Source organism: Alligator mississippiensis, chromosome 9, assembly GCF_030867095.1.
Source record: "Alligator mississippiensis isolate rAllMis1 chromosome 9, rAllMis1, whole genome shotgun sequence".
NCBI classification, from domain to species: domain Eukaryota; kingdom Metazoa; phylum Chordata; order Crocodylia; family Alligatoridae; genus Alligator; species Alligator mississippiensis.
The window spans coordinates 69,744,814-69,816,902 of NC_081832.1; the positions used below are offsets into that span (position 1 = coordinate 69,744,814).

A 72,089-nucleotide genomic window follows, 5' to 3' on the forward strand; every position below is an offset into this window, starting at 1 on the left:
TCCAAGTCCCCAAGGTCTGAAACAGGCTCCCTCCCAGAGGTGGTGCAAGAACCTACTGTGGGCACTTCCAAGAAACATTTGGACATTTATCTTGCTGGGATCCTTTGATGCTAGCTGACTTCCTGCCCCTTGAGCAGGGGGCTGGACCCAATGATCTTACAAGGTCCCTTCCAGCCCCAATGTCTTTGAAATCTATGAAGTTATTCAAGGCAAATTTTTCAGACTCACATGGGTAGAAATTGATGCCTGAATTCCTGGGTGTTTAGTCCTTCAACACATGTAATAGGAAAAACTGAATATCAGACCCTAGGTGCCTCAGGTTGGACACAATCATAAAAAAAAAAAAATAGGGTTGGAAAGGACCTCAGGAGATCAAGTCCAACCCCCTCCTCAAAGCAGGGCCATCCCCAATTAGATTATTCCAACAAAACTCCAAAGAGGGAGATTCTACCACCTCTCTAGGAAACCTGTTCAAGTGCTTCACCACCCTCCTACTGAGAGAGTTTTTTTCCTAATATCTAACCTAAACTTCCCTTCCTCCAACTTAAGACAATTGCTCCTTGTTCTGTCATCTGCCACCACTGAGAAAGTCTAGCTCCTCTTGGAACCACCATTCAGGTAGTAAAAGACTGCTATCAAATCCCCCCATAGTTTTCTCTTCTGCAGACTAAACAAGACTTACCTTGTTTTGTCTGGCATCACCTACAACTTTCTCCAATTCATGCAGGAAGTCTGCTGCAGGTTTGAAAAATGAATTAACATTTATTGATTCCCAGGGTAGTACTTCAACCAGAAAAACATGCTTCCTCCCCAAAGTCTGTCTCTAATAATTTTAGCACTGCTTTAGTTTATTTAAAGCATTGTTAAATTTTTCATCTCATGCTGCAAATGAATTTCTCCTAACTCAACTCACCCCACTCAGATAAAACCTCCTTTTCACACTGTATACAGCTGAGCAGCAGCCAAGGACAGTTGACTTAGCTGAATAATATGCACCAGTACTAGATGAAAATTAAACTATAAATATTTTAAAATACCTCATTTCCTATATCAGTAAAGTGAAATGTATCATTTGTTTAAACTTTACTATTAATTATTTCTTTCCTCATTTCACAAAATCAAACCACTCATGAGAAGCTACATAAATAGAGCTTCAACTTTCATGTTGAAAAAAAACTCTTCAGGAATATTTTATTCCTTTTATCAGAGCATTGATGAAAGCCATAATTCAATTTAATAGGAGAAAGTTTCTTTTCTTCAGGGGAAGAATTTATCAAGGCATTTCTTGTTGGCAAGACCTGACATAAATTCGCTTTTTTCCTCTCCCTTTTCCTCTCAGTACTTTATGAATTTTTGATTGCCTGTTACTCATTTCTCACTAGCAAATTCAATTAAAGAAAAACAACATTCACTTCTAGTTACTTCATTGACAAATGGATCCTTTTTTACACAACGGATGATTTACATGCTGTATTCTATCGCTAATAAAGGGATGAATTCAATAAAACCTTTTCTTCTTTTATTGGAGCTCTGTTAGGTGACAGACTACCAGGTCCTCAACTTAATGGGAAAACACCATAGGCCTGTTGTTACCAAAAAGAAAGCAACATTCTCAGCAATATCGCAAGTGACACAGCAAATGGCTTAGAAAAAAAAGTCCATTTCAAAATCTTTGTTCTACACACAGGGGGGGGTTGTGTGTGTTTTTTAAAGAATCAAGAGAAGAGAAGCACTGCAACAGGTATTACAGCAGGAAGAGTTACTATGAGGTTATAATAAGCACCACTCAGACAGCTTTTTCTTTTATTCAGTAACATAACAATCAGGTGGAATATTTCTGCTATCCGATTGCACTAGGGACTTTTTGGAAGGGTATGGGAGGACCTTTTCAGCATGAGGCCCATTGCCTCCACGTGCACTGCTTCAGGACACAAATGGACACATTTGCTAGCTTTGATGTTGCAGGGAACTCTGTATTCTGGTGCCAATATTTTTTGCTGACAGCTGAGGAGTGTGCGAGATGGTGGTCTACTAACTGATCGGGGATTTTCATGGCAGCTATACTACATAATTATTATTTGAATTAGTTCCTGTAAACACACCCACAATGTCTGGAAGAGAAAAGCAGGGTAAGCCTCCTGCTATTCTTCAGACATGGCCTGACCTTGCATTTGCAAGTCTCCTTCTTGAGGCAGCACATTACAGCTTTTTTCAAACTAATTTTTCAAACCTCAAGTATGTAAAATACATTAGAATTCTGAAAATGAATCAGTCTCTTTAGAAAACGCCTAAAATGAAACCCAATGGTATATACTGTTTAAAGAACTTCAAGGATTACAAATGCAGGTTAATTTAAGAACATGCAAATAAGAATCCCTTAAGTACCATATGCAAAGAGGCTTATTACATTTTTAAATATTTGCATAAACAGTTAAAACAAGATGAAAATGATATCTAAACCAGAGGATACTTCTCTGCTCTCTATTAGCAAGTCTTAACACATTCCATAAACCACACAGATAACAGGAATAGGTTGCCCACTTCTATTTTGAGCAACAGCCATAAAACCCTGGGAAGAGGACTGAAAGATAACATTCTTGCTGTATCTAATGTACAAAATCTTCTTTAACCTATGGTGGAATGAGGTATTAGGAGAATCTGAGAGGTAGACAGACAAAAATGGAAAACCAGAACTACCTGAGGAAGGATCTTAAAGCAAAGCCCAAGGGTGACCTTCCTATTATGAAAGCTGGGCCTGGATCTCTTCCCATCTCATATCTGGATGCAATTGCCAAAAGAAAGTTGGTTTCCGCAGGCTCTGAGTGGCTAGATTTAAAATGAAGTCGATACTGGGGAGGGACTGCTGCTGACACACCCAGGAAGAAAAATTGCTGTTTTGCAAGTCATTTTAGTAGAGATTTTTTTATTTTTTGGGGGGGGGGGGGGGGTCTAAATTTAAAAAAATACGATCAAAATATGTAGGTTCTGAGCTCTCTCAAAAATGATTTTTTAAATAAAATCAAAAGGACATCTTAAATTAAATTACTTTTACATTTTAAAAATTAATTTAAGCCAAAAACTCTTTAATTAAAAACAAGTCAGAATTTGACATTTAAATTTTGTCTACTTAAAAATCCTACAAATTAATTTATAAACACCTATTCACATAATGTTTCCATGCTTTTTCACAAGAAAAACAAGTCTGAAAAAGATTCCAGCAAGCCTTACATCTTTAATTCAAGGGCAGTGAGGTGAGTGTACATTTGAAACCTCCAATAGAACAAAAACATTTTTATACTCACTTCCCTTACCTTCCCCCCAACCCTCACTGGGTCCCCACCATGTGGTGATTAAAGTAATAGAGTGGGGTCACCTAGGGACAGACATTCAAAAAGCCTGAGCCTGAATTGATTCAATCGTTGCAGGTTAGTCTAACCTGGCTAGGCTAACCCAGTTTGCAACCGTCCAGACATCCCCTCGGGACTGAAAAAATGTAGGCATGTGCCTGCAGTGGTTCAGGCTAGAAGCTGGGGCGAGGTGGGGGGCGGTGCTACAGTAGCCCTCCCTCCCTTCCACAGTGCTGAGCTGAGGGGGGCATGGCCAGGCCTGGGCAGGATGCTGATGCCCCTCCCCCCACCCCAAGCAGCCCAGCAGGGTATTGATAAGACATTGTTTATCACCCCAAACTCACTGTTTATCAGCTCATTAAGAAAACAACAGAGGGACATTACTAGCTACCTGCTGATTCTGCCTTTGTCCCGTCTGCCACAGCACGGACCATAGCCAGCATGTGGTCTGCTAGCTAATGCTGTGTCTGTGTAAGGCAGAAGGGACAGCAGAATCCCTGCTTGGTGCGGAGGGGGAAGGCAGGGAGATGCCTGAAGTCTGTGCTAGAGTCCCAGCCAGGGAGCAGAGGGATGGGGCCAGCCATGCTGTGGAGCAGAGAGCCCTGCCCAGCCCAGAGAGCATCCTGGGATGCTGCAGGAATCTGGTTTATCTTAAACCAGCAAGGGGTCTGGGACAGACATTATATAAAGTGATTTAACCCAAATCAGTTAAGTCTGATACTACATTCAACCAGGTTTATCTCAAACTGGTTTCAGCCATTTTGAAACTGGTTTATGTGCACTAAATGTCTGATCTCTTACAAGTGTAAACCAGTTTCTAATCACTTAAACCAGTTTGTGTGCAATGTCTGTCCCTAGCCCAGAAAGAAGCAACTCTAAAGCTAGAAGGCATAGCCAGCCCGAGTCTGACCTGCTCAGCGATTGCTTAAGGTAGCCAGAAGCATGGATTTTACTAGCAGAAACAATTTGGGTCTTGCCTTCCTGGTTTTCTTTGAGATCAGCAGTGCTCAACATTTTTCTTTTTTAAAAAAGGAAAAAGGAGAAAAAAACCACAAGTGGGCCAAACTTTAAAATCAGAAGCAGGCTGATGTTCAGGAGGCAGGACAGGAGGATGCAGCCACACTGCCTTTGGCTGTGCAGCGCAAGCTCCGCGTCTCCTGCAATTCTGCAGGCACAGTGAGCTCTCTGAGCACCAGCTTACCAGTGTGAGCTCTGACCACACCTACCACTTCCATGCAGCTCTAGAGCCTAGGGAGTGATCATTGCTACCGTTCTCAGTATTTTGCAGCTTTACAATAACCCACCTGACTCAATCTAATTGGTTATTCTTTCTTAAGCATACCCAGAAAAAGTTAGCCTGGTGGTACAGTACAGTTGACATCCATGCTGCACAGGGAACAAATACTGAAAATCTAGAAGGCTTGGGTATCCTTCATAGGACTACTTTGAGAGGAATGGAAATAGGTACTGAAAAGAATGAAGACTTGTTCCATCATACTGTGCCTAGTAAGAAGCAGCTCCTGCAATATTAAATAGTTGTAAGATAATTTTTAAATTGTTATGAGTTAGTTCACTGATTATTAAAACATAGTACAAGCTTTGTAAGGAGAGTTTCCCTCCTAAATCTTATCCATCAGGACATTTTGCCTTGTAAAACCACCCAAGGTGGAAAACTGAACTGCCGAAGTTTACATACAGAAAGCAAGTAAAATTACATCGATATGCATTATTAATTTGTATACAACATATACAAAAACCACACAAAAAGATGGTAAAAAGGCTTTTACTTTTTTGAAGTTTAAATTTTGTTTTCCTACAAAGCCTTACTACCCCACCCTATGTACCGTTTAACAAAGGCTTAAATAGTATATGGGACTTTGTGGAAATCCTCAAGACACAGTGAATTTATCCATAATGATAAGGTTAGCAGGAATGCCAAAAGATGGTTTTCGATGTTTTGTTCATCCCCAAGCAAATTAATTCACCATTACAGTAAAAGAATGTGATTAAACACAAGCATATTTCAAATGATCAAATTATAATAAAACCACAAGCTTCTAGTCTTGTCATTTATTTTAAAAATCTTATTCAAAATATTAAATGATACAAGTCCAAATATGATAAAAATTACTGCAAGAAAACAGTTCGAATACCAGTATTTTTTGTGCTTCACTTTCTTGTGATTAAGAAGAAAGTACTTCACTGTAGGATTTAAAAGTTTAACTGCTTCACTCATTACATAATATCATGCCATCACAATTTTTCTCATGCTAACATCTGTAAAGTTTTGATAATTTTTCAAAACAATACACTAATGCTTGAATACCAAGTCATCAAATATGGTTCTGAGTCGCCATTATTTACACATTTATCAGTTCTAAAAATTAAATCAAAATAATGTACAGATAGCAAAACTATGAAATTGGATACTTTACAACTCATGGAAAAAAACATAAATAGTGAAAGTACAAAAGACGAGGTAAAAAACCTAGCATCCTAATAATTTGCTGTACACTAAATCAAATGTTAATTGAATGTGTAACAATTAAAGCAAGGTGCAGTGCTCTCCATAAGTTATGGCAGCCCCACATGCTTTTATTTTCTAGTCTGCTTTCCAGTTACCTGGGTCAAAATAACACCAAAATAAATTACTCTTACAGTCCCAGGGTCTCATATTTGCAATAAAATTAAGGTTTGTGAAAGAACGTCCTAAGCTGCTTTAAAATGTGAGGGAAAATGTGGACTAACAGTAAACCTATGTGTATTTATTTTATTAAAATTATACTATGAGGCTTATTTTCAGTTTACTAGTTTAAAAATTAAAAATAAAGAATCTATAAATGTAATTAGAGAAAATCTTGGGCAATCAAGAAGCAACACTACCTTCATACAAAATGGAGGTTTCTAAAGAAAATGTAAGCTTTACAACTTCTAAAATTAAAAAAAATATGCTTTATACAGTTACTTTAAAATGCTTTAATGTAAGAAGCACCTGGAGAGGATATGAAGTTTGTCACATGAGCTAGTCTGGCATAGGTAAGAAAAATCTAAGTTAACCAAAAAATATTTAGATAAAAGTTTACAGCACTAAACAATTTATGCATGAAAAAGTGATAATTTTTTAGACGGTGTAATATAATATACAAGGATTTATGAGCCATACAAGTGATTAGCAGAGAGACCATTAATTTGATTCAGCAATGCCAAACTCATTAATTTATTGGACCTAAAAAGTTTTGTACCTTTATTTTTGAATTAGCACTATTAACACTGCTTCAGACAGAAAAGAAGACACACAACATAAAACTGAAAAGCGCACTAGTTATTTAAATCTATTTTCTGTACATTTGATTTGAAACTTGACTTTTGACAAAGAAATAAATCCTTTGTCTTACAGGAGTTTTAAATCTCAAAGCCATCCAGGTAAGAGAGCTGCTTATGGCAAATACCTGCACAATATTACATGAACAGGTAGGCAAAGTCAGCAAACCCAAAATTAATGTTTTTTAAAAAATGTAATCATTGGTAATCTTCAGTGAAGGCATTGCTTCATTAACATTTTGATCTAAGCGATGATATTCTACTGTTCTAGAACAAAGACCATCACGCCATCTTCGACTCTGGACCAATAAAAAGATCTGAAAGAAAATGAAGTTAATTTAGAGAAGAATATAATGAAAACGAAACATTTCTGTCAGCTAACAAACAGCTGCATTTTAACCAGTCACCTGTGGTGCTACCTGCCTTATTTTAGCTAGCACTGTGAATTTTAGCATACTGTACTTTCCATTTGCTATTCCAGGAAACGCAACTACTGACATCCTGGACCTTGTCCACACCAAGACTTTTCAGCACCTCTTACAATCAAAAACAAGCGCAGCTTCATGGGTGGCAGAAACAGCAATGTGTCAGCATTAACATATAGGTATTTACCATTAATGTCTGGGTTAGGTGACACACTGATAAAAATACTTTTGTCCGATTTACACTGGCACTTCACAATTGTAATTCCCACTGGAGCTACTGATTTTAGAAGAAAGGAGAGAGAAGTACTTAGAAATCTGTGTAGACAGATGCAACCCTAGAGATCACCTGTTCCTACTCTCCAGTGATAGAAACAGGCTGTGGTGATAACAGTTTGCAACCCTGACAATTCAAACGCTGGAAGTTTAGTCACAGACCTTGGAAGAAAGAATTACCCAAAAATTTGTAGACGGAAGACAAATAGGGCAAAACATTTAGCAGCATATTTCAAAAGTAATGAAAGCCCTTGGGAAAAAAATGTTTTGTACTTTAGGCTTCTTTGGGATTATAAAGCACTACGGCAGAAATATTAGTTAAAAGTTTGTTTCAGTCCCATCCAAACACAGGGCCAAATCTATTTTCCATTGAGATAAGAAGAGTGGGGAAATGAAACACAATCAAGCTTTTCAGGGCATTAATCAAAACAGTCTACAAATTTTAGTTCCAGCTTCTAGGAGTCCTTTAACATTATCTGCAGATTCTGAAAGAAGACAACACTAATCAAGCAACACCTGAGATCTATTTATCCAGTCTACATTCATTCTCCATTAAAAAAATCACTGACGTGCTTCATCACAGTTGCTAGAATTTCAAAGAATTCAAAGTACTAACTTTAAAAGTTGTGGGAAAGGGTTAAATCCTAGAAATACCCAATTTAAATGGTCTTAAATTTCAAGTATCATCATAATTATCTCAAGAACACTCACTTAATTGAGGACTAAGTTTTCCTTAATGTAATGTTTATAATCCTGGACAGATTCAAATTTAGTACAATCACCTTCATGCAACTTTGCTTTGCTTGATATAATCACGTTCCATCAAGTATACTGCTGAACTGATTCATTACTGGTGTTATCATTTAATTGATTTTCCAACCCAAAATGCCTGTAGTTTCAAATTCACTTTTCTTTATGCATATATAGAAACATATTAAGGATCAGTGTAACATCATTACTAAATACTGCACAAACGTTTTTAGAAAATATTTTTCTTTGCAGAACAAAAATCAGTTTTTTCATAAAGAACTTCAAAATGTTAAAGCAAAAAAATTTTGAAACAACAAGGTATACTCTCTCTTTTACCAACACACCTACCTTTCTCTTATTGTGATACGAGATATAAACAACAGCTACTACGAAGGCAACTATAACTAGGTGGAAAAAGAAATGGCTGTCTTCTTCTTCCAGTCCTGTTACAGAGGAGTCCTTTATCTTGTCTTCAAGGGATTTCACATCCTCATTATAGATGCTAATGGTATCAGAGTCATCATCTTCTGGCAAGTCTAGAAGGTCTGAATTGAATTTGGAATTGGATGTCATCTCATATGCGTTATAGTCTTCACCATCCTCAGGCTCAGTAATTTCTTTTACCAATGGTGGAGAACTATTCAGTGCATCTTTGAAATCTGTTATAAGATCATCTTCATCAATTTTTGTATCTTCAGAAGCATCAACATCCATTTGCAAGATTGGACTCACAGTTGTAGAATGGGCAGTAACAGATGTAGCTAAGTCATCCTTTCCCACAGCTGGTTTAAGTGTGACAGCAGAAAGGTTTCTAGGAGTTTCTGAGGGCAACTCTTTATTTGGTATCGTTGTCAAATTTTGTAGACTGGCTGTTGGCATCAAAGATTTAATAACCATTTCACTGTTGGAAGTAATGTTTTTCTCAGACTGCTCCACATCTTCTGCCGTACCTGGGGAAGGGGAAAGCCATTATATTCAACCTCTATATTTTTCTGTACAACATGTACACACCCACACACAGCCCAGGTAAGACTTCTGATGTATTTTACAACAAAGAAATGCTACTGGGGTAGGCCCATCTGAGCACAAACACATTTTGGAGGGTAATACTACTGTACCTAAATCCACACTGTAGAACTTAAAATGAAGAGGATTCCTGCTCCACTCATGCAAGTGTCAGAACATATACAGCACCACAAGCTACGCAACAAGTATGATAAATTGTTTCAGGTAAGTGATACCTAAATTTTGTTTGCCAAGTTTTTTTACAGTGGTAAAAAAATCTCATTAAAAATAAAAAAATACTGTATTGATTTCAAAATGCCTGGACAGCTAACCATGTTTACTCATGCACTGCATGCCCCTTTCCACAAAAAAGCCCTCCAAAATTAGAGTACATATATTAAGCAAGGAAACTGATTTCCATGATAGACTGGAGGTGTGAGGATGTTAGAATGGGTGCTGGGCCTATGCTGGGCATGCAGGAAGGGTGAAGCCCACTCCCTGGTCACTCAGGCTATCCTTGCTTCTAAAGCTTTAACTCTGTTACAACCCCTGCCAAATTGACAGCAGCTTTTGGTTGAGCAGCCAAAAATAACATGGAAAATTCAAACTGCCTTATCTTGATCAGTATGTATACCTGTTAGCAAAAGGCAATACATGCAAAACCCAGAACCCTGAAAGCCTCACCTGAACATCAAACTGTTCTCTTTCCTTCTGAAATAGCATAAATTAGAACTAGTGCTATCAGGCTCCTATACATGTGCAGGGAGGCTGCTCCCACGTGCTATAATTACAGCGCATTGGAGCAGGCCTGATTAATCGAGTCTGCTGGAGCATGGTAATTACTGCACTCCAGCAGACTCCAGCGTCACGTGTATCAGCATCCCCGCACAGACAAACAGCAGAAGGGCACTTTAAACTAAAGCTCATTCAACAAGATTTAGTTCAAAGCACCCCACTGCCATTTTTCAGTGTGGGCATGCTGATATATGTGACACTTTGGGCACTTTTAATTAAGTGCCCCCTCCTGCCTCCCAGAGCAGGTCTATAAATGTTCATTGTCATTAAACTTTGACTTACCTTGTTCCCAACTGTCACATCATTAAAAGTGAAATGCAAAAAGTGTATTCATATAGGTGTCAGTTATTAACCCACATAAATTAGACGTATTGCCTTGCCAAACTGTCCTGAAAGACACTTAGTCTTTGAAGACCCCAAGGTTTGACATCAATACTTAAAAACAAAACCTGGAAAGGCTCTTAGCGTTCCATTCCCACCTCACCTCGGGACCAGGAAAGCTGCTACTCAAACTACAACTGCAATTTGAAATGTTATTTTTCAGGATCTCCAAGTCTGCTAAAGTCCAGGGGTGGGAGGCATGCAATTGTATAAAGCTACGTGAAGTTCACAAAACCAGTAAGATATTTTTTAAATCAAAAGCAGCAAAATGGACACTATTTGGCTTTACTCTTGGCCATTTAAGTGTTAGGCTTAAGCAACACAAGTAAGTAAATTTGTGGATATATTAGCCTATGTTTTCAAATGAACTAGCTACAGTGCAAATTATATAGTCCAGCTTAGCTTTCTACATTTCTCTACTTGTAGTCTCATATTGTTACTGGAGATGAATGATGATGATGTTGCTCTTAGATCCCACTGCATCAAAAACGGCTCAGATAGGTAGAAGATAAGAAACAAGAACAGATTTCCTATTCAACACTAAAACTGAAACTCATCCCACCCCACTCATTCCTGCTTCCCTGCCTAGTACACAGGAAAGCAATACTGGTTGCCCATCCGCCACGAAGCATCTACTAAACTCTGAATACTACTTACAACAGCGGCGCACAATTATTTTGGCTGGAGGGTCAATTAACAAGTTTTGATGAGCTGTCAAGAGCCACACACAAAATCTTCCAGAAGATATTTTAACAAATTATAAATAAAAAAAATAGATCATATACTAAAAAAATCAAACATCTACTATAACATATTTTAAATTTCCAAAAATAATTTGGCCTGATTTACATTGTATTTTAGTAGTGTACACACAGGCAATTGCATAATGGCTCAAAATAAAGTCTTACACTTGTATATTGTGTGTGGGAGAGTCAGGGGAGAGGAAATGTTGGGGGCTGTCTGTTCACTAGGTCCCAGGAACTGGCCAGGATTAGAAGGGGGCATGAGGCACATGCAACAGAGCTCACCTGGGCCGTTCAGGTGCAATCTGTACCCCCTCCCCCCTCCCTGCCCCCCATCTGGCCGTGAGGCTTCACATGAGGCCAAGCCCAGCCCACTCTCACCTGGGAGAGTTAGCACCACATCCCTGCCCGTGCACACTGGACAGCTCCAGCCCCAGCCCTGGCCAATGCGCACAGCTTCTTGGTGGAGCTGCTCCCAGTGCACCTGCAGCCTCCTGGGTACTACTCGACTTCCCCTGCCTCCAAAGGCTCCGCCTCCTGACCTTGCTACTCCACTCCAGGCTGGGGTGGAGAAACCGCAGACAGGCAGTTCCTGCCCCAGTGCACAGGGCTCCATCTCTAGCTCCTAACCACCTTTCACCCACTCTGCCTGCCCGCAGACAGCTACTCACTGCACCAGGCACGCAGAGTGGGTAGAAGATGGTTGGGAGCTGAAGCCAAGCATTGTGCTGGGCAGGAGCCATTCAACTGGTGTGTCTGTTTGTCGGTCCATTTCTGGGCATGGTGCCTGGCACACATCTCCATGGCTTCCCTACACTGCCTAAAGCAGCACAGCAGAGGCAGGAGGAGGAGGAGGAGGAGCGGCTAGAGGGAGGGGAAGCCAAGCAGTACCTAGGCAGCTACAGCTGCACTGGGAACAGCCCCGCCAGGAAGCTGTGTGCACTGGTTGAGGTTCTCAACAGGTACAGGCAGGAGCACAAGAGCAGGCTGCTCCGGGCAGCCATGGACAGGGTTCAGCCCCAAGCAGAGCACCATGGAGGCAGCTGCAGGCCAGATGCAATCAATTGGTTGGCCATATTTTGCCCATGCCTGACTTGTGAATTTAGTAAAAACCAACCAAACAAACAAAAAATCTTTTAGTAATCTTTTTTCCTACCATCCATAGAAGAAAATACTAATCTTTTATTAGTAGCTTTTAAGCAATGAAGAATTCACTTCAAAATGATTGGTTCTACAGAGCTTCCAGTTCCCACATCAATATTATTGATGCAAAAATAAGGAAAAATGTGATTTTGAGAATCCTCTCTTATATCCTTTGTGTCCCACAATAAAGAGAGATATTTTTCTCCATTCTCCTAAGTGATCAGGGACATCAAGCAAGCCGTGATTCAGATGGGTGTGTAAATGCTTTTCTCAGAATGTTATCTTAAAGTGTGGAATTTGTATATGTCAACTGCAGATATGTATGGCATAACACTTGGAAACAAATATCAAGCTATGCCTCCTAGGCTCACTGTTGAGAACAAATCCAAAGCAGCGAGGGGTTTTGATGCTATCTTTTACTTGACCAACTGTAGAAGTGAGCGAGACGGCAGACAAGCTTTCCAGTAGACAAGCCCAAAAACCTGTCGACCATCTCACACAAGTCTACAGTTGATCCAGTGAAAGATATGACCAAAAAATTCTTGCTTCTCATATATTTCCTGGACCATCACTGCTACAATACCACTCTAACCTTACAACAAAAAAAATCCAAAGACATGTTATAGCGCAGCAGCCTTTCCCTTCACATTCAAACTCGGTTGCTAAGATTCATAACAGGGTAGACAAACTACAAAAGTGTTCTTGGCTGCTATGCTGAACATGTTTTTCTGGGTTTTTTTTAACTGGCTTTGTTTTCTCTTCTTTTTTGTTGCCTTTGACCCAAGTGTCAGGCTAATTAGGGAAGGGTACTTATATATAATCTCAAACTAGAAAGTAAGGAGCAAATTTACGGAGTCTCTTTAAAGGAATCAAAGGTCATATGAAACTCTGTAAGGAAATAAGTAAATAAAGAATTTAAATACCAAAAGAAGATCTGAGTCAAATGGAGGCCTTATAGCCTGTAATTTGCAACTCTCCAACCTCCAGGCTTCCAAAATGGAAGAAAAACACAATGTTAAGACTGTGGGAATGAGAGGAAGTAGGGCCACATTTTCACTGTTTGCCAACAGACCTAAAGATACACAAGATTAACAAATATTTTAAAGGTAATTTAAAATTGACAGGAACAACCAACCAAAACCCCAAACTGATTTCCCTGCCCTTCCAAAAATGGTATATTTAAACTGAATACTCAGCTCTCCATTAAGAATCCCAAAGTCCCAGGAAGATATGGTAAGCAGCCACTGAATTTGTGGTAACTATGCTTTTTACCTCCCTCTCACTCTCCCAACCTGCTCAGTCATAAAAAAAATGAAACTGCTACAGGAAAAAAATGTTGCTTTGTATGTTCCATGACTTCGGGTTAAAATTATTTCGCGTGATACATATTGACTAAGTTACAGGAGAAAGGCAACATAAATCGGACTTCTAAGTATAAAGGAAACCAATACAAGAATTACATTTCCAGATGGAATCTAGTAACTTTTTCTTTCAGTTTGACTTTCAGCTATTTTATTATTCCATAATCATCTTTCATTAGTACCCGAAACGGGTTTACAAGGTAGTATTAAAACCACACAGCATGTCATCTAACAAAGTAGCATATTCCACTACAGTTATTCATGGCATATTTTTCCCCATTACTGATTATATTATTCAAGGTAAAATACATGCCATAAGGTTGACTGACTTATAAAGAGCTACTTTCTACTCCAGATGACTTTGTTAAAATCTTTTTTAAAGGCTGCCACATAAAACTGATTTAAGTTTATCACCACTGAATTTCTGGCAAACTATTATGATAGAACCCTGTCAAAATCCCTTGGTATGTTATAGTGATAACTTTTTGATGTTACAGAGAAGTGACAGTGCAAACTTGGAAAATGTCCATAAAAAAAATCAACTACAGGCAAATTTGTACAAAGCTCAACTGAGAATGCCACCTCTGCAGTCAGGCATCAAACATTCTTAAACCTAAATCAGGCACCTTGGCTTGGGAGTCGCATGTTAAGCAGGGCGACACGTAAGCTCACCAAAAACAAATACAGAAGAGAGGGTGTCTTAAATACTGGCTCCCCCCAGACTTGGACACCTAACTCAGGGAGCTGTAAGTGGGAGCCTACGCAAGACTGAAAACTGCATATAGACTTTATATACAGCTAACCATGTCATCCTTTTCTAAAATATAGCTGGAGGAGGAAGAGATAATGCCACTGGCCTTTTGTATAAAAGTCTAGTGGTTAAAGCTCTTGCCCTAGTTGGGTTATAGGTCCTTTCCATCTGGGAGAGGACAAATATACATCTCTCACCTCCCAAATGAGTGCTCTAACCAGGAAGATGGAGGATACTCTCAGAAACTTTCTTGTTGGAGGTGGGCCACCAAGGAGGAAAAGCATGTAAGAGGGGATATGACTTTATATGTACTACCGATGATCAAAAAAAGGGGCAGGGGGAGGAATCTTGGGTTCTGGTCACTGCTCTTAACGCAGTTCATGAATTGTATATAATGACTGTAAAGCAAAATGCAGCCTAAGCAGCCTGGGTTGTGCCTAAGGTCCACCAACCCCAGCATGACTGGCATCTTTGACAGTGGTCAGTGCAACTTCCTGAGAACTCTGACTAAATGCCTTGTGAGAAATACAGAACTCTCTCATACTGATCTCTAACAGACAGATTAACTTAAGACCTGAAACAGAAAGGCTTAGAAATCATAGAAACATTTGTATTAGCATTTGGAAGACTTAGTTTTGAATAAATCAAGTAGCATCTAAGTTCTGCACTCTTAATTCTTTGATTCAGTGATTTTGGTGGGATTTTTCAAAGTTTTTTAGTGACAGAAGGCCACAAATGTCACGGGGGGGGGGGAGGAGGGAGGGGGAAGGAGAGAGATGCAGAGGGAGGTAGAGCCTATACAGATCCTTTTCCAATATAATTCACCAAAACAAAGTAAACCATGCCAACAAAACCTGATGTCAGCTTTTTTGTTACTATAACTGAAGCTATAGAGAATTAACAGTATACAGGAAACAAGCAATATTGCAAACCATACCAGAATTAAGGACAAAGATTTCATAGATTTCATAGACATTAGGGTCTGGAAGGGACCTCATGATATCATCGAGTCCAGCCCCCCTGCCAGAGGCAGGAAGTCTGCAGGGATCAGATGATCCCAGCATGATAAGCATCCAAATGCCTTTTGAATGAGTCCAGAGTAGGTGCTTACACCACCTCTGGGGGGAGTCTGCTCCAGACCTTGGACACTCGGACTGTAAAGAAGATGAGGGATTCATGTGGTGTTTGATGTCTGTGATGCTTAAGGTGAGCTGGGCCTACTCCCAAAAGTTAAAATACAAAATATCGATGACAACTGTCTAGTGCAAGAGAACGTAAGTTTGCAGCTGGACCTTCTGAAAAGAAATAATAAGGCATCACTTCCAGCCAGAGACAACCATGACAGGGTGCGTGGTCTGGGGCAAATCAGCCTGTGCAGGGCCCAGAAAAAGTGGTGGCGGGGGGGAGGGTGGGGAGCGAACAGATGGACACAAAGCCAACCTGGTTCTGTGGGGCCCCTCAAAGTGCAGAGCCCAGGGCAGTTGCCCTGATTCCCCACACCCCCAGCCCCACCCCTGCCCCCCCAGGACAGCCCTGCTTCCAGCTTACCTTATACCTATGATGATTTTAAGCAAGCTCCTATGCATTTGGTGTGCGACTGTGTGAAATGTCTGTCCTTAATTAAGTATAGTGAATTGTAATTAACTTGTGCTTACGTGCAGGAAGAAACACTCTCCTGCAGGAAGAATGTGCAGGAAGAAACATGTGGGGTTTGATACCCATCTCCTCCTGATTTACTCTCATTTTGCTTCAGTGGTTCCCCTTGATCTTCCAAGGACAACTCCTCAGAAACTTTGTTTTTTCTCGGCTGTTAATCAATTTTTTGATATATTCCAACTCAGTAGAAATTGATAATCTGTTACTGAGGACAGTAACTCAATCAAAATTGGGACTTTCTAGTAACCAATAACAAACAGTTTGATTAACAGGATTTTCCTGTTGGTTATTGCTTGAAATTCCCTCTTGATTTGCACAATTACAAGAACACTTTGAAGATGCTGAGCTGAAGGATATAAAAGAGGAACGAAGCAGCTAACGGTGCATTTCAAGAATAAAAATCACTCAACACAAGAACTACTACTGCACCCATAAGATCTTCTGGCAAACAGATCCACACCATGAGAGGATGACAAGACCGAGGCTGCCTCTTTGCCTCTATCACTTTTAGAGCTAAATATACTGGAATTTGTTTTTCTTTAGGGTCATTTAATAGTTTATAGCTGTAGTAAATAAAGCCTTTCTGTCATTTATTAAACAAGTTGTCATGTCAATCCTTTATATACTAGGCCTGAATCCCATTTCATAACTCAACAGTGTTGAAGCAGTTTGGCAGAGAATTATACAAAAACAAGGTAGTGTTAAGTTTACAAATCACTAAACAAATTTATTTAGAGGGGAGACTACTGTTTCCTGTAAGAAAAGTCTTAAGAGTAGTGGGTCTAATCCTGCGGAAAAAAATGAAGATCATCCAACTACTCATATTTGTGGCACTTTAACCTGCAGCTTCAAATATTAGGAAACTGCTGAAGAAATAATGCGTATTTTACACATTCACTATATACCATAATATTAAAAAAAATCCCAACAATCTGTCATGCTAAAATATAGAGCAGCATATGTTTTAACACAGGGCCACTATTCAATAGTCTATTAAAAATACCTAAGGAGTTTCTTGGCATGCTAGAAAATTATGAAAGTTGGCACCTAATGTATCTAAGCACTTACAACCAGACACTTTTGTCAAATTACTTGCAAGTAAAATATTATACAAATGTTAGTGAATCAAAGTTATTCATGAAGCCGTGTACACTTACAAAGGATTGTAATGGGCTACTACTTGTTTATACAGTACACTTTTCCAGCATGAAATATAGGCTTTACCAATCCCGAGAGAGAGAGAGAGAGAGAGAGAGAGAGATTATAGGGTCTTTCAGCTCCTAAAATAACAGAAATATTAACATTTTTTTTTAGTTTAACATTGGTCTCATTCATAAGCTATGAGGGAACTATTTATTTGAACTACTATCTTTGCTTCTCTTGGTGGAGTTTTATAATTTTTGATTGTGTCTCCATTAAATTAAGACCAAAAAAAAAAAAAGATTAATTGATCAAATTAAGACAGGAAAAAATGCTTAGCTGATGCTACCAAAACAAGTTTTCCTAGGTCCCAAGCTACAGTTCTGCAGGCAAGTCCATGAATGTCTAACTTCTATTGGCTGGCAAGATACCAAGAAACAGATTCTCAATATGGACAATCATTCCTCAAAAAAACATAATGATTATAATTAAAATGCATCAGCAAAGATTAAGCCTTATTAATATTAATCTTCTTCCTTAACATGTAGAACAAATAATCAATCCTATGTTTTACTCCATCATAAAAAGCTTATAATGATAAATTCAAACTAGGCCTAGGACTTCATTACACTGTGAGTGATGCAGAGTCAGAGAAGTCAGTCGCCCTGATGAACTATGAAAAGAAAGCCTTATTATCTACCAGAATTTTTTTCTGTAAGCAGACGAAAATGTGTTTAAAATACACAATGTCATGTAAAGAATATGAAAGTGGAGGCAACAGGATTTACTGTGTGATACATTTCTTTTCAGATTTATTTATATACCTTTAAAAAAAAAAACAACAAACCCTCTGCTGAACCTCTTTTTCAAGTAACATCTTCCTATTTCAAAGCATGATTTTCTCTCCATTGGGGGGGGGATTTTAAAGGGGGGAGGGGGGGTGAGAGGGTAGGCTATAACTCTTCAGTCTCTGTCAACTGTAGTAGAAGTTACAAGTAACAATAACAGGCAAAAAAATGTAGACATAATTAAGCCGACAGTGCTGCTCAGAGCAAACCATGTGCCAGGATAACGTGGGTTTGTTTTCTGGGCACAGAGAATTCTAGACTACAGTCTCTAAAGGAGTTGTGTGCCACCAATAACACGCTGCATTTGACAATCTCTATTCACATACATAGTAAAGAATATAATTTACTGGCAGCCTCTACATGTGGATATGGTATTAAAAGTCAGAAGTAAAAACATTTCAGGATAGGAGTCACGTCTTTATACATGTTTCCACAAAACACAGAGCTACACAGAATGAGGATCTAAATATAAAAGTGAATTCCATTACATTTTAATTAATTTACTCCTGTACCACAAAAAAAAAATCATCTCTGAAACAAATTTTCTATAAACTTGTCCTAATCTGCAACCTGGACACCCACCCAAATAAAATGGGCTTATTTCACATGTGGAGGGGAAAAATCAGCAAAAGACTGCAAATATAAATCTTAAGGAAGCTAACTTTTTATGCTTAGCTTCCTTAAGATTTATAGCTGCAGTCAGTGGTCACCTGGTGAAAACTATGCAACCTTACCTGTCCTAATACAAGTCTGAAGCTCCCTTAAGTCACAGCTCAACTCGTAAAGGTCAACCTTTTTGGCAGGCATGCCACAAATTCGCCCTCTCCCTGAGTGCCACTCCAGTGCCTCCCCTCCATCTGATCTGTTGCTATACTCCCAGCTCTGTGTTCCCTGCCTGATACCCTGCCCTGCTCCATGCCCTATCTGCTGCTGTGCTACATCCCTCCCCTATCTACCACACAGAGGCTGCCCAAGGCACTTGGGGCCCCCCTGCTGCAGATCAGCCACCCCTGAGCTAAACTGGAGTGTAGGGGGGAACAGAAGTCAGCCTTCTGGACAGCTAATATCATTTCTTCATGTGGTCATAAACCTGACACATATAATGAAAGCTAGTGTTTTACCAGCAGTTTTGATGAACTGTTACTGTTACACAATATCAGGTATTTAACTTTGATTAAGCTGAAACGATCCTGCTATTCATGAAGCAATTCAGTAAACACAAAAGTCTTTGCAAGCCTGAACTGGTTAAATCAAGAAACAAACAAGTGGCATAAAATTCCCAATGAACACATGCCTCTTTAGGCTCGTATATGACAAAATTCAGCTTTTATAAAAAGGTGTAGGTTGTAGCCGTGTTGGTCTAAGGACAAAGGCAGACAAGGTTCTTTGGGTGAATCCGATATCTTTTATTAGACCAACTTGAAAGTTGGCCTAATAAAAGTTAAAGTTGGTCTAATAAAAGATATCAGATTCACCCAAAGAACCTTGTCTGCTTTTATAAAAGGAAACGTAACCAAGAAAACCTCAGTTAAGTGTCAAGCAAGAAAACATATTTTTTCCCCTTCTGTGCTAATACAGATCACTGAATTGATGCCCCAAAGTATCACTCCTTATAACCCAAGACAGGCAACATTTCAGTCTAAGTCTTCTTTGAAAGATGGATTTTTTTTTTTTTTTTATAGGATTAAGGATTTCATGACAAAGGTACAGCCAAGTCGCAACTAGAAGAAAAAATACTTTACCTACTTCAAAGCATACAAAAAACTAGAACTCCTGGTTCCAAAATGATACCTTTTATTAGACCAACTGGGAAATCACAAGAAAACTGTCTTTTTCTGCAAGCTTTTGGGACCAAAGTCCCTTTGCCAGGCTCTGGGAAAAGTACAGATGGTAAAAAGTCCCTCCAGGTAGAAAATAAACTTCCTTTTTGCACACAGGGAGCTGAAGATGGGAGGCTGTCCCTCTGGGTCCATGAGAGAGAGCATCTTACCTACTTCAACTAACTTGGTGATTTGAACAACCGAGGGATTTCTTAAGCAACAGCAACCTCGAATGAGGGAGTGCCTGAACCCGAACGGTGGGTTTAGCCCGCTCGGCTGTATTTGTACAAGCCAGCGCCGCTCAACCTTTCTTGTACCAGGACCCATTTGTAAATAGCGATGACCGGTCCCAACCCAGCGCCCCTCGCTCCCCAGCGCTGCTCTGACCCATTCATCGCGCGATGCAATGACATTCATCACTTTATGTCAGGAAGGCAATGCACGCCACCAGCGCCTTTTAAAAACCCACCAGGACAACTGCATAAACCTGATTCACCATTTGACAGCGCTGCCGCGCTCCCCTCCTCACCTCACCCCTTTCACGCCAGTCCCTCGCTCGGGCGCTCTACGGGTGTGTCGTTTTTGGGGCTTGTGACTCCTAACATTATAAAATAATGTTTGACCTGTGTTTTATTTGAAGGAACGCCCTCGCGCTGATCTCCCCGGTGACTCGCACCAGTCTCCTCTCCCGGGGATTTCTCTCCGATTCCTGGAGGGTCCTGGCGGGTCGGCCGCCCCCCGCCCGCCCCAGGTGCCAGCCGCAGAGTGCGGGCGTTTCCCTCCTTTCAAGGAGACCCTTTTTCAAGCGCGTGGATGCATTGGTCAAGTTGCCCCGCGACCTTCACAGACTCGTGCGGCCTGCTTCAGGGCTGAGAAATGCGGGTCTCGGCTACGGCCCCACAGCAGGGCACGGGCGGGGAAGCAGAGAGGAGGCCGGGGGAGGCCCCCTCCACCCCAAAGCCCACAGCGATGCCCCCCATCCTGCTGCCGGAGCCCGTCCCGGGCCCGACTCGGTCCCGCTCCGCACTCACTGTTGCCCGCGTAGGCGCAGGCCGGGCCGAGGAGCAGCAGTAGGAACAAGGCCCAGGCCGGCTGCAGCGCGTCCCTCACGGATCTCCCCTCACAGGCAGCGGCCATCTTGGCGGGCTCGGCACACTGACGTGGCTGCGGCCCCGCCTCCCGCCTCCCGCCTCCCGCCCCGTTGCTGGGCGGCGACGCTCCCCGACGGCATGACGCATTCCCACCTGCTGGAGAAGGGGGGCGGGACGGCGCGTGCGCAGAGGGAGGGAGGGGATTGGCGGCCGGTTGGGACATGCGTGGAGAGGACCAGAGAACGAGGGGAGTGCGCATGCGTGCTCGCGCACATGGGTGTCTACCGGCAGGGCTGGAGGCGCCATTTTGCCCCATGCCCATCACACCCAGTAACTACTGGCGTCAATGAATCATAAACCGCAGGGGTTCGTGGGGACAGGACCTTGTATGGGACCCACTCCCTGGTGGGGATGTAGTAGTTGGAAAAAAACTTGCCAAGACCTTTTTTACAACTTCTCAGTTGATCTAATAAAAGATATCACATCTACTCAACCTTGTCAGATTGTAGTTGACACTCATTCTCACAAATATTACAGGTTTTGATTGTTGTCAATCAACAGCATAAGCTGTATCTTGATATTCTAGTTTGAGAGTCATACGATTGTGCTATATTTGCAAAGAACCACAAGAAAAAAATCAAGTGAATTCTTAAAAATTCCTGTCTTAAGTAAAAGACTGAATTACAAGAATCTGTTGAATGAGTTGTTCTAGTTGACAAATCCCCCACACAATTTATTTGTCATTTTAAAGAGAAATAAGTTAGGGTAAAAAATAATTAACAGCAGTAGAAGGCGATGCCTGTTTGTCTTTATACAAACCAAGGAATTATTATGAAATTATTTCCACAATTAACATAAAGACCATGTAAAAGGTGATGTTTCAATATTTTATTGAAGTGGGTTTGTTTTTTTCATTTTAAGTAGTGTCAAGTACAGCACTTTGGGGTCTAGTTCCACACAAAATGGAAGACTCTAAAAATGTACCCATTAAATTGCTAAAAAAAGTCATAATAAAACAAAAGTCCATTTCAAATTTAAAGTGATGCCACTATGTGATTACAGTTACAAAGACTCTTCCCTGCTTATGGCTCTGTCTTACAAGCTTTTCCATATTTAGTGCAAGGGAAAGGAATCACAACACAGGACAAGTTTTATTGGCTGAGTCGCATCAAACCTTCTCCACACTGAAATTATACAAGGTGGACATTCTCAAGCACTCTGAAGACAACTGTAAGTGTAAGATAACTAAATAAAACTGAAACCATATACAAATTATTGATCTAAAGATATCCCTTTTTCAGACAAGTTTGCACACTGTCCTGGATTGAAATTGAACATTTAGTCTCAGAAAACTGCTTCCTGAATTAAGATTTCACTATCATGATCTGCAATTTTCAAAGTCCTAGTTTCTACATCACACTAGTCTGCCTTTAGTTATCTAGACATTACTTTAAGGGTAAATCAGTACCTTTACATCCCTTGTAATGTGTACGTGGCAGCTGTGATGGGCAACAGCGTTCCAAAAAAGCCTGGAATCAGGATCTTTAAAAAAAATTTTTTCTCCACTTCTTAAAGAACAACACTTTAAAGCTTAGCTGTCTTTAGCCAGGTTTAGCATGACTGATACATAGCAATACTTGCATCCCAGACATAAAACATTGAAAGATACACTAAATTCTGAAGGTAGCTATGCTGTAAGGTGTTTTCAAATTAGTGATTGTGCAATTCTTTTTTATGCTTCAAATTCCAATCCTAGACCAAGTTTGTGACCACCTGCATTAACATTCTTCCCATCCAACAAAGCAGACAACGTGAGCTTGATTCCTAGGGAGAGAAGAGACCGAAACAGAGAGGGAAAGTAAATATGAAAACAAGTAGCAGCACTAAATTCTCCTATCGTTATGTATGGTGACTGGTCATGTACTCTACTGATTTCAGTGGGCCTACTTTTGGAGTAAGGTAGAAAGTGAATGAGAATGGCAAAAAAAAATCAAGACTTAGAGCCTATGGATGAAAAAGCACTAAATGTAAAACTATAAGAATTCATGTCCATCAGTTTAAACTGACAGTAACTTCATTGTACTATACTAAATCCATGATCAGCATTATTACATTCTTGTTCCTGGCCCAGGGGAGTTTAGGTATGTCATGCTTTGAATCAAGAGACTTACAACAAAAGAACTCCCGATTACTACAAATGCACTTGCTAATTGGGTTTTTATACATACAACTGCTCATTTGACATACAGTTTCTCTCTGATAATTATATTCCTGACCATATGCCTAAAGCGTTTGGAAAAATAAGTCCCTAAGATAGTCAGTCCTCATGTTGACAAGTAGAACAACATTTATTTCTTCTGCATATGCTTACCTGGCTTCAAAGTCTGAGTGTATCCTAAACCAATAAGACTGGAGTTGTTCACTTTAGCCTACAGAAGAAAAAAAGTACACCACTCAGTATCCTGGTACGTTTCTTCCAAAGTCTTTGATACTTAAAATATGAACAGTCTTTTACCTTTTCATGTTGATAACCTATTACAGTATATGGACCAAATTCTGCCACTCTTTGTATCAGTACAATCCTACTGACTATTTCCTATATAGACCAATGTTTTATCAACCAACTTTGAAAGTACTGTAATGAAACTAAAATACAAGAGAATCCTCTCTTCTACTTCATGTAATTGTTCTCCTATATGGCAGCTCAATGACATGACAACACTGTATTGCTTTGAACCAGACAGTCAGCAGTTTCCTCAGAATGTATGTTTGAGGCTGAGGAAGAGCAAAATTACAGAGAATGAATTCAATTCGCCCATGGTTTACATCAAGGTATCTGACCCAGTGACTCCAAAGCAAGTTATAATCAAGTTTGAAACTTTCTGTAATGTAGAGTGCAGATAAGTAATGCCTATAGTTAAATATCCATTAAAGAACTCATTTTCAGTTGTTATCACTGCCCATGTATGGCACTCACAGAGAAAGATGCATCTGGATCAATCTGATATTTGGCTGCTATTCCAAAGCGAGTGTTGCTATTTCCAGCTGTCCAAGCAAGATTGACAGCAGTTTCCAATTTATCATTCACCTTCTGGTAAATGGAGCCTCCAAATTCTGTTCCATCATTCCTGTAACAAGCACATTAATGAAATGTTAAATTGCACAATGAAATGTTAAGGTTCTTCAATACAGTCCACATCAATAAAGTTTTCACTTACAGCTGGTTTCATAACGCTATAACAACCACGCAGAATTGAAACAATGGACTAGATTAATTATGAGAATTCAAGCATTACAGTTTTGTTTCAATAAACCATCCCTAAAACTAATCAGAAATTGGTTCACAGTTATGAGAATTTCCACTTTCAGTCGTTGGAATCCACAGAGCAAACACGGTCCATATATGATACATTCTATGCATCTAAGCAATCCAAACCCTGTCCCCCTTGGGAGTCCATGCAGCATTTTCCAATGCAATCCAATGTTTATTATTGTAGAAAAGTTAGACGGAAAACAATACTGATCCCTATTGACAAGTTCAAGTAATAGCAGCAGCTTTTAATAGTCAAATATATTCTTCCGGACAAGAACAGAAGTACTTTCTGTAGGACTGAAGTTCAGTAACACCCATGTAATTGCTAGTCATGAAAAGTAAGGAATCGAAAAGTACTGAGAGCTGCTTAGACAAACAAATTATGTGCAAGGACCTCCTGAATTCGAGGCAGCTGCCCGCTGATTTTGCAGGTAGAACACGGGACTGGGCAGCCATTTGGCAGGTGGAGTGCGGAAGGTCCTCCCCACACCTTTGATTGGCCAAGGGACCCTGGCGGCCCCACCCTTCACTGTTGATTGACTACAAGGGCTTCCTGTCATACTGCCCCACCCTCATGGCTGATTGGCTGTTCGTCATGCAACCCCACCCCCGCCATTGATTGGAGAGGGGCAGGGCCATGATGGGCAGCCCTTGCAGCCAATCAGTAACAAGGGGCGGGGCTAAAAGCCATCTTGCCAGCAGCCCTTTGAGCAGCAAGACTCACTTCTGGGAAGCCAGCATTTTACTAAGTTTTCTTTTATTTCATGGATTTGCTGGCATTGCTGGATTTCATAAAATGTGCAAAATCACACTTTCAGGAGGTCCCTAATTATGTGCAACCTTCTCACACAGCTGTGTTTGTCCTGCCACACCAGGGCTTGAGCTGTGCTCACAGAAGCTAAAAAGTCATATTTAGAAGAGAAATTCTGCCTGGCCCTGCCTCAGACCAAGATATTACATTGCATGTTATTTAATATCATGACTCTTTATGAGAGAATGATTGGCTCTTATATACTTATCACCAGGTAAGTATCATTATCTCCATTTTACAGATGGAGAAACTGAGGCAGAATGTGATGAAGTGACCTGTCCCAGGTCACTCAGCAAACTGTGGCAGAATGGAGGTTTCCCAAGTCCGCAGCTGGCTGATTTAGCCACTAGGCACCACTGCCTCTGAAAATGCTGAACCATCCAAGCATAATGTGTGCATGGGAATGATGGAATTCCAGTTATAAACTCAATCTTTCCTGCATCTTCTGGAGGATGTCAGGGCCTTAGTGCTAGTTAGATGCCAACTTTTTTAACTGAAATGTTAAAATGAAATATAAAGACACCTGATAGAGTACCATCATATTACTGCTACAGAAGGCTGAGCCCATCAGACCTGGTCGCATCAAAACTGGCCTAATACCTAAAGCTGAGAATATTAAACACACTGCTAATGCCAAATACATAATATAATCTTGAGGAGTAGCATCTAAGATAGAGGTTTGTAGGGGTCGAAGAGAGAGCAGAGGGGGCTGAGATCTTTTTATACTTTTTAGCAATTCTTTCTTACTGTTGCTTTCATTGGGAAAAAAATTATAACATTTTATAGCAACAGGCTGCACTTGAACTGGTAGAGGGTACTGTGGGGAAAACCTTTGAGAGCACTTAATGGAACAACCAATAACTTTGGATGGCGTGGAAGGAACAGGCGTATTGTTTGGACAAGAGTTCTCTGTTCACACTTTTTCAATTCGGCAGTCCTTCAAAGGTACCCTCTGGCCTGTGAAGATTCAATTGTTCTTTAAAGGCTTGCTAAATCAGATCTCTGCAAAACAGCAGGAAACAGAACAGAACTGCCTTTGAAGAGGCAGCTCAGAGAGCAGAAAAACTGTTCAAGTCCCAAATGGAAACAGTTTGCAATAGCCCTGCTAACACACCTACTATCCCATTACAACGGGGCGAAAAAAGAGAAACCACTTAGATTGAGAAAACTTCTTCTCCAAAAAGGCAGAAGTATTACTTTTCATTAGAAAATAACTGAAGATGTTCACAACACTTAGTCCTCCCTTTTCATGCTATTTTCATGCACAAATGACAAGTGTTTGTGTTAGGAATTCTGATTTTGACACGTCTCAAGATTAGGTCTACAATCTCATCAAACTTTCATTCTCTCCCTCTTGAGTTTCATTTGATCTTTTCTGTCCTTGCTTATCATTTGACAACTCTTTTCTCTGGTGCCAAATCATCACCCTCCATTCTATTTCAGGTTGCATTACTCCAGAGCTTGCTTTTATTTTCTCTTGCATGAAGAAAACACACATAGATCTTGCGTGGTTTTTATTGCTATTACAATCAAAATCTATTAAAATTGAATGTTGGGCTCTCTCTCTTACTCGGGATCAATTTGATGCCCAGAAATGGGCAAGTGATAATGCTCTTGCTCCCTCAGCTGCAGCTGCCAGGCAAAACCTAGGCACATCAGAGATTCAAGCTTCTCCATTTCTGTTGGTTCTCAGTAAGGGAAGAGTTGGTGCTAAATTGATTATTCTCCCTCTTACTGACTTCAACCTTTCCCCTTCATTACGAATTTAAAGAGCCACATACATTTGGCTGTCTGCTTACTGGTACTTACACGTTAGTGTGAAGCTGGAATTCATCAGTCTTGTAGCCAACAGCAAAGTTGCTCTGAGTTACTCTGGACTTAGTCGTCTCAAAATTCATTTGGTAACCTGCCAACCAGCCTTCATAGCCAACCACCACAGCTCCACGTACTGAAGGGCCAGCAATATCAAAATCCATATCACAGCCCAGATTGATGTGTTCTCGTTTGTATCCTGTCTTAATTTTAGCGCTTTTTTTCCTAAAGAAAAATCCCACAACATTATTTTATGATAAAGCAACCACTCATAAGTAGCAACTACTTTAATCCATTGTTAATTCAACCCAAAATAGCAGCATTGAAGACAAACTACGCATACCTGAAGATCCACGGGATATGTCACCTCCTTACAACTGTCTCACATTTTCGATGTGCAAAAACCTAATTCATTTGCAGTTAATTATAGCAACATGGAGCAATAAAATGGAAAGTGAGCATTCAGAACGCTGAGGCTTGTGTGCACCATCCTGCATTTCAAATGACAATATATGAAAGGCAAAGCCTTTGAAACTTCTATTTGCAAACGCATTATGTATTGGGCCAGATTTGCAAATGGGGTAAATTAGCACAGTTTCACTCATCACCTCAAGTCTTGTCCCTCTATATGCTAAATAGATGGAAACTCTGTGAACAAAATTCACTGTTAAGCATAGGGGAACAGACAACCTTACTATATGATTTTATTAACTAAAGCCAAAATTCAGACAGGCATGAGAATATCTGCCTAACTTTACATAGACTGCAGTCAAGATTGTTCACACATTTAAAACCAAATAGATACTTCAGCATCTTTCTGAATTGTAATTCAAGCAGGAAGTAGTACCCTTTTCCTCCCTCCCTTCTCCCAGAAATTTGATTTCATCCTTTGGTCTTTACTATAATAAAATAAAAGTCTTTGTCTGTCTCTCTGTCTGTCTGTTTGTAATACGTCTGACCAACTGCGCATACGCTACTGAGCGGGCGGGCAATGATTGGCTGCACGGGCCGGACTCTGCGGGCCCAAGTTTGCACTGCTGCCAGGGAAGTTTGGTGGTGGGGAACACGGCTGGCCATCCGCAGCAGGGCTTCCCCCCCACTTCCCTGCCTGACGGCGAAGAGGGGGATAACAGTGGTGGAGCCCCATGCCGCCTAGCCCAGATGCCCCCCAGGCAGCAAGGGGGAGGCGGTGGGCAGGGAGGGAAGGGAGCGGGGAGGGAGGCAGATGCAGGCCAGGTGGACCCAAAGTGACAGGGGGGAAAGTGGGGGAATGGTGTTGGACCCAAAGCGGCGGTGGGGGGGAGGAAGGAGAGCAGGGCCATACCAAAGCGGTGGGGGGGGGGAGGGGAATGGGGCTGGACCCAAAGTGGCATGGGGGAGGGGAGGGGTGGAGTGGGGTCGGACCCAAAGGGGGGGGGGGGGGGGGGGGGGGACAGTGGAGTTGGACCTGAAGCGAGGGTACAGCAGGACCGCATGAAGAGCAGCAGGGGGCAGGGGAAGGAGGGAGGTGCAGGGCCAGACACAGGGCTCCATCCCTGGCTGCCCCCCCGCCCCCACCCCCGGTCATTCTTGACGGGCAATTTCCTAGTAACAATGATTATAACCTTATTTGACGGAGTTCCTACCTTCCATGGAGATTACTGTTTGAACAAGTTATATACATTTGGCAGTTCCTTTACAGTGATCTTCTGAGTTGATTTAAAATACAAAAAGTATTTTTTCATCCCAACTGATTTATACATTCTTTCTGCTCTGCTTTATCTAGTTTTTCTTTGACCATAACTTGACCTTCAATAATTTACCCTTAAAATTAGAAACTTCTGTCAAACCAGGAAACAAAGTTTGCTTGGTCAAGTGACTGTTGGTTGCCTAACAAGTTTACACAACCCTTGTATTTGGCGTAATAACTTTCCATTCTTGCTATCGAATGAGAACAGACATTCTCTGTCATACATCCGATCTTTGTGTCTATGACTGTTCTTTGTGTCTATGTCTATTCTCTATGACTGAAATTATCACTGCAATCATCACCCAACATCCTAGTCTCCATCTTCCTCAGCTTCTATTAGCAGCAGTGATTTTCACATAGCAATGAGAGTGTACCTCCTGTTGATTAACCTGTGCTAACAGCCCTTGTTATCTGACTCCTAATTCTTTTTCCTTGATTGTGCAGATTAAAACACTCCTTGCCTTAACATTAAAGTGACCAACCGTAAGGGAGAAATATCTGAGACATTTCTATATGCTCCTCAGACCTCTGGAACTGGAAGTAATGTACATTAATTCTGGTTCTGGTTAACACAGCTGCTGTATGCTACACTGCAGACGAGCTAATTACTCTGAATCGGAAGCCATATAGCCCTTGCATCAGCAGAACACTTGCAGTGCATATCTAGGACCAAATTCACGGACCAGTCCCATTCAGAATTGTTTCAGGAAATCCAGGTTGGTTGGTCACTTTACTGAACATCCTCCAGTCTTACAGTAATTCATTTTATTATCCAGTTATACAGGGCTATTATAAATATTTCTACTTGCATGTTGCCATTCAACAAATGCGTGTGAAAAAGCCTGGCTGTTCCATTAGATTTACCACAGCAGAGGTCAGTAGAGTACTGCAGCCAGGCAGCATAAGCAGCATTTTACAAGTCGAAAGATTTCTTTAGCTTTCCATAAACTGGGATAGCTGTTCTGAACCAATCTTTAGAAACAAATGGTCTATCATCCCACTTTCACAGCAACTGTTAATCCTGCATCTGACTGCTGCTTTGGAGAATCTACACACCATAGGTCATCACTCCACAGCTCCATCCATACAAAACAGCCACATTTTTCAACAGATTAAATAAAAATCTGAAGAAACCCAAAGAATTTGGACCATGTGCATCTGCCTATAAATCTACAGTCAATGCCAACCCCCACCATAGCCTAATTTAGGCACCAAATGCAGCTCAAGAAATGTACTGTTTCCATTCAGAAAGCCTCTATCCTCCATCACTCCTTAGTACAGTCACTATTACTTTTTTCTTTCATTGCATCCAAGAGAAATTAAGCTGTGTCATTCTCCCACACTAGAGAGGTTAATGTAGAGAGGCTTGCACAAAGAGCGGGACTCATATCATGATCTTAAAATAGGCCCTGGCTCATTCTGATCTTCCGTGGTAAGTACTGTAGTGAGCTGCCTTGAAAGCCAAACCCTCCCTATCTCCTGCAAATGTCATCTCAAGCACTCTTGTACCAGCTGTCCACAGAGGGAGAAGTGTTCTCTCCGGCAGTGAGGCCCTACCTTGATAACAGCTTTAAAGGCTAGATCAGGACCTAGCAGACAAAAGCCAAACAGAGCATGCAGAGCTTTAACCTCCTTGCATCTTTTTCCAATAGAGTGGCTGCATGATGTGCTGGGTAGAGCCTTCGAGTGAATTTGGAAGCAGATAAAGAGCAATAAGCAATAAGTAAATGCAGTAATCTAATCTTGAAGTGAAAAGAGCACTCCTTTACATTTTACTACTCCTATTTGTTTTTTAATGTTTGGGGAAGAGACAGACCTGGCAGGAACTAAGAGATAACAATTTGAATTTGCCACAGAACACCAGCGGTAGTTGGCCAGTCCTAGTCAAGTACTATTTACATAACCCCAATTAACTACAGGATGTCACCACATACTGTATCATAAAGGTTTGTAGGGTTATCAGCTTGCCTACAGCTTCCAAGATGAGGACTTTGCAATTCATTTAAAGAACTAGCTCTAACTAGCCACTCGCTGGTGCATCTACACATGAAATTAATGTGAAACAACGAACTCTGACATAGTTTGCACTGGAGCTTATTGCTCCCAGGCACAGCATCTTCATGTGTGCCCAGGAACGCAGCACACTGAGCTGGGATGGAGCAGCCCTGGCTGGCAGGAGTCCAGGGGTTCAGCCTGCCAGCCCAGAGCTATTCCCCCTGGCTCAACATGCTGCAGAGGAATTGGCTGGTGCACGACAGTGCTATAGTGCAGAGCCAGCTGGTAGGCAGCTCTGGCACTGTAGCACCCTCATGCCCCAGCCAACCAAGTCACTGTGTACACATGCGCTGTGGTGACATTATTTACGCCGCCACAGGATAGTACTTGTATCCGGCAGTACTATCCTGCAACAGAGTCAATTAGTTTATTCCACCCTAATAGGGTCGCACATGTAGCCTGCAACACTTTACTGTGGAATTAATTAGTTTTCTCCACAGCAAGCATCTTGCGTAGATGCACCCAACTGTCATATACAAAGCGTTATAAAGTCTATTGCATGTAGTTATGAAAAAAGCCACCAGTTCAAACAACGAACACACATGTTTTCCCTTATAGCTACATATACACTTGCTGCTTTTATCACTTGCTCCTTGTTCTGCGTTCTATAGTCTTGTCCAAATTATATTTTTCTCATACATCCTTGGGTTTGTCTACATCAAGGGAGCAGGTTCTCATTAACTTAAGAGAACATAACTTCATTATATTCAAACTGATCTTTTTGAAGATCTATTTTTCTCCTCCTTGAAAATTACAATTTATTCCATCTGCAAATTTGGAGAAAATGACATCAGTACATTTCTTTTGCTGGTTTTTTTTACTCATTTCCCAGAGATGCTCCAAATACATGGATCTTACTGCAATTTTAAAGCAAAATTCTAATTCAACTGTAAAAAGTTTGAAGACCTGTTAACTCATTTGTATTTCATAGATTTCAGAGACATTAGGGCTGGAAGGGACCTCGGAAGATCATCGAGTCCAGCCCCCTGCCCAAAGGGCAGGAAGTCAGCTGGGGTCATAGGATCCCAGCAAGATAAGCTTCCAGTTTCATCTTGAAGGTATTGGTCTTTTATACCAATTTTTCTATCCTTTTACTTTCTGGAACATTTTCTAAACTTTACATGACCCCACCATATTCACTACTGAAACCACCTTTTCACCACCAGCACAAAAGGAAGAAGTTAAAGACGTGGAGTGGAAATATCAAATGCACTCAGGGTTCTCCAGGTCCCATTCCCATTAAGTCAATGATATAACATCTAATAATATCAGTAGGAATGGACAGAGGCCAATACTAAGCATTTCCAAAAATCCTTTCTTGAATTAATGGACTCATCAAGGACAAAAGAGAAAGGAAAAGAGACATACCAAACTCATACCTGGTATGTCCCCAGTGATTTTAGTGGAGTCATGTCTGGGTAGAACCTGGCCTAGTTTATTCCAATTTTATGGCCTCCCACAGGGAAATCTCCATGTCAGTTATGAGGCTGACACTATAATGCCTGAGGAACTCTTGTGAGATAAACCTAGAACTATAATTCGCGATTTGCTTTCAACTCCAATCGTATAATAATTTACTTTCAAAAACCAGAGATTATTTCACTAAAAGACTGAAGCCAAATAGAGTATCTGGTCTTCAGAAAGAAAACAATTCAAAATGAAAAACACTAGGCCTGTAATTTGGGATGAAACATTCATGCTGACTACAACCTTGGTTACCTGCAGTGTTGTGAGCTAATGGAAACTAATATATGGGATACCTTGAATCATCAGCAATATCTGGCCGAGAAAAATCATCTGGAGAAAAATCAACAACAACCTAGTTTTACAGCTGCCTAGTCCTCTTTGGCCCACATAAAATAACAGTATCCAGTCACCCTGATAGAAATCACATTCATCCCTAACCAAGTCACGCTACAACCTGCAAGAATATACGCTGTAAATTCATCTTGGAAAAAGACACCAATTACTGAACTGACCTATTCCAGCAGTCAGCTAGCTGGCTGGCAGCACTCATTAATCTGTGCCTTACTGCTGATTTGTTTGGGTCCTTTTTGTTCCAGTGCGGTCTAAGCAGACATTTTATATGACCTGATCAGGATTAAGATACAATGACCAAAACCAAAACTGTTTCACCCAATGCCATCTGTGACTCTAATTTTCAAATTATTATAAACTGAAAACTTGGCTTGATGTAAGTTATGTTTAGAAGGAATTTGTAATTGTAAGTCTTAATGAGATGGGACATAACTTGATTATACACAGACTAGTTCCCCTCTGTTCTTCTGTGTCAGGTTGGAAGGACTGAAAGAACTATGATGCTCTAGGAAACTAAACTAAAAAGATATCTTTTTGCCACCCAATCAAACTTACTCGCTTCTTACCCAGTGTTAGGAGAGAACGAGGAGTCAAAGGTCAACTTCAGTCCATGTGCAAGCTGAACAAAAAACAAATGTACCAGTTGCATTTATAATTGAAAAGGATGCTGCAATAAGAAAACTGGTATATTATGTTTCTTTAGCCAAAAATTACCTGATCTTCAACTGTTATCTCTGTGCCTAGTGTATTATCAGTGTTCCACTTTTCTGTGAATGTCAAGCCATATTCGATCCATTTGTATTTTGTTTCCAAACTGCCAGTAACTTTGCTTGTCTCTGAGTTTGCTGAACCTGAGCTTGTAAATTCCTAAAGGAAAGGAAAATAAAGATATATAACATATAATGTAGATAAATACAGGAAAATAAAGATATATTGCTATAATGGACTATATATTGCTAAGATATATTGCTATAATTGTATATAATGTACTTTAGGGGCAGCATTCAGTATAACAGCCTCTTTGAAAAGCTTTTTAGATGCTTGCTTGTTATTAATATCAGTACACACATACCCTGAGCAGATTCCAATGCAGCCAAAACAAAGACGACTTCCCATTTAAAGAATGTGCTTATGATAGGGGCATAAATAATTTCATTGCCAATGTAACACAAGATACTGGTTTGATAATTGTTACTTTGCAAGATAAATAATGTGAAATGAACTTGCTTCCATCTCAAGTCTACAAATAAGTCCTTCATCTTGGCATTTCAATCCTTTCCTGCCCTAATCCATCTGCAGTTACATTCATATAGGAACATACGTTCATGAGAAAAATGCATCAGTTTTCCATGAAGGTTTTCTGGGAGATCACAGTTTCAGAAGTTCTGCTGTAGGGACAAAGCGCTCCATGTGTGCACATAGGCACCAACTTATTTTTGCCAGGGAGAAGCCTAAGATGATGCCCCCTCTTCTCCCCACAATGGCATGGCCAGAGCAGAGCCAAGCAGAGCCCATGGGGGGGTGCAAGCTGCCCACTGTGGGCTCGGCGCTCCCTGCCCCGCTGCCCTCCTGCACTGGCTGTGCCACCATGGCAAGGCACCCCCTGCCCACCCAGCAGCAGCAAGGGGCACAACTCTGCACCGTCACCCCCACTGCTGCCGTGCAGGCAGGGGGCACCTCAACTTGGTGGCATGGGGCTCCCAGGAGGCAGGGCAGCAGGACGGGAAGCCCCAAGCCCACAGTGCAGTGCACCCCCATCCTGCACACAAATCTGGGGGGGGCAGATGCCTGGCACTTGCAAGTTCACGTAGTGACAGGAAGCTGGGTCCACCCCACCCCGAATGAGCTGCCCATGGTTGTCCTGCTTCCTGCCCAGGCCCCGTGCACCACCCTGGCTGGGCAGCGCCCCCAGGCCAAGCTCCTGCCCTCCTCCCTCCCTCACCACAGGGGCCTCAATCTGCCCTGCCCCCATAAACTTACCTGCAGGCAACAGGGGGAGCTGCTGTCCACCACTGCCTAGGCCTGTATTCCTGGCCACATGCATGTGTGTGCGTGTACACACATGCATGTGGCACCCCCTGTACCCCACTCCCCACAGCCCCTTGCAGCTGGAACTCTGCCAGCCTGCAAGGGAAAACCCGCCGTTTCCACGTTTTTCTGCAGTGAACAGAAAACCCGGATCCCTGCACGATACTGGGAATCCGGGACAAATGTTGTCCTGGAGTCATGCAGCCCAGGACCAGGACTTTATGTCCCCATTCTGAGACTGTCTTGGTCCTACCCAATTAGGGATGGGTGATCACCTTACCTTCTTCCCAAGGGGGGCCAGGGTCCTCAGGCCCACACATACTCGGCACCTAAGGTGGCGACAGTGCTTCCAAGAACTAATATACATGCCACCAGAGCGCAGAGATTTGATCCTACACACTTTCTCATAGTTAAACTAAAGCAAATGCAGAGAAAAGCAAGGGTCGATCTAGGAGCCCTTGCAAGTCCAAGTTCATGATTTCTTCTGCTCAGCCCATTCAGTAAGCTATGAGAGAGGGATTATTCCCTCCTCCTAGTCCTCATTCCTCTAAAAAGCAGGGAAGAGACAGTGTCAAAAAAGCTACTGCACAGATTGCAGGACTATGGAAGACATGAGTTGAGGGAGAGGGGATAGGGCTCTTCCTATCTCAAAAAAAAAAAAAAAGGACATTTACACAAAATGTAATTCCTTGGGGGGGGCGGCAAAATTTCAAATTTCATCAAAAAATGTCATTGAAATTGCAACTAATTCTGTGGAGCTAGAAGATTCTGGGATATGAGAACAGAGAAGGGAATGAAATCCATGAGATGCTAAAAAGAAAAATATTATTCTGGATCTTAAACTTTTCGGAAGCCCATCACACACACACTGCAGAATACACCTCACAGTAGAGCTTCTGCAGAAATCTCTCACAGAAAGTGGTATAGATAAAATTTTTTCAACAGGCGGGTCACAACCCAGAAGTGGGTCGCAAAAATATATGAAAGAGTTGCAAACAAACTTTACAAGTGGATTCTCCTTTAAAATAGAAAAACATGGGAAACGGTGGCTTTTTCCTTGCAGGCTGGCAGAGTTCCAGCCTGCAAGGGGCTGCTTGGGGGCCCCCCGGCCCACACACGGGGGGGTAGAGGGTTGAGAGGGACGGGCACTGGGTTGGGACTGGCCATCCATGTTTACAAATGGATCCTGGGTCCTGGTACAAAAAGGCTGAGAACCACCGGTACAGATCAATGTTCTCTAGCAGGAAATTATTCCAACCTACAAATCTGCACCAAAACAGCACCCAGTAAAAGGGTGATAAAGCACCTAAAAATAACATAAAGTGGAAATGATGAGCCTGAAATATTAGCAAGGGAAATATTAGTAGGGCGAAAAAGCAAGTAATGCTGTAATTTTACCTCCCTCTTAAAATGCAAAAGTTCAGCTAGTATTTCATATAAAAGATGCAATGTGCACACTGCAAACAAGTAAATCTACTGTACCATACACACATCCTCATTACAGAAAGATAACTTTGCAAAATATAGTATCGCTACATCATAATATAATCCAGGGTGTGAAAGGTATAGGATGCATATTTTCACTTTTAGAAAAGAGGCCATAATAAACATGGATATTAAGCATAACAACCACATGGTTTGATAGTTATTAATGTTTTTGCTTTATGAACTCACCAGTCCATTTTCAGATTTTGTTTTCAAATCAAGTTTTATTAAGCCAAAACCTGAAAGATAATAAAAACAGGAATTTGTAATACTAATTTGAAAGAGCACCATACAGAAAGCAGCACTTCTGGTTTATATTTTATAGCTCCCTGCTTGTCTCCTGTACACTACCCAAGGAAAAAAAGTGTATGCCACAAAATACAGCAGCTTCTCTTATTTGCTTTCTACTAGAGACATTATTTCACTTAGATTCATATTGGGTAGTACACCTTACTATAGTAGTTGTATTGACTTGAGTTGTGCCACTAGGACACGGTTTGATTGGAATATTTTTACTCATACTCCATTACTCCATAGTACCCCATTCGATAAATAACACTATTGAGTTCAGTAATACTATCTGTGATATAAAGTACCATACTTTTCAACAGAACATACTGGACACCGGTGTCTTGCAACCTGGTGCACTGCCAATCTCCAATCACAAGAGAACAATAAGATCCCCATCTGCTTTCACAAGCCTGCAGGAACAGCAATCTAAATCTCAGGTTGTAATCTCAAATTCCTCCAGTATCATAATGAGGAACACCAGGTAAAACTCAACCATGCAGCACCACCCGAACCTACATAACTTTATCTGCAGAAAAAAAATGTTTCCTCATCACAGAAAGCACTCACAGTAGCCATCACACAATGGCAAGCCGGATTAAACTGGCTGTCAACAGCTAAAAACAAATATGCTGATCAAGACTGAGTAGAAATTTTAGGTGAAAACATTCAGCTGCATGTCTCTGGTTTCAGCTAGTTCCTAGCTCTGCAACACGTCCGCAGGTCTGTCAGCTCCTGGGACCGCTGGTTTTCCATTAGAAATCAGCAGAAAACAGAGCAGGAGAAACTAAGTAGCGTTTTCAAATGGCACCTACTGGAATTTCCACTAGCGCCAGGAAGTAGTTGGATCCTAGCTGGACAGTTTCAGGAGCTGGGCATTTAATAAAAAACTGTGAATCCCTTTTGTCATTATTTACCGTATCCCTTGGTGAAAACATCTCTGGCAGATTTTCCTAGATCAACGTAAGTAGGTGGAACAGCCATTTTCTGCAAAAAACAAAAACAGAAATTAGAAAGTTCAGACTTGTTTTTCTTGCCGATAATTAAAGCAAAGCTCCTACAACATTAATGTCCTTTTCTACCCATCAGGTAAGACCTGGCTAAAGTATCTACAGCAGTACTGGTATTTTTTGTATTGGCCAAAAAGGTGCCAATGGCTCAATTTGCCATGTTGTCTGTAGCAGCTTACAAAGCAAATGCATATAAATAAATACAGAAAACAAACAAAAAGAAACGTCCTGTGCCTCAGAAATCAATCAAATTAGAACTACTTCCTTTTTCTCGTTAACATTTCTCCTGGTGCCCATTTCTTGAAATTAATCTAAATGAATATGTAGTAGTAATCAGTCTAGACCATGAGCAAGCCAGATGTCTTAACTTCGTGCGCTTAGGAGAAGCTGCCTCTAAATTCCTCTAGCTCTCAGGGCCTGATTCCAGGCACAGGCTAAATGAGCTGCGGTCGTCTGACCCCACAGTTCAATAATTTATACCAGCAAAATCTATTCCAAGTTATTCTTTACCTTTAACTCTCTTTTACTAAGATATTGTTATTTGGGCATATATTATAAAGTTCCCTTCTGTTGATCAGTGGGGAGAAACACAGAATTCACCGTACAAAAAGGTGCCAATATAGAATGCATCCAATCAGGCAGCCATCGGTTTTCCCTGTCCATGCCAATCAGATACAAAATTAGAGCACTGTGCAAAATCAAGGTACAGGATGAGGAGCCTAAGATAGGAAACTTGTGTTTCAGGCTTGTTCACTGTTGATGCCCCAAAACCCATAGGATTTGACCCAAATTTCCATACAGCTCCCCTAGAAGGATACATCCTATCTGCCTGTATTCCACACCTACAGAGAGCTGTCTCATTGCACAGAAGAGGAGACAGTCCTCTGTTAGAAGCAAACTATCCCCCTCTTGCCAAGGTTTGTATAAAGTAGTGAGCTTCAAGTTTTCCTTTTGATTTCTTGAAGGGGTCACTCAAGGTCAGCAGATATTTTTCATCATATCTTCTTCTCTTGCTCCCTAATCATCACAAAGCCAGTGGTTTCTCCCTCCCTATTTGTCCCAGATGCTGCAGAGCGATTTCATGTTCACCAGGTCCTAGAAGGGTTTTTTGTAATCAAAGACATAATTCCACTTAAAGAGAGTTCAAATATATAGGGGGCATTTTCTACCAGGGTAACCAGTTCTTAAATATCACAAAGCTGTGAAATGCCAGTTGAAAGCTACAGAACTATTCCTCAGCGCAGCGCAAAAAAACACCAGAAACAAGAAAGAAACCCGCTCCAAAGATAAATGCAGCAGGGTGCTGCTTCTTCTTCTGTTTTGCTTCAGACTCAGATGCAATTTGTTGTTTTTTTTAGCATTGCAACCCCATTAATATCTGACAGGCACTTTTAACAGCCACTTAATGCTTCAGCCATTCACTTCAACAGGTTGTTGCCTGTGATAGCAGAATCTTGCTCTTACATAAGAGGGTACAAAAAAGCAGGCCTGGTGGCTAATTCTAACTGAACTGTCTTCTCAGAATACATGTTAAATAACAGAAGGAAATGTAGCATATATGATCTAGACCGGTAGTTGTCAACCTGTAGTCTGCAGATCTCTGGGGTCCACAGACTATGTTTAAGGGTCCGCAAAAGATTACTATGATCAATCAAAAGTATGTTAATACCCACACTTACAATTCAAAGGGGTCTGCACCTCCATTCAAAATGTCCAAAGGGATCTGCACCTCATTCCAAATTTCCAAAGGGGCCCGCAAATGAAAAAAAGGTTGAAAATCGCTGATCTAGACTCAGCCACCCAGGCTACACGATATCATTATTCATCAAAGACACTGGCAATTTCCGTATAGTAAAAGTTAACTAGTAGGACGTGTCATAAATCATCTGAGGAGAAATGACCTGACTTCAAGCAGCTAATGCTTAAACAGGAGGAATACTTCAGACCTCAAGTTCCAGTGGAGTTGCAACTGCTTACATTTGCCTGAATTTGACTCCTCCTTTTTTGTGCTAGCAGCCCAGAGTTAATTTTTATAAGCATCACTGCCTACAGTGGAAAATACTTTTAGCAGTTAGTCAGATATGATTCTAGAAAAATCCAAAACTAATTTTGCAAGTCCATTCATAGCATCTGATGGAGTAGGTTGTAGCCTACAACAGCTCATGCCTCTCAGTGAGTTATTTTATAACTCATTGCCCTGCCTTCTGCCCAACAAAATCAGTTAATGCTTCTGCCTTATTAAGGAAGTGGCTGTTCTGCTCCTGATTAAGGCCACATGCCATCACATTTAAAAACATTTTACAGTGTTGCCCTCAGTGCACAGATCGCTCCACAGAAAGAGTCAAGGCTGCACATGAGAGCAGGCCCAAAATCCTGGGCATTTTGCAATGTTTCAAGGCCAAGGCCACCTGCAGTTTAAACCAGCTTTCTCAACCTGTGGGCCACAACCCAAAAGTGGGTGGCAAGAATATACGAAAGGGTCACAAACAAACTTTAAAAATGGATTCTCCTTTAAAGGAGGAAAACATGGGAAACCATGGCTTTTCCTTTGCAGGCTGGCAGTTCCAGCCTACAAGGGGCTGCTTGGGGCCCCCTGTGCTCCACACACACCTCCCCTGCCCCGCACACTGGGGACCCCGGGGGCAGGCAGCAATGGGTCAGGAGTGAGGGCCACTGGGTTGGGACTGGCTATTGGTGTTTACAAATGGGTCCTGGTTCAAAAAGGTTGAAAGCCACTGGTTTAGACAATGCCTCTTTCCAATCAAAGCAGTGAAATCTCACTGGAATGCAGTGCGATACATGAGTGGAGGCCAAGCTTTCTGGCAGGTGTGCCACTAGGGTGGCCATCACAGAAGACAGTCCAGTTGTCCTCTGTCCTGTATGGATACAAAACCAGACACCTTTATGTCCTCTAGTTTTCTCTTGAGGAGAGAAATAAAGGACATAAAGGCATCCAGTTTCTTATCAATAGAGGACAGAGTAGCAGAAAACCACAGTGTCCTCTACGGTGACCACTCTATATACCACAAGTTAGCCCCACATCCTCCCTCAATGCCACTCTGATCCTCTTCCCTACCCAATCAACTGTCCCGCTTTCTACTTCCTGCCCTGTGCTCCCTGTCTGATCTGCTGCTCCATTTTCTGCTCCTTGCCCTATCTGCCACTGTACTTAGTGTCCCCTTCCCAATCTGCCACACAGAGGCTGCCCATGCCATTGGTGGCATGCATGCTAGATGTTAGCAACCCCTGAAATACATTATTAAAAGACCAGACGGTATCATCAAAAAATCCTCACATCTAACAAGCAGGAAAGTTTGCTGTGGAAGAGAACTCACCCTGCTACCACTCAACAGAATCCCGTATGTTCTCCAGATAAGCATTTTGGATGCATTTCTAAAACATCTTTATAATCACTTTGATTCAGAGTTGTCTGTCCTGACCTGTCTTCATGAGGATTGTGTTCTGCATTTCTTGTTTTTATCCATAGTATACCTGTATCAAACCTGATAGGGCTAAATTATGCTTTCACTAAACAGGTGTGCAACTTCACTGCAGATAGTTGGGCTACTCTGGTTGTAAGCAAGTAATCCACAAAAGCCAATGCATCTGCTTGGTTTTATCGAAGTGCAACAGAGTACAGAGTCAGCTTCCCAGTGTTCAGTGCTAAGATATTATCACTGGCACGCTATCAGCAGAGAGAATCAGCCATGCTTGTATGATGAATCAGTTGTGACACACTGTTATAATGCAGCAGACTGGGCCATGGTTATAGGACAGTGGGAGAGGATCACATCTTCTGTTATGCAATTACTAAAATTAAGGAACAACATTAAAAGCTAAAGTCTTGTCCACTGCACATCTATAACGTAAGGCAATCTAATGTGCAGGAAAAGGTATCTGGAATTGACAAACATGAAAACATGCTATAATGTACATCACGATTAATCTTACTGTGACCGAAAAAGAAAATATAACTACTTCTGTTCACATCAGTCACTGATCAGAGGTTCCCTGTTTTAGCAAATAAAAGTAAAATCAGTCCTAGGATATAAGCCAGCAGGTGGTAAAAACCAACCTTCTTAACCAGGAATAAAACTTGCAAACAACCAGGACCTAAGGCTGTAACAAGCACAAACTCTTGTCTTTCACCTCTCAAATCCCCGGATGTGGACTCAAATCAGGTCACAAGTAAAACAAAGCATTCTGGTTTTATTCCAGACTTCTGTGTGGATATCTCAAAGCTACAATATGACTCAATCCCTGCTCCAGGGAGAAGGAAGCAGTGTGACTCAGGACTGAGGTATTGGCAGGGCTATTTGGGAAACTCTGAGTTATTTGACTCAGACTGGTGCTGTTAGGACCACTCTTTCATAAGCACTACGCTCAAAATTGTAGGGAAAAATGTGGAGCTTGCTTTGGAGTTTGTGGGAGCTTCTAATTTCTGCAGATGACACAGGTGATATTCAGCCCTGGTTAAAGAGTCCATAGAAATTAAAGATCTTCCAGAAGGGCTGAATTTAGCCCTAAAAGTTTTCAAATATTATGAGGCAAGTTTTCAGTTCACAGCAGTTTTGGGAATCTTGCCTGTGACAGGTGTCATACTTTAAAAATGTATTTTAAATCAGACTTTTTGCTCCTGTCTCATGACTGGGATGAACTGATAAAATTCTCTTAAATTTCCTGGTACACACTATCAACTTTTCTTTTAGTTTTACTACTAATGTACATGCTAGATGTAATATGTTTATGATGGAAAACACAATAAAGACCCAGGGATAATTCCCAGTAAAGTCAATGACCGACAGTTTGATTAAGGACTAACAAATTAAGTCTGCATTTACCCCTCAGTTCAAGCCAATCTGCCCATATAAATATGACTTTATAAATACATCTCTGTAAAGACTAGTCCTAACTGAATTTTTAAGCACTTTAATTTCACTGTTTCCACATAAGAATTCTTTTTAAAGCACTTTAAATGCAGTCTTTCCATAATACAGGCCAAGGATATGTTCACTAAACAACGAGTGACTGGTGCACATCACAGCAATACAAAACCACAGATTATGAGACAAATTACAATCTCCCTGTGCAGACCAGAAGGCAGAACAACACCTTGGTTTGTGCCTTATGATCCACAAACCTAAGACATCTGATTCAACAGCTGGGATAATGATCTTCAAGTGCACAGAGGCACAACTGTAAGCAATGTTCTGGGTTCTCGGGCCAAAGTTTAATTCATAAATTAAAAATAATATTACAAAATGAGGGGTAGTAGTTTGTACCATAAAACTGCAAAACACTGAACTGCTGTACAGGGGATTATTTGCATATCTGGTGCTGTGCCTTGTCGCTGTGGCATGCGAGGGTTGGAATGCACATTTTTGGCACCTGTAGGTAAATGTTTGCTTGCAGATAATGCAGGGGACTGGATCTAGTGGCCAGAGACACTCCTTTCAGTCCTCTGTTCCTATGGAAAAACGATCTACACGGAAAACAGCCATCAGTGCCTCAAACTACAGCTCCTGTCCAAAAAACAAGTCTGTTCAGGTATTGATCAGGCCCTATGGGCCAAATCCTGACACGACTTCTGCATGTGGTCAACTTAAAACACCAGCACTACCACTGAAATGATGTCTTCAACTAAACCCACACATCAGGTTCTCCAGAATCTGGAGCTAGGTACACACTTTGTGAACGCTTTGCCTTACACATGAATTAAGTGCTGAAGCATAAACTCTGCACAATTGTACAACTCCACTGAAGCCATATAACTAAGTCACCACAGTGACTTCCAACTTAAGCCTGAAGCCAGCCAGCTGTTGTACCCAAGCATGCTCCTGAGCCCCCGCAGCACCCCACGGACTTCATGAAACAGTTTGCAGGGGCTCACTGGTAGTTTCCTGAGCTAGCACACATGTTTTAAACCACCCCAAACCAACACATGACAGACCAAATAAACAGGCCTTAAATACTGATGTATTCCACATACTAGTGGTTCCTCTCTCTTTAGGATTTATCAAATAATAAACATTTTTAGGAGACCTTTAGCACATATGTATAAACCTAGTTTAATGATCTGTGTTTAGGGAATTAAGGAAATTTTTTTAAAGTGTCTGCTCTTGATTCTACAGGTGAAAATGCAGTAGATACAGACTTCATTTCACTGAAGCCTTTTCCTGTTTATTTGTATGATTTAAGATATATATTAAACCAAAGCCAGGGATACAATTCTCCCTGCCCCAGTCTGGTAGACAGTGGAATAATAGGCCCAGCTAGCCTAGGAGATACACTGTTACAGCACCAGTGTAGCACAATGCCACCAGGTATCAAGACACAGGGGGTAGCAGTGAGACCCTGACAAGGGCACCAGGCACTCTTTATGCCATACGATGTCTACCATGTCATCTACACACACCCACATCAGAGGAGTGGACCCATTAAATGTTGGTCCTCCAGCATATATTGTTTTGCTGATTCCTTTCCCAGGAGAAAAAAGCATTTATCATATTTAATCTTATATGAGCGTGCGTTTCATTTGCTAAATCACCAAAATTCCTGTTTGGGATTTGCCTTCTCGCTGCTTTGATCCTGCAGATTTCCTCCTACAGGAAAGTCACCCCCTGAACCGGGGACATCGCCGGCTGCCATAGCAACAGACTGATCCGGGCCACCCCGTTCAGGCCCCACCATACAATCAGACAGAAGAGTAGGAAGACGACAGAGAAAGAGTACAGAGAAGGATGGGTAAAAATGAAAGGAACAAGTAGGGAGTTGCATGAAGTTTGTTTTTTCTTGTTCCGGGTGGCATTTTTGAGAGGTCTGCAGTGTACAAGTCGGTCTTCAGAGAAAGTCTGAAAAATGTCACATGAATGAGAAGACAAAATTTTCTGTGATCCTCCAATACAACCTGAATTACATGGCTTCTGCCGTTGTTGGGCAACATCAAATCCAACATGGACTCGGTTTTACTGCTATCCCGGGAGGCCGAACCCAACAGCGTCGGTGAATTCTGCTCCGCTTGGAGCTGTGGTTTTTTGCTTTAACAAATAGCCAGGGACCATGTTGGCTGAGCCGCCTTACCACCACTGGAAAGAGTGGGTCCAAGCCAGGCTGTGACTAGGCAGAGGGGCGAGGGCACTGATTTAGTCCCTCTGCAAGGTACATCTCCAGCCCACCTGCTGCTAGGCAGAGGCAGACTCGCTTGCTGCTCCCCACTGCGGTGCCTGCCCCACAGAAAGGGAATTCACCTCTGACTCGGCCTGGCGAACCCGAAAGCTTGCTTAAATATTTTTTTCCAACTATTGAAGCTGGGCGAATAAAAGATTTGAGATTCACCCAAAGAACCTTGTCCGCCCGTGTCCTTAGACCAACACGGCTACGACCTGCACCCCTTCACCTCCGACAGGCGCCTTGCCCCAGATTAACATTAACCAAGACACGATGCTGAACGGCACGCGCAACCAGGGCGCGCTGCCCGCGTTCGCTTCTGGTCTCTCTCCCGCTCTGGCGAGGACTCGCTCGGCCCGATTCGCCCGCGTCTCTCACGCGGCGGCGGTGGCCCGGACGGGCTAAACCGAGGGGTCAGACCGGCCGACACCACGGCTGGGCCGGCGCTGCGGGTGGAGCCGCGGCGACCTTTGCTCCCTCCGGACCCGGGAACGGCGAAGGCGAGGCTACGCGTGCAGAAGTGAGGGGGGCTCCGGCGGCCACGCGATGGACAGACCTTTGTGCCACCTGGATGAGCCCCTCCAGGGCTACGCAGGCCCCGAAACGTGTGTCCCGGCCTGGCCCCCGGGAGAAGCGCGGGCTGAGGCTCCCTGGGGCCTGAGGCCGATGGAGAGGCGCGGGGAGCATCCCCGCGGGCCCGGCGCAGGGGCTGAGTCAGGGCAGCGAGGCCTCCCGGGCCCTGCCGCGCCGCGGGAAGGTCACCTCCAGCCCGCGCCGCCGCCCGGGCCGCGCCCGCCAGCCCGCGGTGCTCGGCGCAGGACCCGCATGCGAACCCCGGCCCCGGGATGCATCCCCCCGGCCCCGTTACCTGCGGCCCCGCGGGCTCCAGGCGCCTCCCTGCCTCGCTGGCTCGCTCGCTCGCACGGGCGCTGCAGCGGCTGCAGCCGGGCTCTGAGCGGCGGGGGCGGGCAAAGGAAGGAGCAGGGCGGAGGCGGAGGCAGAGCCCGGGAGGATGCGGGCGGGCCTGGCACCGCGCAGCAGGGTGGAAGGGGAACAGGATGTGCTTTTTTCCCCCCAATCTTGGACGACAAGGAAGCTCCCCCTGCCCCCTCCCCGGGGCAGGGGTCCAAGGAGCTGCCCAGCACCAGCAAGGGAGTGGGGGGAAGAAAGGGACGGGGGGGTGACACTGGGGTATGGGGACTTCTTCCTGCTGAGCGGTGATGCAGGGTCGGTGGGCGCGAGAGGCCGGCCGAGAGCAGGAGACGGCCGTCGAGTCGGGGGGCGAAGTGGTCCCGAATCAAGAGGAGAAGTCAAACCGGACCTTGGGCCTACAGAGAGAGCGGTGGGCAGACGGGGCCGTGGGTGAGAAGGAAGCGCTGAGGGTGACACAGGAGCAGAGCCGAGCCTAGCAGGGTGGCAGGGCCGTGGTACCCCCACAACGAGGAGAGGTCTCCGTGCTTCTCCCGCGGCGCGGGGCTGAGCCGCCAGCTCCAGGCAGGTCCCGCAGTGGGGGCCGCAGTCTCTCCGGGGCTCAGAGCGGTCGCGCCGTACCCGAAGGACGGCCCTGCACAGCAGGGTGGTGTCAGTACTCGGGGGGAGAGAGGCAGGGTTTCAGAGGACTCGGTGGCATTTTTGGCCGGAGGGTTTTATTTAAAGGGTGTTGGCCGTCTCCCAGGAGCGGTGGAAGAAGCAGAAGGGCATATGGAAGTAGACGAAGTCCAAAGTTATAGAGATAGTTGCGTTTTACATCATCACTTCCCGTTCCAGGTCATGAAGCAGCCATGGTGAGGATGACGAGCAGGAACCTCGGGTGAACTTCTCAGAGCCAAAGGCAAGGGTGTTTATGGTGAAAGGCCCTCAACTGAGAAACTCACTGCTACCAATGACCGGCAAGAGCCTAAGTCTCGCCACCCTCAGGGCAAGGTGGAAAGCTTCTGCAGAGGCGGTCCCCCTCGGTATCAGTGACTACTGCATAGCCAGTACCAATATCATCGCCAGGATATACAAAAGGACTGAGAAAAGCTGAGAAAGTAGGGCCAGTTTCAATTCTGTTACCCTCTGTTGCCAATATTCAGGACTTGATGGTGGGTTGTTTCCTTAGGAAGTGAAGCAGATATAGGAGTCGGGCATTTCTTTGGTTTAGTCTGGTTTATTTCCAGACAGTGTACACAAAAAGATGTGTGTTCATCCCTACTTTATTCAGGGACTCTAGGAAACTGTTTTCTGGCTCACAATCCCAAGCCTCTTCCCACAGCAGCACTCTGCCCCCAAAAAAGTGTCCTCTCTTGGTATTAGGTCTAGACTACAGTTCCAGTCCTCCTCTTTCTGTCTCTTGCTGTTGTGCACTGCCTGGCTGCTTTTGACTGAATTTCATTTAATTCTTTAAAAGGAATTTCCACTGAGTTAATTTGTTGGACACATTTCCTGGCATTTAATTACATGGTTATTAACTACATATGATATCCAAACCAATTATTAGCTCATCCTCTATCTTGGCTATTCAGACTTCTTGCTGAAATTCTAGAAGTCTTACTTTCAAAACCAATTTCCCCGGTTTTTGAATTGGTTCCATTTTCCAATCACTGTCTCTACTGGAGGAAAAAAATGCAGAATAGTTATTTTACTGGTCCTACAGTAAGTTACCTTGTTGCTTCAGGACAGAAACCATAACAGGAAAGGAAAGATGGGGAGGGCTTGAGACCCAGGGTCTCAGGGGGCTTTGGGACCCAGGGTCTCAGGGGAATTTTAGCTGCTTGTGTTCTAATGAAGTAGAAATGGATTTCTGTTCACTTGCTGAATGTTCTTGATGAGCAGCTAATACTAAAAAATTGTGAAGAATGAATTTAGGAAATGCTGGCACAGAAGAAAACTACAAAGGGAGAAAGAGGTAAAGCTGAGCTGGCAGAATTTCCACTGGACTGGGTCCAGTGCTGTACACTTAAATGGGGAGCAGCAAAAGGATCTAAGAGACTTTCTGGTTAGAAACCAGTTGTTCCAGCAGTCCTGTAAAGCATATACTGTCCTGCACTGGGCTACCTCAAAACTGATATAGGAGGAATTCTGTCCAGTAGTCAGCCCCTCATCCTCTACCAGTGAGAACAAGGCTTTACAAGCTATTTAAAAATGTATCAGAAAGGGATAATTGAGACTTCAGTCTGATCTTGGGCCTTATCTATGTTTCTGCTTAAGATAAATAATGACAGCACATTCTATTTTAACTATTGAAATAACATGAAGCTACTTTGAAGGATTCTTAGGTTTTATGACAAAATAGATGTTAATCTAGATGCTGTAAACAGACTCAATCTGGTTTTCCACATTGGATCTTAAAGTAAGTACTGACAAGTGGAAGTGGATCAAAGAACAAAGAAAGGACTCATTTCACACCAAGACAATACCTATGGCAATTTAAGGTAATAGGTTTGACATTTCAAGATGCTGGGCATGCTGGCCAGTGGCCATCCTCTATACACGCCAAATGAAGGGAAAAGTAAAGATCATTTTGTTTAGTGATAACCAAACCAATAGAAACTGCCATCTATGTTACTAAACTGAAGTCAAATACAGGAATTGGAGATTACTTTGGTTGGAGACAGAAAAAAGCAGACAAAAAGCAGCAAGAACATGACGAGAAAAGCACAGTCAAGAGAAAACTGCTTTGGGCAGAGTGCTGCCTGGGAAGAGGTTTGGAATTCTGCAAACTGCCTCCTGCCACGCGACTGTCCTACGTTCAGAGAAACAGGACCTTTTAATAAACAGGATTGCATCAAAGAAATACCTTGCTCTGTCATCAGTTCCTCCTCCAACTGGAAACAACCCACGAGGCCTAGAATATTGGCTTCCACTCAGAGGCAAGAATAATAGTACATAAGGGGAATACAGCCACGTGCGTAAGGGGAATACTTAGAGAGTATCTTAAACTTAACACAGTTTAACACCCATTAATGCGCGGACACTCTCATTTTAAGTGCCTTTAGAATGGTTAACGGTAACCCGTAACACCTCTCTTGGTATACTTACACCAAAGTGGAGAAAGGAACCAGTGGAAACTCATTCTGGTTTTGCTCTTTATTACAAATTTTTGGGCGTCGCTAATAACAACCTTAAAAAGGAGCAGGGGAGAGGAGAAAGATTATGAATAAACAGCACTGTCAGGGCAATCATCCTTTGATTCCCGCATTGGCAGACCTCAGAACAAGACATTTTAAATGCCTATGAATTGAAAATGAGGGAGAGCCTCTGATTTTCACTAATCACAGTTACGGTTGCCACAGCAATGGGTTTTCCTGCTGCCAGGAGCAGCTCAGTTTATAAATTGTGCACAACTTTAGATTCCAAATTAAGGCCCCAGTTCTGTTAGCTGCTCTGCATGGGTGGATCCTGGTGCCCACACACAGCCACTGGGGCCTAATTGTTCTAAAAACAGAGTCTCTGTATTCATGTGCCAAGTTAACAGCTCCTCGATGCCCTTCTGGTAAATTTTATCGTCTCCCACATTATATCAGACTCACTAAGACATAAGTAATATTAGCATTTAACCATCAGTAGCATTTGGAAAGGATTTGATGGTACTATAAAAATGCCTAAGATAGTTCCATGAGCCACTTTGATGGTATCTGTTTATAAGAGAATTTCTCAGATGGCTCTACCCCATTTATAAAATGGCTTATGCAAGACTTGGCCATAGAAAAGTCTCCTAGGATAGATCAAAAAAACCCTTAAGTAACTAAAATGAAGGCATTGCCACACTTAACTTCTAAGGCAGCTGGCTCCTAGACCAGCACATACAACCTGTGTTCGGTGCTTGAGCTCCCTATACAGCAGATTGGATGAGTTAGGTGCCTCAGAATGAGTTCTAAAACAAGCAGCACACCGAGCAGAAAGTATACCTTGAGTACATGCATGGAGTGTACCTAGGGCTAGGTACCAGGGTTAGTGATCTAACCTCTGGGCTGGCACCACCTCCTCCAGTTCCGTTTTGAAAGACAGCTGGCACAACTGGCACTGTGCTTGTACCAGCCTGAGTGTGTGTGGCAACCATACTCTGAGAACAACTACAGCACTTGGGGTCACCCTTTTTTGGCAGGTATGCCATAAATTAGTCTTGTACACTCCCCAAGTGCCATTTCAATCCCCTTCCCCTGCCCAAACTGCTGCTCTGCTTTCTGCTCCCTGTCCTATCTGCCACAGTGCTGCCTGTCCACTCCCTGATCTGACATGTGCCACACACAGAGGCTGCCTGTGTCACTTGTGGCACCCCTGAGCTACAGGACTGAGTCCCTCAGGGGACTCAAGCAGACAAATGAATCATTTCTAGACGCAGATTTGGTTTAGGCATGAGCTAGGCAAGATGCTGCCACTCAGATTGAGGGATAATGGCACATATGGAGAATACAGCTTTCTCAAACAGAGAAATTCCTGGAGCATCTCAAATCCAGGACACTTCTTGGTATATGGAGTAGTGGAATTTTAGGTACGTGGAAATGGAAAGATCAAAAGTAAGGCATCTCTGGAATTGAGGTGCCTCCAGGGTCAGGTGGCAATTGGGTGGGGATTTTCAGGATTGCAATTATAAGATTAGGCAGTTTAATCTTTTATGATGATGATGGTGATGATGATTATGATAATAATAATAATAATAATAATAATAATAATAATGGATCTGTCTCTTAAGACTCCTCATGGAGACCAGTCTGTCATTTTTCCCTGGGACTTGACTTTTCCATTCTGTATGACACCAGACTCCCAACAGATCATATGGGAGAATAAGTGATGGTGCTCTCTTAATGCCTATCCACAAGTTCCACATATCTTTATGTTTGCATAGAAGCAAGGACCACTGTTTATCTGTTTATACAGCCAGCTTCTCTTGCTCCCTCTCCTTATTGTGATGTTGCATTACATCCACTGTCTTTCACAAAACCTACCCACTGGGCACACCTACACATGCATTAATGCATTATGGTTACTACGCATTAATATTTAAGTTTAATATTTAGTTTAATTAAGTGTAGTATTTGTAATAACAGGTACTAACAAAATGTGCAGTAACCAGCACTGCTGCACAATAGCACTGGCACACACTTTTTAAGTGACACTAATGCACAGTAGACTAATTCTTCTGTGCATTAGCACAATAGCACAGCTTTCACCATGGTGTACTAATGCACAGTATAATTCATCTACTGCACATTTAGTTTATCATATAGATGGGCCCACTGTTACTTTAACCATAAAAACACTTCCTGGAGATCAGAGATTGCAGCCCCTTTTCTATGAATTTTCTCCAAAAGCTAAATACAGCAGCCTCATAAGGCATGGTCCCAGGAAGAGTATGAGTGAAAAACAGAGACAATTTGTAAACATCTGAAACTTGATTTTTAGGATACTAAAACCTCAGGTCCCAATTACTGCAAATTACTACTACTGCAGGTCCAAATCAAGGTTATGCAGACATGGATTGGGATATCCAGCTTGCCATTTGTATGTGAAAATATTGCATTTGCACCCACAGTAGTAGCAATTAGGCAGCAATCAGGCCCTGAGGTGCCATAAAGAAATGGAAATACTACACTCTGACCCTGCCCTTTCTCTTTCCTCAATAGTCTAATCAGAGACTACTACTGACTCATTCTCTTGAGCAACTTCCTCTGTGCTTTTTTTTTAATCCTGTGGGGTTTTCTTTGTGGATCCAGACAACTGTATTACTTCAATTATAAACTCTTTGGAGCAGGGATTGTCTTTCATTCTGTTTACACAGGGTCTAGGACAGTGGGATCCTTGCCCATTTGTAGCTCTGACCCACAGACACTGATTTTAAAAGTACTGTATTTATTTGATTCTAAGGCAAGGATTTTCCCCTCCACTTAGCATGGGGGAGAGAGGCCCTCATCTTAGAATCAAATACAAGGGTGGGGTGATACAGGCAGCTGCTGTGGATTGGGCTCCAACCCCTACCTGGGGTCCGGGCTGTAGCCCAGCCACGGCTGCTGCCTGACCGCCCCCCAGCCTGTTGCCCCTGCACCCCACCACCTCTCCTGTACAGCCTCTTCTCCCCCACCTGTCCCTCTCCATTGCCCCTTTCCTTACCTTTTCTCCATGCCAGCAGGTTCTCTGCAGGCTGCAGCCTAGAGCAGTGAGCCACATGGCAGACCTCCCCACACCACCTGCACCCCCACTGCATGCCCCTCTGCAGTGGTGGTGGGGGGGGACGATTTAAAGATGACCCTCCAATAATTAGTTTCTATACATGGAAAATTATTAGGCGTGCACTGATAAAGATTTCTTGGGCCACTATTAACAAGCCATGTTGGCCGATACGGATCCAATTGCTAATAGGATCCGGGCAGCTTGGAGAGCAGCATCTGGTTGGTAAGTCTGTTGGGGGCAGGGAAAGAAGGGGCATGGAGGGGGGGGTAGATTGAGGCCCCTGCAATGAGAGAGAGAGAGGGAGTGGGGCTGGGGCAGTGGCAGGGGCAGGGACTGCACAGCCAGGGTGGGGCACAGGACAGGGTTGGTAGTGGCTCATCCAGGGGGGTGCAGGGAGCGGGGACAGCTCCTGCTACTGCACACTCCCCTGGAGGAGCTATGGGGGGGGCGTGTACCCCCTGGCTCTGTGCGTAGGGCAAGGGCAGGCTGCCCGCTGTGGGCTGGGGCCAGTGGCTGCACCAGCCTCTTCCTGGCACAGAGGCTGGGCTGGGGCTGCACTTGGAGCATGTGGTGGCAGCGCTGGGTGCGGGGGCTATGGGGTGGGCTGCAGCCACCCCAAAATTTGCCGTACTACTCCCAGTGCTGCCTGGCCTGAGCACAGCCCCAGCCCAGCTGGCCTGCAGGGAAGAGACTGGCACTGCCACTGGCCCCAGCCCACAGTGGCAGCTCAGCCTTGCCCCGCACACAGATCCGGGGGGCACATGCCTCCCATGGCATGCGCAGCAGTGGGATCCACAACCCCCACTCTTCACCCCCTGGATGAGCTACTTGCGACTATCTCACACCCTGTCCTACCCCAGCTGAGCAGTGCCTGCCCCTATCCCACTCCCTCCCTCACCACAGGGGCCTTGATCTGCTTTCCCACACCCTTCCCTCTCCTTGCCCCTTCCCCCGCAAACAGACTTACCAGCCGGATGCTGCTCTCCAAGCTGCTGGGCTGGACGCATGTGTGCTGAAGCTGCGCATGTGCACACAGCATTTATTGGCAGCATTATCAGCCACAACAACCAAAAAAGGCTGATTGCTGATAATGTCATTTTTCCTTTTATTGGTGCTGATACAATATGGACCGATGTCTCAGTATACCTCTAAAAATTATAACAAATTTATAAATTTTCCATGTATAGACTCTAATTATTGGGGAGTCACCTTTAATTCAAGGACATCTTCAATTTGAGTAAATAAAGTAATTCAGCCCTTTCTAAATGACTTTGCTTCTGGTCTGCAGGTTCTGGAACTTTGCATGACATTCCTTGTTGAGTTCCCTGTTCATATCCCACAAATAAAGCCTCCTTCACTCCTTCCTCTCTGCTCTGCTTTTTCATTAAAAGATTCAAAGTGAGTGAAGGAGCCTCAGTCAAAAGAGAGTAGCTCTGGGTTTCTATATTCACCAGGGGAAAGGTATCTGGCAGGTTGAATTATAGTGGATATCAGAGAGAAGGCTTTCATTAAGTGTGACTGGTGCACTTCCATAGCAGCTTTCTGAGAAGTTCCCACCAACAGATCAGGGTAGGGTCATGCACCCCACCTCCCTGTTAGCTTGGGGGAGAGAAACTGACTTTTCTGCCAAATTTCTAAATTGTCTTTTTATTTAAAATGTTTCCTGTGTAGCTGAGTATGCAAAGCATCAGTTACAGTGTACCCTAATGCTTGCTGTATCATCTACCATGGGTCAAACATACCTTTACTTTCATCTGCTATATATTTCTCTGTCACATCCCTAGTTCTTTATCTTCCTGTGAGAGCAGGAAGATAAAGAAATTTCCTTAAAGAGCAGTGTAAAAACCTGGATATCTGGCTTTCCAGAGTCCTCCCAGATCCTGAGGTCATGATGCTTGGCAGATTGCCTGATAACCAGGGATCCTGGTTTTCTGTGTTTAAAAATCACAAATTCTCTGATTGAAAACCCCAAAATCTACAATTATAATGAAACCCTACTATATATATAGGTATCCGCTGAACACAATATTTTATTGATATATTTACAATTCTAAAGCAGTTTGGAAGCCTACCGGTGCCTCAATCACTATAATAAAATCAATTCTAAATACCTGTACATTTTGGTGTTTGATATTGGGTTTTTTATCATGAAAAATAAGAGCTCTCCCTGCCCCCTTCACTCACCAGGGCACAGGTTCAGCTACAGCTTTCCCTTGCCTTTGCTTTGTGGCACTGAGCAGCCCTGACATGCTTGTGCCCTACCCATGCCATTGCCCCTCACTCCTGACCTCCAGCCCCCCAGCCCTGCTGGTGCCCCTCTGTCCCAAGCCACAGTCCCCTGGGACCTGCCAGTGCCCCTCACTCTGCACCCGCAACCCCCACCCCCCAGACCTACTGGAAGGACCCCCAGCTGCCAGGGCTACAGGGCCAGGGACCCAGGTCTGCAGCCCCCTGCACCCCTGCAGCAGCTTCCGGGCCCTGGCTGCCACCCATGAGAGGCAGTGGCTGCTGCAGCAGACCAGAGTGTGGAGCCCGGCTGGGGGGCACAGCCAGAGTAGAACCTGTGGTGGGAGGCAGATGCAGGCTGCCTGCTTCAGGTTTGGGGCTCCCTGCCCTTCTGCCCTCCCTCAGGGGCATCCATGGCCCACCAGGAAAGATCCAGGATGGCAGGGTAGAGCAGGGCCAGGTGGGGAGGCTCATGTTGCCACTGAGAGCTCAGCACTGCTGTGGCAAGGCACCCCCTGCCCACCTAGCTGCAGTGAAGGGCACAACTCCATGCCACTGCTTCCAGGTGGGCAGGGGGCACTTGGCCATGGTTGTGTGGGGTTCCCATCAGTGGCACAAGCCTCCCCACCCCTCTCTGCCCTGATGTGCCAGGTCTCACCCATTGGGCTGCAGAGGTCCTTGGGGGGGACCGCAAGGCGGGGAGCCTGAACCCACAGCAGACAGCCTGCATCTGCCCCATACACAAATCTGGGGGGCACATGCCCCCCCATCCTTGTCGGGAGTGCATGCAGAGGCAGGGAGCCAGCCCCCCCACCATCCCCAAGATGAGCCGCCCACGGCCCCATGCATGGCCCCAGGCCCCAAGCCCCACACCAACTGGGCAGCAGCCCCAGCTCTGCCCAACTCCTTCCCTCGCCTCAATCCCACCCCACCCTCCTACCTCCAAGGAGATCTCCAGGCTGCATGATGGGCATGTGCATATGTATGTGCGCACATGCACCCCCTGCCTGACTGCCCTCCTCCTGCTCCCCCCAGCCCCTTGCAGGCTGGAGCTCTACCAGCCTGCAAGGGGAATCCCACCTGTTCCCATGCTTTTCTCCTTTAAAGGAGAAAATCCAGATTTTGATCCTTAAAATGAGAAAATCCATGTTTTACCACATTTTTCCACATTGAACAGAAAACCCAGATCCCTGCTGATAACCTTTGCTTATTATAGAAGAAGCTCCGAACTACAGACAGAAAAATGAAGTCTGATTGCGTATATGACTTAACATGTATTTGAGGACAAAAGTGAAGGAAGGAGAAGGAATACCAAAAACCACAGCAAAAGTGACAGCAATAAAAAAAAAAAATTATCAAAACACTATGTAAGTATGTGATCTTCCTCTTCCTGTAGTGAAGTAACTGAAGATTTGCAGAACTAGATTTTTAGGTTGAGATTTGTAAAGGTGCTACCAGGCACCAAGTGAGATTTTCAAAAGCACCTGCGTGTGGAAGTGATAGACACCAGGCTGTCATAAGCCATACACACAAGGGGACCAAAGTGAAGTTAGACAGAAAAGCTTATTTTTGGCATTTTCTAACTTTTTAGTACTTGACATTACAAACTTAACAATGCTCTTGTTATGTAGTTGTGTGATAGCAAGAACAGGCTGTCATTTTTTCCATGGACCAACTCTAGAGAGGCATGAAGGAGGCACACTCCTCGCCACTGGATTTCACAGAGATTTGCTGACAAAGGAACAGCAAATCTCATGTTCTAATTCGAGCTCTGGATGGGATCGTGGTTTAGTCGGCACCGAACCCTTCTGGCCTGTCCTTTCACAATCTCATCTTTCCCCATCCCTGGCTCCTTATTTCAGCCACATTCTCCTTGCTTATGCAGTTCCCATTGCTCAGACTTTTCATCCCCATCCCAGTCCCCATCATCAGCCATTCCTATTTATCCCTATTGGACTTGCTATCCAAGCACCAGGTTCCTCATCCAACCAGTCTTCGACTTATACCCTCTGGGTGTCCAAACTGTCTTTCTTCCCAATTAGATTTTACCCAAAGCCAATGGACAGAGGCGGCACTACAGAGGACCTTGGGGGGTTATAGCCACCCCAAAATTTACCTTGGCCCCCCCATAACCACCCCTCCCAGTGCTGCCCCTGTCCAATACCCCTGCCTCCCCGCTTGGGCCCCTGCCACCCGCCCTGTATAACTGAGCCTACCCTGTTCCTGTGCCCAGTGCTCCCAGCATGGTCCGGACCATGGGGCCTGTGTCCCGGTTTTGTCTGGGGAAAGCAAACAAGAAAGCAAGCAAGCAAGAAAGAAACATATAGTGCAGCCCCCCCAGTTTTCTGTCTAGCTCGCTTCAGCCCCCGCATCGGGAAGAAGCTGGCACTGCCACTGCCAATGGAGTAAATAAAAAACATAGGAGAAATACCTAACTTTTTTTCCAAAAAAAATTGCATGAGGTTCACATGTCAAAAGTATAGTTTTATTAATCCTCACATATTTTTTTTTATATTTAGTTCCAGTTAGTTCTTTAGTGATGGATCAAAGTTGGCCTCTGCTTCCTAACCTATGATTTTCCTTCAGGAGAATTAGCACTGGGGGGGTAAAGTAGCAGAGGCACAGCTGCCAAGACCCTGCTTGTACTGGGACAAGGTGCTAGCTGTATGGGATGGGAGATTAGGGACGAGTTTCACCACTACTTCATGAAGATCTTAGCTGCTGGACTAAAGCACAACCAAGAAAGCTAACTGTTGTAATGTGTGAATGGGGTGAGAGAGAGACATGGTACAATAACTGGATACTGTATTTCATAATGCACATCCACCAAAAGGTGGCAGCAAATCTCTGTCAGCTAGATATTTGTGCCTTTCTTTTCTAAAATAAGTATGCATAGAAGTGCAGATTCTCCGGATAAATGCTGGATGAACTGAAGGATTGTGCTCCATGATATCACAGGAGAAGATCTATGTTTGCAAGACTAATTTATATAGAGGGAGCTGTATTGGTAGCTAGGTACCAATAAGCAAGCTGTAAACGGCTCTTCCCTCATTTATTTCAGCTGTCTATAGTTTGAATAATGAATGCTGTTTTTTCATTTGTTTTGCCACTGACACAGGTGAGGCTAATATGAAAGTGTTCCCAATTTTCACAAATAATCCAGACTCCAGGTCCATTAGATACTTCAGTTTGTTAATTCAGACCGGATTGTATAGGATGTCTCTCTCCTTTCATGGGCACATGATGAAAACACAAGGTAGATGAGGGTGTGCACCTCAGCCTGCATGCTCTTTGCCCTTGGTAAATGAAACTCAACTTGCTTTCACTTCCCACTGAGTGACAATGTTCAGACCGTGACAGTGGAGCAGTTGATAGGAGACGCTGTGGATCCCCATCTTTGTACACCTCGTACTAATTTGTTCATGTATCCGTGCCTTTAATAGCAAATCTGGAACTGATTTCTCCTTCGTTGCATACAACAATTTCTCCTTTTTTGTTTAAAAATAACTGCTAAGGCACTGTGCTAACTATCGTGCTTATGAAAGACCCTTCTCAATCCTGAGTCTGATTTTGATGGTATACCACCATATAAAGGAGTAAGGCTAACAAAATCCCAGCAGCTACAACAATGCCATAAGTAAAATCAGATTCAAGCCCTGTGGATACAGGTCTCCTCTGTGCTATACCCTGCATCTCAATTCTGATTTGGCAGCATTTTTCACTTACTCTGCACAGAAATCAGCAATGACAAAGTGCAATGCAGTGGAGAATCAGGCTCTATACATTTTAAATTATGCTTCCAGTCTGAATTTCTTTCTAAATGGGGCTGGTGAAAACTATTTCCAGTGGCCAGCACAACACAACTGTGTCAAATAGTATAAGATCTAGGCTATACAAAAAAATGACAGTGAGCGATTAAAGGTTGTGATGTAAATTTCCTGCAGGTTTTACATTCCCATGTCTTGGAATTAATATATAATATATAATAATATAAATTATTATCACCCATGCCCACACTCTGCAGATTTCCTACTTTGTGGCCATATCTACAAGACATGCTGACTGCACAGCTGTTACTGCACAGTCACTCAGGACTTGTACAAAACAAGTACTAAATGACTGCATAGTAACTGGAGTTACTGCACAGTAGTGTCACCAAATGGCTGTTAGGTGACACTGACTGTGCAATAGCTTATTACTACTGCGCAGTAGCGTCACATCACACTTCCTGCCATGTGACACTACTACACAGTAATAATGAGCTAATGTACAGTAGTAATGAGCTACTGTACAGTCAGCGTCTCATGTAGACACTGCCTGTATCAAAAGATTTGATCCTGCAGTTCCTATATATTCACTCACTGGAGCTGTTCCAGTGTCATCTTTGGGATTTCTCATGCTGTTTATGTGCTTACAGGATATTACCTTAATTATTCTGATTTAAATCCACATGAAATGTCTGCAAAAGGTCCTGAAAATAAAGTGGGAAGACAGAATACCAAACACAGAGGTACCGGAGTGTGCAGGATTGACACACTTAGACACCACTATCATGAAGAAGAGGTTGTGATGTATCGGCCATGTCTGGAGAATGGGAGAAAACCGTATCCCCAAGAATATTTTGTATTGTGAGATTTAAGACAGATCTAGAAAGCAGGGTCACCTTCTATGGTAGTATCATGATGTGTGCAAAAATTATATGAAGTCGTTCAACATAAACAGAAAGCTGGGAAGAGCTCGCAAAATCCCCTCTGATGTAGAGGGAACATCTGGCACTGGGTGCAGCTCAGCATGAAGCAGCTTTGATCCACAGGATGGAAACAAAGTGAAAAAGAAGAAAGCAATGTGCTGCAGACTTGAACTAAAATTTAGTCAACACATGGATCTGTGACACTTGGAACAAACTGTGTGGATCTCAAATTAGGTTGGTCAGATCTCTTATGTGGACACCATGATCCAGAAGATCGATGGTTGCCTAATCTATACATGTTTAAGCCACTGAAAATTTATTCCTTATATGTCTGTCATCTGTTTGCCACTGTTGGAATTAACCTTTCTAACATCAGAGAATATTTGTCTTTTGCTAATTTGCAGTTAATTGAGTTATATTCTGTTGATTTGTACTTGATTGCTTTAATTGATAGAAGGTACCTAGATAACTTGCTAATGTGTGATGAATATAGATAGACACTCATCAACAGATATAAAATGAATACTTCTTGGCCCTGGCTCATTTGTTTTACAAAGCTAAATAACACCCTAAATACCTGCTGCCCTGGGCATAATGCAAAGGCATTAATGAGATCTCTGCATTGCAAAAGGTGTAGAGATGTTTCAGCAATGGGGAAACAGCAAAACACCTGCATGTAGCATGTGAAAAGACATAATAAAGAGCTCCTGCTGTGACTGTTGCAAATGGGCTTCTTGTGGCCTTCAAGTGGGAGCATCAAGCACACAACAAGGTGCACCCACTAGATCAGATTCACACCCATTTTGCACGTGAAAGCCACCACTTGTGAGCACACAGCGGGTGGCTCTGTGTTTGCATGTGCGTTTGGTAGTACTGCATGTATGCACAGCTCTGCAGGTGCAGTCGTCTGCATCTGCAAAAGCGAGCAAAACCAGAAAGCAAGACGAGGCTGAAAATATGGTCCACACAGGACTCTCTCTTACAAAGTGCTTGGACAAGATTTCCAGCACTTCTGAGGATTGAGCCTGAGGCTCTAATATACACAGTGTAAAATGCATCTGTGATAAGAAACCCACAATCATAATGTGCATTAGTGTTGCCAACTGCCTGTTGATCTTATCTGTGCTGCCTATTTGTGCACCAGCAAATGGCCTCGGTTTACTGGGAAGAACCTGCAGGGTGAGCTATTCTCTTCATCTGGAAGTGTTATCGCCACACAATTCATAGGGACCCCCTACCAGACAGGATTAATGCTCTGATTAAAAGGGACAAAGGCTCCGATACCAGCCAGCCTTAAATCCTTCTTGATCCCAGTAACACCACTGCCAAGCTGCAGTGCAACTCATCTGTCAGTCATGAGAAGAGCAATGCTGCTAACAGAATTAAAAAGAGACGTGCATGCATTCAGAAACTACGGACCCGATTCCTACCGAGTTCTGAGCACCTATTCCATGATCCCCCTCCCTGTCCTTTTTTGTTACATCTATTTAATTCCCATTAACATTACAGAAAGGGATTCAATCAAAACAAGAATCCTAGTTTAAAGCTGAGAAGACCTGCTTATTAATAGTTACAGTACAGTAGTGTCTATAGGGATCAACCGGATCAGGGCTTCCAGATTCAGAGCTCTTGTAGTAGGCACAATAAAACAGAACAAGAAAAAATCCCTGCCCCATGGTGTTTACAATCTGTTTAAAACCGTATGCAAAAAATAGACACAATGAACATGCAGGGAGGTGTTTATCGATTTCAAGGGAAGCGAGCCAAAAAGGGAAACAAAAGGAGCGTGTAATAAAAGCACAATCACCGAGCCGCTTTTGATCTAGGAAAACAACAAAGAAATTGACCCAGCATAATTATGCGTCTCCTTCCCCGCCCCCGCCCCCTTGGGTTATGTTTTTATTTCCTGTAACTGACAATGATCAAAGTCAAGCTTCTTTCTGTCACTGTATATTTTCCTTTTCACTCTGAACAAAAGTTGTAAAGGATGCAACACTTTATCTTTCTTGCCTGTCCTGGACCAGTAGTCTACTTCAAACAGGGCTGTTTAGAAGAGAGCAAACTCCTGTGGTTTCTGTAACCTCATCTTCACATTGCAAAGGCAAATGTATGCTGCTTTAGGCAAGTGGGAGAAGAATGTGGTATGCATCCTGCAGCCTTCAAGGCAGGTTGTCAAAACACATATAATGGCTTTTAAGACTTGAATTACTTTGGGAGAGTGTGGAATTTAATATGCCAGGCAAGGAAATGGTTGTCTGGAGGAGTTGTCTCTTTGAGGATGGACCATGGACAATATTGGTATCCACAGGGAACCCAGTGGAATAGTGATGATTGACACTGGAAGGAATCTGGTGGGGTATTACTGCAGTATAATGCAACTGCAGGTACCAAAGAAACCTTCAGAGAATAAAAGATCAAATAAAACCAAGGGGAAGAAATGAATATACGTCAAGTGGGCTGGTGCATTCCCCATCTGATCACCCAGTTTGTATCTCATGAAAAAGATGGAAGGGCCTATGGGTAGAATCAAGAGTCAATTCCTTGTTTATTCAGAAAAACCTGTCATAGATCCTTAACTTGTGTCAAAGGATCAGTAAAAGTACATTAGAAGTGTTGTCTTCAAGGACCACCTGTCATACAGCACACCTCACCACTGACCCATGGTCTCTAAGATACTGGCATTACTACACATCTCTTTACTTACGTGTAAAGAAGGAATATGTCACTTGAGAAGAAAAGAAAACTTGTGTTAGTTGTACCTAGACAAATGGCTGGTTTTATTACAATGGACACCACAGAAACTCAGTAAGTCTGATGCGATCACAGAACAAGAAGAGCCACAGAGAGGTACAAAGGAAAAGAAGATACTGTTTCATTTTCATCAGATAACGATGAATGATGGAATATCTATCTTTTCAGCAGCAAGTCTGAAAGTACTTTGAAAGGAGATTGGCATCATCATCTCCATTTGATATAAGGGGAAACTGAGGCTCAGAGAAGGGAAATAACTTATCCAAGCTCATCCAACCAGCCAGTGGCAGAGCGGGGAATAAAACCCATAACTTCCAATCTCCAGTCTTGTGCTTTACCACTAAGCCACTCTGTTTAGTTGTACTTCTGTAGCACCCTACATCTGAGGAACACAAAGCTCCTTAGAAACAATTAATTGTCATGGTCAGTATTCCTCCACTGTGATTCTTACAGATGTGATGAGTAATGTGAGGCACAGAAGTCAATGGTGATTTTTCTAGGTCAACTCTCAGCAATCTCAATGGTCAGCAGTTTGGGAAAATCAGGTGCTAAGTGATTTAAAGTGCAGAGTCAAGTGCCAGCACAAGGACTCAGCCTTCCCTAGCCTGTAGGGCAGGGGTGGGCAAAATGCAGCCCACGGGCCAGATGTGGCCCACCAGGCCATTCTATCCAGCCCATGGGACCCCTAAAAAATTTAAAAAATTAATACTCATCTGCCTCTGGCTGCCTGTCATGTATGCAGCCCTCAATGGCTTGCCAAAATTCAGTAAGTGGCCCTCTGCCCAAAATAAATGCCTACCCCTGCTGTAGGGCCACACCTTCTGGCCCAGGGCATGAGAAGGGGCTGTTGGATATTAGTTTTGCTGATGCGGTTGCTGTAAGCTGATATGCACAGAAACTTTCAGGACCTGCATTATTGTTAAAATTCATCCCGTACTGAAATTGTCTTCAGAGAAAAGCCAAAGGTGAAGTCATGCAACTCTAATGCATGCCACTTTGGCTGATTCTCAAGGATGTTACAGATCTTTTAATCTCCTTGAAAAATGCAGAACCGAAGACAAACCAACCAACAATTTTCTAACCAACATTTTTTTTATCCTGTCTTGCAAAAGAGATTATAGTAAATGTGTGGTATGTATAGTAAACAGATTGCAAGTATATACTAAGGAAGACATCATTTGTAGACTAGTTAAATTCAGAGATGTTTTTAAGGAAGTAGAAGTATTAATTTGGGAAACAGAGTTACCACATTATGTTTCAAGTTCGCAACTATAATGTGATTAATAGCACTGGAGCATAACACTGTTTACAGCAGCTACTTGTTTGGGGACAGATTATGCTACACTTACACCCCCGCCCCAGACAATAATTTTCTTGAAATAAATATGGTTACTCACAGAGTAAGATAGGATTCAGCATAAGGGTGGCAAAATATGGCCTTTGGATGACTGAGTTGTGTCTAATCACCAGCTAGCAAAGATGTTTAGACTGAGCACCAGAGAATTTGGAGGCTCTCCTATCTGTCATAAAATGTACTTGCAAAGATGTGGGGCAAGACAGATTTTATATCCGCGACCTCTCCTATGAGAGTCCTTGTGACTATGGTGTGTGTGTGTGTGTGTGTGTGTGTGTGTGTAATTATTATTAGTAAGAGTGAAATACTGGTATCCATGGAGGCCGAGTTTGCAATGTAAGTGCATTCAGTGGAAACATCTTTGCACCACATTCCAGTGACTGTTACTTCAAAGGCTTATAATGATGGTTGAGAGTCACTAAATAAGCCTCTAATTCACTGTCAGCTGTTTCTAGGCACACATTTAGTCTTAAAAAGATATCCAGGCTTTTAAGGTAAAAACTGTTTTGAAAAGACCCCCCTCAAAGGATTAGTGAAGTGTAAAGTCTGCCCTGAACAGAGTACAATTGTTCCCTATTCTCTACTGGATTCAACTTTCTGGCATATACAGAGATGTGGCAGTTGCCAACAAGCAATCATTTCCTGAGATAACTGGCAGGGAGAATCTGAACAGTCTCACCTCTGTCAGCAAAGGAAAAAACACCTGGTGGAGATTTGTCTCCTGCTCCCTGATGAAGCTTCCACTTTTGCATACATGAGACCAGACAGTCTAGCTTCAGAAAATCCTTGGGCCATCAAATGACTTGTAGCGGTGCCTGTGCACAGATATTTGTATAGCAGTATCTGATGACGTGATCGCATCACAAACGCTTATGCATTTAGTCAGTCAAAAAATGTGTCTCTCCCTGCCTTGTAGCAGTACTGCCCCCACAACCTGTATTTTAACAACATTTCCAGATATTCAGTGGACCTCACCAGTTCCACCCACTCCTACTAACCCAGGCAGAATCAAGGTAATTATTCATTGCCATGGCCACAGTCATCAATTACTTCTCTGCCACTCTTGCTGGAAGCCACGTGTACTGTTAAGATTTCAGCAAGACTGTCACAAGATGATAGAGGGACAAAAAGTTACAGGAAACAGATATATCATTTCATCAGCATTGTCAATACTATCAATTTAACCGCCAGATTTTGGTAGTTCAGCAACGCACAGGGCACATTTCACTTCAGAAACACAGTATATCAGTCATTCCAGTTCACAGAAAATATTTTTTTATTATTATTATTATTTTGGTCCAATAATAAACCCAAATTTCACAACAAGAACATTCCTTGCAAACCAAAATCCCTACTATTTTGGCACCAGCAATTTTACAGTAGTAGCCCAAACACTATGGGGCTACTACAGATTTGAATAAACAATTTGGAAAGTCGTGGCATGTTTCTATCAAGGTTTGACACAGTTTAAGGCTGGAAGAAATCATCAGATGCTTTGGTCTGACACTTATAATACAGGCTCCAGAATGTCACTTAGAAATTTCTTTTGACTCAAGAATACCTCAAGAAAGACATCCAGTCTTGCTGTGACTACTCTGAAATGGAGTATCCAGCATCCCTGGATAATTTGTTCCAAAAGGTAATTGTCCGCTTTAAATTTTGTGATTTTAATGAACCAGTTTTAAACTTCAGCCATTGGTTTTACTTCTGTCTTTCTTCTTGGGAGCTATGATTTCATTATAATTAATGATAATTGAATTAAAAAACCCAATTCAACAAGGTTCAAGTCATTCTTATTCCTGAAAAGAATTAGAAGTCCACAAGATACCTGTCATTCATGAACTCATTCCTCATTCAACAAATGATTTTTGGGCTGCAGAACAGACTCAAACTAGAAAGTCAAATATACAGCTGAGAGCTCATGTTATGTCAGTTAGTTAGTAGATATGCGGCATGTTTCTGGTCTCTGAGAAAACTATTTATACAACTAAGTAAAACACTATCAATTTTGAAATATATATTAGATTACAAGGTTTGCAACACTGTGCTATTTAGCACAAATTTTACAACTAAATATAATATGAACACTTTTGACAAGTATGAAAGCCTTACCTTAATGCTGTGCTTTGCTGGGTTTTTTCCAAGTAAAGCTTCACTGCCTGAATGCTGCTAGATTTAAATCTAAATTTTCACTAAAATGTTCAGCTCAAAATTCCTTTTCAAATTCAAATAGTTGAAAATTCTTTGAAACTATCTGTTCAGCTCCATTTACAAGATATTATAAATTAATCTAGTCAGATTTAGACTGCTTGTCTAAATAATCCTGTACATAAGGCAAAATGTAGTGTTAGTAAAACAGTCCATCTGTTCATCAGCTTCTGTGTTTATTCAGCACATATTAAAAGCCAAATAGAATGCTTAAGATGTTATTTAAATGGGACTGGATTATGTAAACCCAACCTCAGCCTTAAACAGGTATAGCAATTTCAATATATAATTAGATAGGAGACTGTGATAAAAGGTGCCTTGAGTGGGGTTCCCTAAGTGATGTACTGCCTTCCGGATGTGGAGCCCCTCCCTTCAACTCTCCTGCCATGACTTGATGTTATTATATAAAGAGAGGGGTTCAGTGGAGATCTTCTTCCCAGGGGGCTCCATAGGGGGAACGGCAGTACTCACAGTTCGGGTGTGATGTTCCATGGGGCTCCGCCTCCCCTACACCCCGCCCACTTGCCAACCGGATGGGCATCAGCAAGATGGTGATTCGGTCATGCTGGCTCGGCCACAGCTTGCCTCAAGGAGAACCCCCTGTCTCGGTGGGCTCCGTTGGTACTTAACCTTGCAGGAGCCTCAGCGCGTCTGGTGTGCTCTATGCCAGCGCACTCCTTTCCCGCCTCTCCTGCCCCCGGGTGCCGGTGGGGCTTTTAAATCTTCCCCCGGCAGCCCGATCAGCTGCCGCAATTGGCTCAGCTGTTCCCCGCCCAGGAAACAGCTGATTAAAAAGCCAGAGTAACGCCGGCTCACGTGGCCGCGGTTCCTGCTCTGGCTCTGGCTGCCAGGCGGGAGGTAAGTTTCCCGCGGGGGGTGCTGTATGTGGGGTTTGGGTCCTGTAGAGACTGCCTTCTCCCCTTTGGGAGCCTGTGGGGGTGTCTCGCTACCACAGAGACTTTTTAAGTCACGATTCTTTCAGTTGTTGGTAAATGGCCCCAGTCATTATCATCACTCCATAGTCACTGAGAAAGTCATGAATTCAGCTCTTTTTCAGTCAAAAAGAGAAACCTGACTTGATATTATTCTTTACAACTATGAGTCCTGAGCTAGTGTCCGAGATACACATGCTCTCAGTTTTACATTTGCAAAGATAAAATCCTTAGAAAGAAATTCTACATTCAACTTTCTGTAGCATTTTCTGCCAGCTCTAGTAGCAGGTGTGCATTTTCTGTGCAATCAGATTCAGTCATTTTTGGTAAATGCATACAATCTTCAAACTCCCAAATTGGAGGCAACACTGGAGACAAGTAAAACAGTGCTGCAGGACACCTGTCGCCTCAAAGCACTTGACAGACCACTGGTGAAGAACGCACTGAAATGCCCTACTCATGGTTGGCAGATGGTGCCCCTCCATAAGGACACTGGCCACAAGACCAACTCCAGCTCTTACAAGTAGAGTCTGAAGGCTGCTAAGGCCTTCACATAGCAGACCTTCATTGTTTCAGGCATAGCTATACTTTCAGGTCTTCTCAACAGGAAAAAAAATGTTTTAAGTCCCAGCCCTGGTCCCCATTTTAATAAACGTCTTTTCCTCACAATGGATGCATTTATTTTTCAGCTACATTATAGCCTTCAAGCACCTCTGAGTCTAGTACTTGTTGATGAAAAGGAGGATACAATGCAATCCTTCTGTATCGTTAAGATCAAACCCGGTACCCATGTGGGGCTACTACGAATTAAATCAGAGAGTGCAAATCAATGCTGCCAGAAGAGGGTGCCAGAATGGGAACGGTGCAATGGTAAAGATCTACTAGACAGTTGTATCCCCCTGCACAAATAAAGAGAGTTTTAATGATATAAGCAATGTTCTCTAACCCCACAGGGTGCCATGGGGCATCTTCTGGGATCTGGGGGTGGAACAGACATTAAGGACATTTTCTGTTTCACTTATGCTTAATTCAGGAAAGCAAAGAGCCTACAGTACAAATTCCTCGGTCTGTGGAATCTACCCTTCCTTGCGGTGGGTTTACTCCCATAGTTGTCATTAGATAGGATTAGCCAGACATTCTATATATTTAATTCTGCAACACATCTTCCTGTTCAAAAAAACCTCTGAATATTCTTACCCACTTCAGCTGAACAAAGCCTCAGCTGACGGCTGCAGAAAGGGTACGGATGTAATATTAGCAACAAAAGAGGAAGGATTACAGAGTCAGGAGATTGCAAAGAGAAAATACCTTTCACAGCCCCTAGGACACCCCTTGGCATCAGATGAAAGTCAGGTATCAAGTGCACATGTAATCACATACCGCCCAAGAATGGGAAGGCTGTGCTAGCAAAAGACAAATCACTATTTGCAATTGAAGCTGTGGGTTGTTCCGTGAAAGATTTATTTGTTTTCCAAGAAGATGAAAGAACGTGGGTAAGCTTTGGAGAAATACGACTTTAATTCAAGGAGCACACTCACCTCGTGCTGCTAGGATGGTCTGTCCCTGCTTCCAGTCTGAGATCCTCAGGAACAAGCAGGTTTGTATGAACGCTCCCCAAATTCACTGTTCCTAGCTGAGATTCACATCCAGAGCATCACTCAAGCACCTCTCCTTATTAATCCATTTTCATGTATGGGCTTGCAAAGGATATTTACTTAATTTATTTAAGAGACTTAGTTAAAGGTATCATGAGGACCTGTAGTTTATGGATAAGAGAACAGAGGGCAGCCCTTCCTATAGCAAGGGTTTGAGGTTCTGTGCTGTTGTTTAGGTAACGTTGTAGGTACATACAGTCCCAATGGGTAACAGTGCGGCAGAGAAGCAGTTGATTCTGAATTCTGACATCATCCATAATTGAAATCCCAGCATTTTTCACATAGCAAAATATTCTGAAAATATTGCTTGTAAGTAAGTTTGAAAACGTTCCCGTTCAACTTTTAGATTATAATGAAAGTCAGCATGATAACATCAAAACATAATATTTTGATTATTTCTCAACAAAACAGGCACAGTCCCATAAAATGTGAATGTTTTGGCTTCGTCTATTCACATTCCCCAATGGAAATCTGTTCCGTCCTAACTCTGCCTAGCCTCCAGAAGCATCTGTCATTCTGTTTCTATTGATCTGGCACATTCATATTAACTTATTTGCTCATGACCTTTCTTTTCTTCTTCTTTTTAAGGCCACAACAGACCCTGGATTAAATGGTCACTGACATGGATGCTTTGTTATACCATCCCAGGTGACTGGGGCAGGAAAGAAAGTCCACTTCCGCACTACAGCCCCAGTTTCATCCTGTCACTATGTTTGTCTCTTCTGCAGAAGGAACCAGAGGCTGAGACAAAAACTTACTACAGAGAGAAGACAACACTAGCCAGAATCAGGCAGAAGCTTAGGGCTGAGGCTTTTGTTTTATTGTTATTCATTTAGAAGAAGGCAAACCTCAAAATGAAAGGGAAGTTCAGGACACTGTACATATGTATTTTTGAGAGAGTGAGGAGGGTTTCTCACGTGGTTGCTAAAAACAACTTGTGTTTTCATGAAAAGGAGAAACCTCCTTTGTTGAACAGAAGAGGAAACTCCACGTGGCTCTTCTGTCTTATATTAACTAACTACCGCGTGTTAAAGAAAAAAAATGAGTCCACCTCTTTTTCCTAGTGCTTATACGACAGAAAAAGCAAACGTATTACTTGGCTTAAAATCCAACATCGAACGTTTCACTTATCTTTCCAATTTACATCTAAGCACTGACCTACCATGCACTCTGCTTCAGGATGCTGGAAAGGGAACTAAACATTTTGCAGTTCCAGTTAAAAAGAGATTAATTTTAAACTAGTGAGTATGAAGCTACAGCATGATCCAATATAACGTTAACTGCTCGTTTCATTAATAGCCAGCAAAGTAAGGAAAGAATTCTGACAGCAACTTAAATCTAGATATCTGTCAGCTTCATTCAGTGGAACAAAGACCTGCTTTGTTCATTCATGAGATAATGTGTAGCCCCTTATCTTTAGCAGCCCTCTAGTGTAAGGAGAACTGAAGCTGGGATTGGTCCGTCGTACCATTTAGTAACATGAAAAGGTTTGCATGGATTACATTCCCTTCTGTTTTAATCACATACACTAGAAGTAAGACCTCAGGGTCTATCTTGATCTCAGTTAAGTCAACTGAATTGGTCATAAGACTACATGTAAGTCAGGAACTTTCTCCTGTTGTCTCCTGGGGATCTTCAGGGAAGTAAGAGGTGCATCTTATGATGCTCTCCTAGGACGCGGAAGTCAATGACAAACTTCCCGTTGACTCACACGGGAGTAGGTATAAAGTAAGAAAACATTCAAACGTATTAATCAATGCAACATGTCTGAACCTGAACCTCACTGGGTAATTTTTCCAATGAAGTTTAAAACCGGGCATTATTTCCTGGGTGTAAACTTAAATATTACCTGATGCCTGGCAGCTTTGTTGAGGGCAAGAACATCCTTTCTTCACCGGCGATGGTGACCTCCAACGATAGTCAGAATTTGGTTTTTTTCTTTTCTGCATCCAGCCTGGATTAGACAGAACAAGCAGGACTCTAATAACAGCTTACAGAACATCCTGCAAGGATGTGGATTTCCTCCTTTGATAGAAACCTTGCTCTTTGATCTCCTCCATCTCCGAGAAGGAAAGGGCAGCTCTAAGGCATGCACTTTCCTCTCAGCTGTGAGAGAGATCAATTGCCGCGTGGAAACACAGTGAAATCGTTAGGAGGGGTTCGATACAGGCAAGGTGCACTGGCAAGAACTAGGACAGGATCTGGATGTTTTGTAGACACCCCCTGGCAAGTCTCAAGAGCTTCCAAAAGAAGTGGGGGTTTTGTCCTTCATTCTGACTCTCAGCTAAAAAAGAAGGGATTCAGGGCTTGCCTTGGCACTCAGAGCAGCTTTCAAACAGTTGTAAATACAGGGGTGAATAGGGAATAGTGTCCTTCAAAAATACTGACAGGATGTGGCAGGAGCCAACAAAACCCAGGGGCTCACGTGTATTTAGCTTTTGATTTCCCATTACAAGCAGCTAGCATTATCGATCGTCTTTTATCTTCCAAGTGTTTAATCACGCCGGTCTCAGAGAAGTAGTACATCCGTTTTGAAAAGCTAAAGCAGAGTGGCTCAGGACAGCGTTTTCAAGAAAATCCAATCATTTTGAATCCATCAATTCCAGCATGTCAGTTCAGACACTCGGAGTACTGGTCCCCCCCCAAAATTGGCCCCTACTGGCTTAGGCACAGAGGCTCTCACTTCTTTTATGAACTGTGTATGAATTGGCACAAAAAATGAATGCAAGTTCATTCAATACCATTTTTCATGGATAAGGGGTTTTGTTGATTTTCCTGAATTTTTCAGCCATCTTTAAATGGACGCAGGCAAAATTTAGGAATTCTCCACTGAAATGAAGAGTCAGGTTCTGAAATTAGAAAGATAAAAGACTTCACTTGAAATGGGCTTCCTTTCAACTCAAATTCAGCATAAAACAGGCATTTTCAGTCTAAAACAATCCTCCCTGTAAAGATATTTACAACATTAAATCCAGTTAGCGAAGTCAATATGAAGCGCAAGATTAAGTCCTGTGCATTATATTGAATTCCACTGAGAGTATTTCTTGTGGCCAAGCTGGTTGAGGATTATCATGACAAAATAGCATCTGCATCTGTGAAACTAAATTTTCCACTTAATTTACATGACTTCCATTTTCAAAAGCTCTCTTATACCTGAGGAGGGTTGTTGGTTGTAGCTGTGTTGGTCTAAGGACCTCTTATACCTGAGTCATCTGTATGAGAGAAATCAGCAAATGATTCCCCAAGCACGCAGTTGAAATTCAATCTAATATTTTTAAAGTTGTTTAAAAGGCAGCTGGTACCAGATGATCAAAAATACTAGTTATTGAGAACCAGCTGCACTGTAAAGAATTTTAATAAACACAAAACCAAACCACCTACATTAGGCAACTTTGATCACTTAAAAATTATCCAGAGGTTTCTTTGTTTGTTTCTATGATAAATCGTATACCCCAGTTTGGTTTCTACATAAACCACCTCGCTAGTGGACTCAGGATGAGGTCCATCACTTTCCCACACTGCTCCAGAGCTGTCTACACCAGATAATACAGTTGTGTTAGCACGTGACCTCAGGGGCATGAATCAATAACATCAGAGGATGTTAAAACAGGACATTGCAGTGTAGAAAGGGACATGCTATATTTAACTTTCCATCAGGTGGTTGTGGTTTTGGTCTATGAAACAGAAATACCGGTAAGCCTCTGACCTGCCAGAAGCAGCTATGTGAATACTACACAGGTGTAAAATAACATCTGGGAAAGAAAACCTAGCATCTTTGAGCCATGCACCGATACCCAGAAGATAATAGCTCATGTGTACCATCTAGTGGTCTTAATATGTAATATATTTTGTAGCATAAAGAAGGAGAAATAACTGGAGAGGTTGGTAACAGCAAAAATAGAGCCCTTCAGCCCACGGGGGACACTATCTTGAATAATCTCATTCAAGGTGAGCTCCCTGTGCTCTGCTATTTCCAGTTCACATCCACCCCTTGTATGCATCTATTCCTACCAATGCTGCAAACCCCAAGGGAAATACTTACAAAATGTCTACCGCATGACTTTGAGGTGTGCGAGGGGTGGGGAACGGTGTCTTTGATTTGGCATCCGAATGTACCACGTAACAAGCTCTCAGCAAGGCTTGGGAGTTTTGTTCCTTGACCCTGACTCAAGATCAGTTGTTGGGCCTGGGCTTTGTTTGACCTTGCAAGGAAGGCTCACTTCTGCGGGCTGTATGCCTGTCCTTTACTTTTCAGTGGAAGACAGCCAGCAGATTAAAAGAGAAAGAGAGAGAGACCTTTATAACCTGCCACTTTAAAATTCTTCCTTGGCTGACTGATGTTCAGTCAGCCAAGGAAGAATGCAGCCGCCTGCACAGGGACAATGGCAATTTTCCAAAAAACACTTTTCCGAGAGCCGGATTTTGTTCGTGGTCACCAGCTGGGAGGAGGGCAACGCAAGATGCCTCGTCTTGAATTGCACAGTTATATTTCCATCCCCAAATACAGGGCCCTTTGTGGCCTACTAAACTTAAATGCTACTTACTCATTTTATACCAGAGGCAGAATCTCATTACAATGAAATCTGTCTTAACGGAAATCCCACTATTACTAAAACATTTCTAAGCCCTGGCCACTAGCCCGATGGACCTCACTAAAACAAAAGTCCCTATTAGAAAACGTTTCTCTACTATGGATGTCTTTTCCAGTCCTTGACTACAGTAGACTCTTCTTAAAACCAAATATTTCCTCTCTGTTCA

General features: G+C 42.8%; 2 protein-coding genes across 2 annotated transcripts; both read right to left on the reverse strand.

Annotated features, from left to right (window-relative positions):
• Positions 1-5,402: 5,402 nt before the first annotated feature.
• C9H5orf15 (chromosome 9 C5orf15 homolog) lies at positions 5,403-20,930 on the reverse strand. Its single transcript, XM_006262155.4, has 3 exons — positions 20,791-20,930; positions 8,465-9,066; positions 5,403-6,985 (listed from the first exon to the last, which is right to left on the reverse strand). Exons 1-3 carry the CDS (start codon positions 20,894-20,896, stop codon positions 6,854-6,856), a joined length of 840 nt encoding a protein of 279 aa, XP_006262217.1. The 5' UTR covers positions 20,897-20,930; the 3' UTR covers positions 5,403-6,853.
• A 793-nt stretch (positions 20,931-21,723) lies between these two features.
• On the reverse strand, positions 21,724-45,318 carry VDAC1 (voltage dependent anion channel 1). Its single transcript, XM_006262156.4, has 9 exons — positions 45,235-45,318; positions 37,107-37,176; positions 36,091-36,140; positions 33,103-33,255; positions 32,955-33,007; positions 26,784-27,011; positions 23,828-23,978; positions 23,222-23,279; positions 21,724-22,674 (listed from the first exon to the last, which is right to left on the reverse strand). The coding sequence occupies exons 2-9, from the start codon at positions 37,171-37,173 to the stop codon at positions 22,583-22,585; spliced, it is 852 nt and encodes a 283-aa protein (XP_006262218.1). The 5' UTR covers positions 37,174-37,176; positions 45,235-45,318; the 3' UTR covers positions 21,724-22,582.
• Between the last annotated feature and the right edge of the window lie 26,771 nt (positions 45,319-72,089).

Coding starts and splice junctions, on each gene's coding strand:
- C9H5orf15 (XM_006262155.4), bottom strand. CDS start 20,896: ATGGCCGCTGCCTGTGAGGGGAGATCCGTGAGGGACGCGCTGCAGCCG. Junction 9,067..20,790: donor CTGCGCCTACGCGGGCAACA/GTGAGTGCGGAG, acceptor CCCCTTCCCCAG/GTACGGCAGAAGATGTGGAG. Junction 6,986..8,464: donor CGTATCACAATAAGAGAAAG/GTAGGTGTGTTG, acceptor ATTTTCTTTCAG/ATCTTTTTATTGGTCCAGAG.
- VDAC1 (XM_006262156.4), bottom strand. CDS start 37,173: ATGGCTGTTCCACCTACTTACGTTGATCTAGGAAAATCTGCCAGAGAT. Junction 23,280..23,827: donor ATCCAGATGCATCTTTCTCT/GTGAGTGCCATA, acceptor TTTCTTCTGTAG/GCTAAAGTGAACAACTCCAG. Junction 22,675..23,221: donor CACTCAGACTTTGAAGCCAG/GTAAGCATATGC, acceptor TTCTCTCCCTAG/GAATCAAGCTCACGTTGTCT.